At 34.7% G+C, this 72,089-nt stretch overlaps 2 protein-coding genes, 1 non-coding gene and 2 pseudogenes across 5 annotated transcripts; 3 read left to right on the top strand and 2 right to left on the bottom strand.

Annotated features, from left to right (window-relative positions):
* Nucleotides 1-37,900: 37,900 nt before the first annotated feature.
* Nucleotides 37,901-40,225, bottom strand: LOC114181075 (acyltransferase GLAUCE-like). 3 transcript variants are annotated; one of them, XM_085670883.1, is made up of 3 exons: nucleotides 39,731-40,225; nucleotides 39,176-39,608; nucleotides 37,901-39,142 (listed from the first exon to the last, which is right to left on the bottom strand). In XM_085670883.1, the coding sequence occupies exons 1-3, from the start codon at nucleotides 40,172-40,174 to the stop codon at nucleotides 38,187-38,189; spliced, it is 1,833 nt and encodes a 610-aa protein (XP_085527009.1). In that variant the 5' UTR covers nucleotides 40,175-40,225; the 3' UTR covers nucleotides 37,901-38,186. The 3 variants fall into 3 exon arrangements, with proteins under 3 accessions (XP_085527009.1, XP_085527010.1, XP_027923211.2); XM_085670884.1 differs by having other exon boundaries at nucleotides 39,242-39,608; XM_028067410.2 differs by having other exon boundaries at nucleotides 37,901-39,608.
* A 6,664-nt stretch (nucleotides 40,226-46,889) lies between these two features.
* LOC146888837 (uncharacterized) lies at nucleotides 46,890-53,943 on the top strand (annotated as a pseudogene).
* LOC114167986 (small nucleolar RNA R71) lies at nucleotides 47,415-47,520 on the bottom strand. Its single transcript, XR_003600585.2, has one exon. It is a non-coding gene; the product is annotated as a small nucleolar RNA R71 (small nucleolar RNA).
* Nucleotides 53,944-60,579: 6,636 nt separating the features above from the next.
* On the top strand, nucleotides 60,580-62,433 carry LOC146888836 (uncharacterized; annotated as a pseudogene).
* A 1,150-nt stretch (nucleotides 62,434-63,583) lies between these two features.
* Nucleotides 63,584-64,620, top strand: LOC146888835 (uncharacterized). The gene is made up of 4 exons (XM_085666455.1): nucleotides 63,584-63,814; nucleotides 63,895-63,999; nucleotides 64,084-64,396; nucleotides 64,484-64,620. Exons 1-4 carry the CDS (start codon nucleotides 63,701-63,703, stop codon nucleotides 64,618-64,620), a joined length of 669 nt encoding a protein of 222 aa, XP_085522581.1. The 5' UTR covers nucleotides 63,584-63,700.
* Nucleotides 64,621-72,089: the final 7,469 nt, after the last annotated feature.

The following is a 72,089-nucleotide window of genomic DNA, read 5'->3' as shown; positions in this document are numbered from 1 at the left end:
TTTCACTTTGGAACAGTAGTTGGGCGACCACTACTCGCCCAACGACCAAGCTTCGTTGTTAAAAAAATAATAAAAAAATAATAAAAAATTTTGAATTTGAAATTGGAGGGAATTGGGACACTCGCCCAGCGAGCACCCTCAATTGCCCAACGACTGCGACAGGCTTTAATGTTGTCAGATGGTTGTTGGGTAAAATTTGACTTTTCTGAAAACGAGGTTGCTCGCCCAGCGAGTCATGTTACTCTCCTAGTGAGTGCATCTCGCTGGCCCTAAAATCTCATATTTCCCCTCTTTTTCTTTCTTTTTCTCTTTCGAAAAACCCTAGCCGTTTTCTCTTCTCTCCTTTGGTGTGAGTCGCACTGCTCTTGTGTGTGCTTACTCCTTGCCATTCCATCTTCTTCTTGCATTCATTTTCATCCAGGTAGGTATTTCTCATCTTCTTTTTCCTTTTTCCTTTCAATGATTTAGGGTTTTACTTAGGGTTTTCTTTAGGATTTCTCATTGTTGAATTTGAATCTATGGATGTTTGTGTTACTAAGTTCTTGTTTGATTTGCATATAGATTAGTATGTGTGAGTATTGTGTTTACAATCTTGATGGAGTTGCGTTCACCTAGCGAGCTTGCTTGTGTTCGTGCTGCGATAGTGTATTTTCTGCTGCATATATAGTCACTCGCCGAGCGAGCTCACTCGCCTAGCGAGACTGCTACTGTAGCCTCTACCGTCGCTACTCGCCTAAAGAGTGAACCTCTAAAACAATGTTGTGTTTTGTTAAATTTTGTTTGTTGATATAGCATTGTTCTTTCTAACCTTGTTCTGTTGAATGCTCTTTGTGCTGGTTCTGTGATATTAATTTTGCAGATGGCTCCTCCTAAGGCATCTCGGGATTCTAAGAAGCGGAAATTTACTCAAGGGTCTTCGTCCTGTGCTCCTCCCATTGATTCCATGGACGAAGACGTCGAGTTTGAGTATGATCAGCATAAGTTTACATATGAAGCTGCTGCAAGGAGATTTCTGGAGATCATTCCTATCGTTATCTTACCAAAGAGGATGTCAACTTGAAGGTGGGGGAGTTTGATGATTTCAGGTTGGAGCTAGAGAGACGACAGTGGCATAGAGTACTAGGAAACCTTCCCAATGAGGTTAATGAGGTTCTTGTTAAGGAATTTTATGCCAATGCTTACAATTTTGATGGTTCTTTGCCTCGCCAAGCCAAGGTCTGGGGCAAAATGACAAAGTTTGACCCCATGACATTGAACACCTTCTTGAGGACTCCTGTTTTTCCTGCTGATAGGAACACACCTTATGGAGATTTTATGAATGAAGATAAGGACTTTGAGGCCATTGCAGCACGATTATGCATTCCTGGCGAGTCCTATGTGATTGGTGTTTCTAGCACTCCTGTTCGCATTCTGCGCAAGCATCTGAACTCCTTGGCACATATGTGGAGTGTTTTCTTATATAACAACATATCTCCTAATACTCACACCTCATATATCAATCTTGAGCGATCGTATTTGATATTTGCGATCATGACCGGGATTGAAATTGATATTGGGGTGGTGATATCACAAGAGATTACCCTCATTGTGAGTAATGCTACCAAGCTCAGGTTTCCAGCACTCATAACGGCTTTATGTAAGGCGAAAGGTGTTGTTTCAGACACACCAGTACTACTTCGCCTCCAACCCCCCATCAATAGTCGGTTCATTTCTAAACACTGTATGAACCCAGCAGTTGATCATGTTCCTACACCTAGACCTGTTGCTCGGCCTCGTCCACCGAGTGTACCACATGCCTCATCTTCTATTTCTGAAGCTACCTTCCAAGCAGCCATGAGTAAAATGTTTGCAAGGCAGGAGGACATTTGAGATAGCCAACAAGCAGTTTGGCGTGGCACACAATGTCTCATGGACAACTTGCATAAATTGTCTTTGGCTGTTCCAGACACTCCAGATGATTATTTGATGACTAGTGCTCAGTTTGATGAGTATATTTCTTGGCCTCGGGGCAGGCCAAAATATCAGTGGGGGGTGGTGCTGCTGTTGACTCTGAGGATGAGGATGATGATGGTGCAGATGATGCTAAGAATGTTGTTGAGGAGGAGGTTCCTCCTGATGATGATGCCTGAGATGTGTTGTGTTTAAGACTCTGTTTATTTGTTTAGTGATGTGTAGTTTTGTTATGGGTTTAGTACTTTGTTTTGTCTAGACGTTATTGTTTAGTTGTGGAGTTGATGTTCATGTTTATGTTTGTAATGACATTGTAATCTCTGTTCATATAGCCTTGCATGATCTTTGGTTATTTGCTTCCAACTTTGAATGATTGATGATATGTTGATGTGGTTGCAATGTGATTCAGTCCTTATCCAGAGTGAAATTTGGCTCAATGAATGAGATATTTGAGTGTTGACATAATATGTTTGGTGAGAATGCTAGGAAGCTATCATTGCTATGAAGTTAATTTTTGCATGATTCTTTGAATGCAATCACACACACTTGGTTAGGGATGAAAAAGGCAATTGTTGTTGTTATGTAATGAAGCTACTTGGCCAAATAGCTAACCTTTGTGTATAATGTGAAACCATTTGTGAATCCTTTTTGAGTCTTGATGTATTGTTTCTCTACCCTAAGCCTTGTGAAATTTTATCTTACCATACACCATGGAAGAAGAGAACAAATTTATGTTGTGAACATGCGTATGAGTTGAGATTAAGTTTGGGGGAAAGATGTGATTGAGAAATGAGAAATTGTGATGATTGAAAAAGCTCAACATTCTCAATTAAAAAAAAATCTCATAAAGAAAAGAGAAAAAGCAAAGGCAAATTAATGAAAAGGGTGCATGAAATGAAATTGAGGTTGAGCTATGGAAAGAATATGGTGGATTGTATTGTTTGTATAGGGGGAGTGAGGATGTTCATGAATGTTTATGCATATAATTGTTCTCCTCTTCCAAGGTGATTTGATTCCATGAAAAACCATAATTCTTTGTAGCCAAGCCAAGTTTCAAGCCTAGAAAGATCTTTTGATCTAATTTAATGTGTGTGAAATGTGTGAATGAGATGATGTGCAAAACTTTGATGGATTAGTTTTATGGTATGCTAGTTGTGAGATTGTGTGGCTAACACATGTGTGAGGAAACACCGACTTTTATGTGACTTAGTGATTCTTATTGTTGGAGTCATATCTAATTCTAGATTGAGGAATTGATTTTCATTAAAGCACCATATCATATCTTCTTCATTTTGAGAAATACAAGTGAATTGTCTTTGATATGTGTAAAGGGGATTATGTTATGAGATCATATGTCTTGTCTTTGGTTCATTTTTAAGTAGGGTGTTTTGTTTATGTGTTTGTACAGTTAGATTTTCTTCTCACGAGGACATGAAAAAGTACAAGTTTGGGAGAGTTTGATAAGTATGAAAAATTCTTATTATTCTTATTTGATTGGACCTCTTAATTGTATTTATTCATGTGTTTTGTGGAAAGTTTTAGGTTGTTTTTAGGTTTCTTTTAGGTTAGATATATTTTGTGTTTTATTGGAGATTATTGTATAGGAGAGTGAAGTATTGGAGAAGAAGTGAGGTTGTTCTGTCAGGACCCAGTCGCCCAACGAGCATGCCCAGTCGCCCAGCGAGTAAGTCATCTCGCCCAGTGAGTGGACGATTTTCTGAAGTGGTTATAATTTCGAAAGTTACACGAAACTGCTGTGTGCTAGAGTGTGGGAATGCGATAGGACCAGGAAAAATACGAAAAATGCCATTCTAGGGCAAGGAGAACTCACATCAATTCATCCATTCCATCAAATTCATCCATCCTTTGTTCTCTAGATGCCTATGAGTGACTAAACTCCTCTTTCATTGGGGTTGGATGTAATGAACTTATACTCTTTGTAATTTTCCTATGCAATGTAATCTCTTTCGTTGTTCATATGTTCTATCTCAAATTATTAATGTGCATGATGGAAATCCTTGCTATTTGGTTGTATCTAATTATTGGAAAATGAATTGGAACTTAACCTTAGATATAACAACCATGAGATTGGGTTCTAGGAATAAACCAAATCTCTAGGTCATTCTGTGCATCGAATCTTAATACAAGTCATGTGTTAAAATAATTAAGGAATTAATGTTTTAACATATTGGACATAGAACTTGCTTCTAAGGAATTAGGGGCTAGTATGCTTATGATGAGGATGTTTGAGGAAGAAAGAGAAATTGTGTAGGAAACATTGCGTTAGTATGGTTCATGAAATCCAACCTTGGTGAAGTCTTTCCTAAATTCTTCTATGTTGACATCATTAAAGGAAATGTCACACAGAATAATATAGTAAGCAAGGTCCTGGAGTATAAACGCTACTCCTTATAGTTATCCCAAAAGAAACAGGAAAGGATTAAGGCACACCACGATGCTAGTTACAAAAGGGAACAATAGATCTAAAGTATTCAAAATAAAGTTCTAAGATAAGGTGGTACATGAGCCACAACCCTAAAAGAAGACATAAACAAGCATACTCCAACCCAGATAGTCTATGCAGCGAAAACATCATTTCCCTGTTGACCACGAGGAGTTCTTGTATCTGCTTGCATCAATAAATTGATGATCATTACAAAGAGAGAAAACCACACACATAACAATCAAACAAGCAAAGGGTAAGCTAGAGCAGAAAATGATTTATCATACGGTTACATACAATTTCATGGTCCAAGATTCATATGTCAACCAATCATGTTATGACTTGCAAACAATACACCAAGACTCAAGATATGACTCATCCGGATACATATAATTAGTCAGATTCAGCGGATGCTTGCACTTATGGTGGCCTTTATTGCTCTACTAAGCTGCTCTACCGAGCTAATTGTTATAGTGTTTCATCACCCACACACAAGGTTAGCCCTTAAAGTATTCCAGGTCTCCTGCTACTCTCACCACTCGAGTCAGTACACTCTATGTGAGACTAATTGACCCTTTAGAGTGTGAGGATGCAATCCTTACCTTAAATCCTTACTGAATTATATAAATGAGGCACCACTATGAACTCTGACTAACAGGGCTCATGGAATTACGTTCTGACCAAATGAGACACAACCATGAAATCTCACCTAAAGGTTCATGGAATTATGCCATGACCAGTGAGGCACCACCACGAAGCCATCATGGAATTACGTCCTAACCAAACCAACATCATGTTTCCATCAATCATATAATATTAACGCTCATACCAATTCCATGTCACTTTGATAACCAACCATCCCATACGGGTCACATGCCAAGATCATATTAAACTTATCATTCACAATCCATAAACCATTTCACTCATGTATATTCACCCATCTCATGCTTTAACATAACAATCCAATCAAGGCATGGCTCATTACATAACAACACATCTAATCCAGTCCTATTTAGCCATAAATAACCACATGATTACATATATTGAGCAAGGAACAGTAGAGGAAACAACCATGGAACAAACACTAGCCAACACAACACTTCTCCCCTGAGTCTTGCCCAAGCCAGAGGGTTCTCGTTCAAGCAAAAAGGGGCTTATCGCTTAAGTGAGCCCTTCTCGCCTAGGCGAGAGCTCGACCGTGGTACTGCAAGGTTCCAGCAAGTTCTCGCTCAGGTGAAAGCATCTCGCCTAAGCGAGACCTTTGCTCGCTCAAAAATGCATTTAGTCGCCTAGGCAACAGCTCATGTTGGAACCAAGGATGGGTTCCTGCTACTCTCGCTTAGGCGAGATCAGTAGGTTCTCACCTGTTAGCACCTGAAACTCCTCGTTCAACCAAACATAACCACGCACCAAACATTTTCATACGACCAGCAACATCATTCAAGCACCAACAACACAAGAACAGTCCAGAAATAAACAAGATACTTAAGAAGACATAAACCCTAGCTTCCCTTACTTGGAAAAACTAGTAGAAAAGCCTTGACACTTAAGCTACGAGTACCACAGTTTTGAGAATGGATTTAGGGAGCTGGGAAAATAGCGGAAACAGATTCCAAATGGGTTATCATGGTGAATCCTAACTAGAATCACGAAAATCAAATCAAATGAGAAGAGTATAAACTGAAAACAACTTACGTGGGTGGAAGAATGGGTCGAACTCATTTGAAATTGAATGGGTCTCAAAACCCTAGCAAAGCACATCTGTTGTCTGAAAAGTGCAGAGAATGAGAGTGTTAGCTGGTTTAGGGTCTTTGGCTCCTTATGGGCCAGCCCTAGGCTCAATTGATTTGGGACAGCCCTTAAATATTGGGGCAGAAATAATAAGTGGGCCTTACATCAATTATTTTCATCTAAATTATGCTGAACTTTTTTATTACATTAAAATATTATTAAAAATAAAAAAATAAAATATAAGCAATCATAGAGACAAACCAAATCCATAAACAAATAATACAGGAAAAACTTTCAACAAAAGCTAAGTTCCCTATACATCCTAAGTTGATATTTATTATGAAAAAAAATACAAACTAATACTATATGATAAAAAATACTATTTAAAACTTTCTTTATTTACTAAGTTCATATTAGCCAATTTATTAGTATAATGACTTCATTCCTTAAAAATATTTGAAGCTTTAAACTTCATATCTTAATAGAGAGTTAAACATTTCCTCCATCTTCCTCTAAGAATCTTATCCAAAGAACTAAATTTTGAGAAGAAAAAACTTTGCACACCAAAGCAAAATCCCATTCCAACCAAAGACATGATAACCTCTCCTTCTAAACATACTCAATAACCTATATAACTCTAGTAAGTTCCATACAAAGGTAATTTTGAAGGCCTAAAAAAATAGAAAATTTGTTAATATATTCCCTTTTGTCTAAAAATACCACCACAAGTAGCAAAGTCTAGACAACCTTTCCGTGCATCATCAATATTCACTTTGATCCGATGAACTTTCAAAAATTTCCAAATGACTTAGATTATAGGAGAAAACACATAAGGCTAAGTTTATATAAAAAAAAATGTTAACACCTTAAAATCATATATGTTACTATGCATGGATTTAGAAGAAGAACCAACCGTCCTCACAAATTCTAAGATGGACCTAATAACACATTAAAAAACTTTTGAAACCTTGCAGAATTCCTCATTATCCATATTATTGTAATTGCACTGGCAATCACCGCAACACTAGTGAAAAAGGGATTTCCACATTGATGACATTTAACAAACACCCTTATAAAAAAATGTGGAGAAAATTTGTAATTTTTTGCAAACATTTTAACAACGACTGCCTAAATAAACGTCGTTAAAAGTAGAAATGACAATGGTTATATAAAGAACTATCGTTAAAAGTGGGATGAGAAATAACGACAGTTATAGAGAACTATAATTAAAACTTTTAGAAATGACGATGGTTATATAGAGAACCGTTGTCGAATGTGTAGTACTTTCATATAAAAAAGACACGTTTCTTTCTCCTACGCAACTTTCATTTGAGTGTTTCCTCTTCCCCTACACTTTCATTTTCTATTTCTTGCATCTCACAACCACCACTACCACCAATGGTGAACCTTCCTGAGTCTCTGCTAGTCATGAACTGCTTCGTACTAACCTCCACCAGTAATGAAGCACTACCAATCTCACTGCACACTACAAGTTTCTATCGCATTTTGTTGTAACACTTGTGTCGTTAGGCTCTTTGGCGAAGCTCTCCACACCATGTTATAAGGCTTTTCCGCAAAGATGTTCACACCACATCGTGAAACCTTTATTGTGAGTCTCATCATCTCTTATGGTTGTTACTTTGCATTTATTCAAGGATTTGTTTACATGTCTATGGTTTCACAAGTAACAAATGGTTAACCCATGGAAAAATTATGTGTTTTTTACACTCAGATGAAGGATGTTTTTCTACTTTACTCTAGTAGGTTTTGTCTTTGTTAATCTCATCATGATATGCAGCACGCTATTTTTTTATGACTTTTATTGACGGTTCAAGAAGATTCGTCGTCATCGTTTGAGACTTTTAACGACGCTTAGTTTAACCGTCATCATTTTTGTTGGACTTTTAATGAAGTCAACGTCTACAACGGTTTGAAAATCTTGTTAGAGAATCCCAAATACCCTTATCAATAGATTCCAGAAAAATTTGCATCTTAACTTTCCAGAAGGAGTAGTTTTCACCAGTAAAAAAAGGAGGTCTATTGATAGACACACCTTCAGCAAAAGTTTGATTTTGACTAACCATTTTTGAAAATTTTTAAAAGACTATCAAAGTAAGCTTTAATGCCAATTGTTGAAATCAAGCAGTAGAATAATTTGTTAATGGACAAAAACCAAGATGGGGGTGAATTGGTTTATTAATAAAATTAATACTTTAAAATTTTTCCAAATTTTACCGTTTAAATTAAACTCTCAGTTCCTTTAAATGCAAAAGCAGATAAATTAAAGAGATAAGAAGAATATATTTATACTGGTTCGGATCAAAAGATCCTACGTCTAGTTGTTAATATCTTTAAATAAAGAGATTAACTTAATCACTATAAAATTCAGAGTATAATCAGATTAAAAGATTAAGGAAAAGAAAACACCTCTCTTGAAGACACAAGAGATGAAAGAATACTTCCTCTGAATCACACAGAGAACCTGACTAGCTTTCCTAGCAACAATAGCAGCACCCAATCTCCCAAGAACCCCTCTTAGAAAAAGTTATCGCTCCATTCACACTAGGCTTTTCAAAGCTCTTTTAAGAGCACTCGGAGAAACTCTTTACAATCACAACACTAGAACTTTGGTTCTTAAAAAGGTAAGTTTACAAGTAAAAATAAGTTCTATTTAAAGTCATTCAAAATCTGAGTCCAATAGCTGAAAAGGCAAATCCAAAACTATTAGCGATAATTGATTATTCTAGTGCGTTATTTTAAAACAAAAGATTGAACAAATAATCAATTATCCATGGAGATAATCGATTATTCTAGCGGATTTTTGAAAAATTGAACATAACTTAAGATAATCAATTATCCTAAGTGATAATCGATTATCAAAACAAATTTTACAAAAATAAGAGAACTTAGAGAGATTATGAGCATGTTGTTGATTCTAAGTCAATCTAAACTACTTTACAACATGATTAACTTATTTACAAGAAGACTTAAAACATTAAAAGCTTGCCTTCAAATTATCTTGCAATTTGCTTTGTCATCATTCAAAATCTCTAAGTCTTTTGCTTTAGCAAACATTGTTTATTTATATGTTTGAGATTGTTAGTGAATATGATGTCATGAACAAAGATTATTCGACTATATGATGAATGAGCTATGTATGATTGTTTGGTATGAGGAACTTTGTGTGAAATCATGTTTTATGAAGAAGTGATGAGGTTATGAGTATAAAAGTGAAGATGTAGGTTTATAGGCACCTTTGAAGGATGAGAAGTCTTTAGTTAGAGTTGTTAAATTGTAGCGGATGTAGGAGTAGTTAGTATGTTCGGTATAGGGATATTTTATAGTTTTGGTGTGGTTGTATAAATGGTATACTTTTATAGTTTCAAATTTTTATTTTGTTAATTTATCTTTGAATATTATTATGAAACACTACAAAAAATATTAATTTTAGTAGGAGTTTTTTAGGTGGGGTTAGAATAACCTCGGTAATAAATATACATAATAGAGGTTTTTTAAACCTCCAATAAATTGTAGAGGTTTGGGTAGAAACCGCCAGGAAATATATGAGATTTTTTAATGAACTACGTTAAATGTCATTTGCCTTTTTCTCCTTTTCACAATGCCTCTATTCGATTTTTCACATCTTCCTTTTTCGTTCACAAAACACAGTAAGTCTTATGCTCGCATGACCTAGCCTCTTCGCAAATCTTCTCCTCTTTCATTCACACTGCCATGGAAGTTGCCCCTCTACGCGAAAAGACATTGTATAAGCTGAGTTGGTCGACTGTGGCTTCCTTCACAACCACAAACTTTCTCAAATCGACGTCGGTGTCGCTTTCTCTGATGGCAACTCCACCTTCCACATGAGTTCCCTAAGATTGTACCTTCTTTTTCACTATTTTATTGTCATTATTTAAAGGTTTATTTTTCAATAATTTAATCAAAATATATTCTCTTCCTAGTCTCGTCTAACCATAAAATGATGGGTTCGTGTAATATTTTTTCTTATAGATTGGTTCCTGGTTTTCTTTTTCTTCTGGAGATTCATACATTTTACATTGTAACAGTTAGAATTATGTCATACTTTGGAAACTCAAATACTGGGCTCAGATATATGGTTTATGTTCTCAATTTAGCTTATCCTTTTGTGTCAGGTAGTCTGCTATAATCATAAAACATCGATTGTTGGAAATATGATAAGTTCATACATGATGTTATAGAAGCATTATTTGCTTTTCACTTGGTTTGTGCGTACCTAGTTTCCTTTTTGGTTTCAAATAGTTCAAATGCACGATATAATTTTCTCATGATAATTTCTAGTGATTACCTTTCTTGTATATTCTTCTGGAGAGCTTGATGAAGGCAGTTTGTGTCAATGATTCGTATATCATGCATTTGTTGTGGACAAAACTTATACATGCATTCTTGAATAATTCATTTTAATGAGATAGGTCTCCCAATGTTGTATTTTATCTTTTCTGTTTCTAATGTTATTTGCAGGGGGAACTTGGATCCAATGGTATATTAGATGTGTCCATTGCTGCTTGTAAAGTTGGTGTTACTAAAAATGGGGTATGTCTATCAATTAATATTTCTATAAGTTTCTTTTGTTGTTTAGTTTCTTAGACATTCTCATTAGTGTTCTACCATTTGTGCCTCCATTAGGCTCGTGTTCCTTTCATCTAACAATGTAATGAATAGTGAAATTAAAGAACAAATGAATATGGAAATATTACATTATATGTCGAATCAATAGTAAAATAACCTGGTGCTCATACATTTTCATGGTAACTAGTTTATATATTTTCATTGTAACCAACACAGATTTAATCATTTAGGGCATAACTTTAACAATTTGTTGTTTTTTATTTTGTTCTTTACTTTCAGGCCTTTTAAGCATATATAGTTTCCTATGTGATTTGGACCCTTTATTTCTTCTATAAGTCCTATTAGGAAATCCTAGTTCTCCTAATTGGAGCAAGCAAATTTGAGGAAGCATTGAGAATGAGTATTGCGACCTATCATCACTAAAAGGTGGTTTTGCTTGATTTCTTCTTTTATTTTTATTCTTCCTTTTGCTTTTACTTTCCGTCTTCAGGGGTCTTTTTCTTTTAACTACACTAATTAGTATGTTCCCAAGCTAGAAACATATCAAGTGTAGCTGTATGGGATTTGGTTAGATTGTTGTTTATCAGGCTTACAACAATTTAGATCCTATTCTATTACTAGTAGTTGCACTACTATAGTTTTTACTTTTGGTTTTTCTCACAATTTGGTGGTATTTGGTCTTCATTGATTTAGCAATCCAATCTTCCATTTCCCATCCAATATACATGGTTTTCCATCAATAATGGATCAAAGAATATTAATAGTCACTTGCAAACGTCATGTTAAAGTTGATACATTTATTTATTGTTGATGACAAAAGGATGGTGGCTATGCTCCTAATATCTCCAAGCAAGCTCCTAAATTTCTATTTAGTTCTTAATTATTAAATGAATAGCATAAAATAGGGGAAAAGTCTCCACTTTTTTTAGAGAAAGAAAGAAATCAAAAAATCTCTCCAAAAATTGTTCATATAGTATTTTATCTAATATAATTTGACTTTTTGTTCTACTGCTGTAATTTTAATTTCTCTAACTATACATTGTCATTTGTTGGATACATGGATGTGATATCTCTATTCCTTAGAAATTTGTGATAAACTTGTGATGAAAATAATTTCATTTTTATTTTCATCTTAAACTCGCATTTTATTTTAGACAACATGTTTGAACTACGGCATGTTTTTAACAATAGTGAGAATGCTAAGGCATCACTATGTTGTTTGCGAAAATGATGCATGTGATAATTACTATGTTTTCTTCTACATGGTAAATGTTTCTATGCTTTATGATTGCCATTTGTATTTTAGGATCACTAAACCACCTAGTTTCATATGTGTACAAATATTTTTAAATTTAGGTGAAATATAAACATATAACTTAGAATCAAAAGTGTGCATATTTAAATAGAAAAGGAAGTGGTTTGAAGTTACAAAAAAATTATATGCAGAATTAATTCCATATAATTTCGACTATAGATTTAAAATAAGTTGAGTGACAAGTCATTGTTGAAGAGAGAGTACATTAATAGATTAAGTTACTTTCATGCAAGTATACTCTAAAAATTAATATAAATGGGTGGGTTTTATTAATATTATCTTACATGTTTTTTTGTTAGTATTAATGTTATTTTAAGCTAACTATTGAGATATTTAAGCAACTTAAGATTCCATCTCAAATTTATATTTTTTTTAAATCTCAAATTAATACATAAATCTCAAATCAGCTTTATGCTTATTTTCTCTGTTTTTAGTTTCTGTTGGTTGTATTATGTTCAAGCATTAATGAAATGATATGCAATGTTTGTTCTCTTTATACATTTGTTCTATTTGATGAATCCAAAGGGGGAGAAAAATTAACAAATAGCAAATTGATCAAATTGAACTAAAATAAAAGCATTAAAAGTGAAAACAATAATCAAATCTGAAATTGAACCAATATTATTGATAGGGGGAGCATGTGCATCCTTGTATGCTTGCTAGCTTGTGTGTATTGCTACTGTAAATGTTTTTCAGGTTCGCAAGTTTCAAGCTAAGGTGTCACTTCATCAATTTAATGGTATCCAACCAACGGAAGCAATTTGCAATGTTAAGATAGAAAGATAGAGGTTGGCTTCATCAAATCAAGGGGAGAATGTTGACATGTGAAGCCAAGGTGGTATGTCTCTTGAAGATTTGATGAAGTTCTTTTGAACTACCTTGAAGTCTTTATCATGGGAATGAAGCCTACATTGATGAAGAAAAGGAGATTTGATGGTATTCATGTTGATCAAGGTTGGAACGTGTGCTCTCCACGTGGATACATCATTAAGAAAGTGTATTTGAAGTTTGTACTTCATATTGTAGACCTTGTAGCATTAATTTGATGTATTTGGTCTTTAATGTGTCTTTTAATTTTTTGAATGGTTTTTCAATAGGTTAAAATGTTTCTTTTAATCTGTTAAATGGTTTTTCAACAGGTTAAAAGGTTTGTTGTAGTAGTCTTAAACTGCAACTAATTTAATCAGTTGATTTATTTTTTAATCGACTGATTTCACTTAAGTCAAGTGAAATCAACCAATTGATTTGGAAATCATCTTGTTGAATTTCGTAACAGTTTGACTATAAGAGTTGTGATTTTTGAAAGAGAGAGATACTGATCATTTTTTAGCACGAAATTATTCTGGAAACTTGTGGAAACTCTCTCTTTCGTGATCATTCAGACTGCAGCAGTTGAAGATTGATCTTGGATGAATTCTTGGAGCTTTTGGCTTGTGTTTGAAGCTTGGAGAAAGTGTTTTGTGGTTGGTTGGGTTGTGCTACCACTAAAGTTTGATCTTTCTCAAGCTTTGTGTGTGTGCCTGGTGGTTTTCCAGGTCTGCAAGAGGGTTCTTGCTGTGCTGGTGTGATTCTTGTGTGATTCAAGCTCAGGTTGTCTTGACGAACTGGATGTAGCTCAGGTTTAAGTGAACCAATATAAAAATCTTGTGATCCAATCTTTTCTCTAACCCTTCTGTCTTACATAATCATTTAAAGTTTAAAGAACTTGACTTTCAATCATCTTTTTCGTATTTTTGCATGTTTTCATGACATTTGCAGCATTGAGCATGTTTGCATAATCAATTAGAACCTGTCTTGATCATTCTTGTGCACTAGTTGTTCCTGGTTTAACACGCGAGTCTGCATTTCTGCGTTTTTTCTCAGTATTTTAGTCGACTGTTTTTCTGTTTCAATCGGTTGATGATACCAGAACATAATCTGTTTAGTAAAATCAATCGATTAACTCTATTTTTGACCGATTGAAAGTCTATTGTCTAGTAGCTTTTGCATCCTAACTTGGTGATCAAATTGATTCAATTAAAGGTGGTGTTTAGCTTTCAAAGATAGCCTAAATTTTTAACTAGCCAATTCAACCCCCCTCCCCCATCCCCTCGCCCCCCTTCTTGGATTTCAACCATTTCAAAACTAAGAGTTCGTGTGAAAAACACAAAAAGACCCAAAAGCTGCCCCAACTTTAGTGTTTCGGATAAGGGTATGGGAAAATGGATCTATGGATGTCAGAGTAAAAATTTCATGTGAGACCCACAAAGTTGCCCAATTTTGGGATATGGTTTTTGTTCAGAAGAGGTAATGGATATGGAAAGGATTGGCTAAAAGAAGTGTCCCAATTGGTTCAATTTTCTTTCACTTGCTTTGGCCAGTTAACAGAGAGTTCCCCTCTTCTTGAGACACTAAATTTTTTTCATTTTTTTTTTGTTTCACTCATTTATTTTTACGACCGCATTGTTAGTCATTTTGTTTTGTCACAAAATTAAGCTTTATGAAAATCGGAACAAACATTATTCAATTTGTGTGGACTTTTTACTTGGCTTATAACGTGGATATGGGCTAAAAGGTTTTGAAAGAAAGGATATAAAGGCCCAAATACATTTTTTGCAAGTTTTTTTTTAAACAAGAGCTACCATCTAGGTATTGCATTAACTATTTGTCAAGACTTTTTGAACACTTTGCTTTTTTCAAATTTTATTTTAATTTCTTTTCATTTGTCATCACTTTGTGATTATTTTTGCCTTTTGACCTTGTTTTTCTTTTGATGAATTCTCTTTATTTAACCACCGAGTGTTTTCTAGTATGATGATAACCCTTGTTTGGGAACAATTTTAAAAGAAAACTATTTTTGGCACAATGGGGTAGCAAGGGATATTTATTTACTTTTTCAGATGAAAAAAGACGGCCAAACATCATTTTAAATCCTAATTGATTTTATTTTCAAAAGATTAACTTTGTGACAACACTTGATGACCTCAACACAAGTTGTTTTTCTTTTATTTTCTTCCTTTAATTTTGTCCTTTTTGCCCAGATTGCCCTCTCAAGTTTTCAATCTAGCAGACTTTTTTTTAAATTGCTTTTTATTTGTCTCGTCGGATTCAGGGATCATCCAACTAGTGCAAGCAAAGATAAATATTGGCAAATCTGCCCCACTGTGAAAAAATCATGTTTATTATACGAGTAAAACCAATGTCTTAGGACAAATCCTTTTATTTTGGGAGTGAAGGGTTGAGGCTTTCAAGCCACGCATGCACAAAATGTCTTAAAGAAAAAGTCAGTTGGTTATTCTAGATTCAAACTTTTGACCACAGAACCATATGACATCCTCTCTTATTATTTTTGTTCTTTAATTATCTATTTTTTTTGCTTGTTATTATTTTTGAATAACAATGAATTTCAAGATTTGCAAGAAAACAAATGACTCAAAAACAAATTTCTCAACATTTTTTTTATTATCATGAACTAATGAATGCAAGAAACAAATCCATATGATGCATGAGACCAACTATGCATATGTAGATGATATTAACATATGAATGTATTTTGCAAAATGACGTGAGGATGCATGTTAGGTGTTTAAAAACTATGTACATGCTGAAAAGAATAAAAAACACCATGTGAATCCATGTTTGTTCCCTAAGAGGTATTTGTTTACTTTACATGTTAATGTGATTAATGAACACCATGCATGATATGCAACTAATTGAAAACCTATATGAGATGTATTGGTGCCTCAGGAGGCATGTATTCATATGATATGAGTATGAAAATATGATGCACTTATTTAAAAATACCATGCATGATATGCAATCAAATGATAATGAAATGCAATGAAATGTATATTTGCCCTATTCTCATGAGATGTGATATATGATATAGAAAAAAAAATTATATGCATGACACACCATTGAGATAATGAGATGCATGATTATGCCACGATAGGCACTTATTCACATGTAGAATGATGTATGATATGTACAAGAGGAGGTGAAGGGTAAAGGACATAATTCTCTCCCTTTTGTGCCACTTAAAGTTCTAAGGTGAAATATATGCACTCACCAAGATGGTCCCCTAATGCTTGAGGATCAAGTTCACTAGAGGTATGGTCAACTTCACGGTATTTCCCACAACAGTTGGTAAATAACACGATGTGAGAGTACCAAATGAAGCAAATAGACTCTAGCTAGGGTTTTTACAATGACCACTTGGGAAGTACATCCACTATGGCACTGCTACAAAATTCCCTCTAATTCTAAGCTACTCATACCTAGGTATAGGGCCCCACTCGTGTCATGTACAAAATATAAAGTGAGTGTGTGAAGGGAGAAAAATGCACACCTAAATCCCCACCTACAAAACAATCAGAAAAAATGTAGACAGATACAAAACATGTTTTTTACTCTAGATTTCAACATCTACAAGTTTATTTCATACACTAACTCAAAACTAAATATACACACACAAATAACAAAGGCAAAAAGAAAAATTAAACTAAACACATCAAATTTGCATATTTAATTATACGGCTTGACTTTCTATTATTCCTAGTGAAGTCGTCATCTATTGCAACCTAAATCGCGACAGGACAACGAACTAAAAAGAAATTATTTTGAAAATAGAGATTTGAAGTCGCCACCATAATTTATTCTGGAAAACTATGGAAAACCATAAAAATATAATAAAGTCTGTGAAAACCAAATTTACGATCTGAGAGTCGGTTACGCGTATGGAAGGTATTAGCACCCTACATCGTCCGTCCAAAGGCGTTACCTTTAATTAAATTTGCAAAAGCGATGTGTTTATTTTAAATACTTACGTTTCCCACAAATAAGAAAATATTGAAAAAAATTAATTTATGAGTGAAAAAGGACCCGACAAGGATTAACCTTGGTCCTACGTATTCTCATTAAAAATGAGAAATAAACGCTACGTAGTTCTTTATAAAACTATTTGGAAATGACATTTTGAAAGTGAACCCAACAAGGTCTGACCTCGCTCCTACGTATTTCCATTCACAATGGAAAATCAGGGATTACGTAGTTTTTGATAAAAATTTAATTTTAATTTTTAAAGTTGTCTTTTGAAATTTTTGAAAATGAGTTTCATGCGACGCATGCAGTTGATTAGACACCAAAACCTTTTTATGATTTTCGTATTTAAAAAAAGAAATATCGTGCGACACGAGCGGTCGATTAGATACCAAAACTATTTTTGTAAGTTTTGTATTTTTAAATAAGAAGTGTCGTGTGCGATGCGAGCAGTCGATTAAACATTAAAACTATCTTTTATAATTTTTGTTTTTTAAAAAGAAGTGTCATGCGACACGAGCAGTCGATTAGACACTAAAAGAAAAAATAAAGAACATAATTTCAAATTTTTATTTATACTTATATTTATCATTTTTGAAAACTATTTTAATTTTTATTTCAATTTAAAATGGTTTTAATATTTTAGAAATTTATGTGATTGAAAAGTGAGAAACGTTGTGCATAAGTGAGTATGTGGGTACAATGAGAAAAAACTATACATATGGGAATATGGTGCATAAAGAGAAACGTTGTGGTATATAAAGTAAACGCATCCTAGCCTTAAAAAAATAAATTAAAAGAGTGGAGTGTGTGCTTAGTGAAAATGCAGATACATAAGGTAAAGTAAAATTTAAGGCAAAGGGGTGTGAGGTTATTACATTGGGGGTGCATGAAGTAAATAAATAAAATTGAAAGAAAGGGTGTGCAAATTAAATTATGGAGGTGAGTGGAGAAAACATTAAATCTATCCTAATAACAAAACGCATAGCACGACCTAACCCTTAAACTTCATCTTCTTCCTTCCACAAAAGGCCACCACGCAACCATTGTTGCCCCTACTCGAGACCTACAACCAAACCTCTGATGGCGACAACGATACCCATTCTCTGATCCACTATCACCAACGGCAGCGACAACCATGGATTCGCCTTTATCCAAACTTGAAGCTAAACGCCTAGCATTTTCCTCATCGAGCCACCACCGTGTGCGGCGGCACGACCCTAATGTTGATAGTAGTGTCACCAGCATCAACAACAACATCTTCTCGCATTCGTTGCGTCATCCAAAAATTCAATCACTTAGGGTTCAACCATGGCACACAATTTCCCCCTACCGCGACTAGTAGCAACCACTGCACACCGTGCTATACACTATCGGTTGTCGTTCTATTTTTTCTCTATTTTAACATTTATTGATTTGCCATTTTTATTGTTTGTATACAATAGAGAAGTCTCTCGGTATGTTCAATTCAATATGGTAATGTGAAAATGAGTGATTCGAATATGAGTGTTGAAAGTTATGTGTGAATTGGTGGATGAATGAACAAAAATTAGTGTTGAATGAAGATGAATTGTTGTAGTGGTTGTCCAAATTACCTTTCGTGAATAGGGATATAATAAAAAAAGAGGAAAATCGTGCGGGTGGTGATGATTCGTATGTTTCTTGGGGGCTTCTCCCTGCACCTCCAATGATTTCTCCTGTACCCCCAAAACTTACTTTAATTCCATCTTTGCCCATGGTTAAAAAATGAATTACTATTTTTTTACCGCAGTGCACCCCCAAATACTCGTGCCTCACTGCACTGCATCCCCAAAAGCAGATTCCCTACACGCTCTACACCCCTTGCACTTGGAGAATCTTTGACCTAATTTTTTTTCACCTTAGTTTTTTTAGTTTTTTTAAGGTGCAGGGCCTCCATCCTCCACACACTATCCCCCTTCTCCCTCTTCTCCCACACAACAGCACCCACCTTCTCCCTGTTCTCCCTCTTCTCCCACACAATAGCACCCACGCCATCCTTTTCTCTTCTCCACACACCATTCTTCTCCCCAGCGTCGGCAACCACGTTTGATCTCTTCTCGGGCTTCTCCATTTTTCACGGTACGTGTGTATTTTGATTTTAATTGATTTTAGTTGTAGGTTTGAATGTGTACATCTTTGTTGTTTTGTCTTAAACCTGCTTCGGAAATAGTTTGGAAAGTGTGTTGTGTTGATGTCTGTGTATTTGAGAGAGTGTGTATTTGAGAGAGGGTTTTCGAGTTTTTTTTCTTCTTTGTTTTAGGAAACGGATTGTGGAATCCGTTTTCCCTCTTTTTATTTTTTTATTTTTTACAAAACGGATTGTGGAATCCGTTTGGGTTTTTTGTTTTTTTTAAGGAAACAGATTGTGTAATCCGTTTCCTTTTTAATTTTTTTTTTCTAAAACAGATTGTGAAATCCGTTTGGTTTTTTTGTTTTTTTTTTTTGGAAACGGATTGTGTAATTCGTTTCCTTTTTTTTTAAAAAAAAAACGGATTGTGAAATCCGTTTGGTTTTATTTTTTTTTTTTGGAAACGGATTATGTAATCCGTTTCCTTTTTTTTTCAAAAACGGATTGTGGAATCCGTTTTGTTTTTGTTTTCTTTATTTTTTTTAGGAAACGGATTTTGGAATCCGTTTCCTTTTTTTATTTTTAGGTCAAACGGATTGTGGAAGCCGTTTCCTACACTGCTGAAACGGAACCTGGAATCCGTTTTCGCTGTGTTTTTTTGTTTTTGAGTGAAATGTGAAATCCGTTTTATCATCTGATTTACTTCTTTAATTTTTATTTAAATTGGTCTTCAATTTGTGAAATTCAACTTGCACTTACAGTTTTGTTATTGTTTTTACGAGTACAAAAAAAACGAAAGATGAGGGGGAGTATTTCTTATTTATTAATTTGTATTTTATTTTATTATAGCTATGGTTAGGACACGAGGAAATTTATCTAGATGTGGTTCAAATGATGTACCCGAGAGTTCCACACAAGGTAGTGCACGCAAGAGACCGACAGCCTCGGCTCGTAGAAGGGGTCAACATGAAGCTAATGTTGTTGAGGATGATATGTTGAGAATGAGGTCTCCGACGTTCCTCAGGAGGATGAGCAGGGGATTGATAACGATGGTGGAGGATTTCCTGGTGGTCCATATGATACATCTTTATTGACTTGGTACGAGGATCATGTTGCACGCATGATATGGGATGGTCAGGTGAGTAAGAAGTTATTATCTATGTTTAATTTTTTTGTTGTTAAGTACTTTTATTTATTTTTTGTTTCTTTTGTTAAGTACTTTTATTTATTTTTTGTTTCTTTTGTTAGGATCAAGTTGTGAAAGTAGTGTCCCATATTAAAAAAGTGAAGAAATTAGGACGTCCTCACCCTTCTGTTGCACCTTTTGTATTAGCTTCTGGATTATCGCCTTTGTACGACATTTTATATGAATATATTGATCTTGGGTTAGTATTGGGTTTCGTGGAGAGATGGCATCCCGAGACTAATACTTTTCATCTACCCATTGGGGAAATGACCATCACTTTGGATGACGTATGGTCACTTCTCCATCTTTCCATCAGTGGAAACTTTTGCTCCACTGAAAATCTAGAATATGAAGATTCTGTTGAGATTTTGACGACACTTCTTGGTGTTGACCGGGCCATGGCTTGTGTGGAGCTGAATCAAAGTCGGGGTGCACAGGTCCGACTTAGCTGGTTGAGAGAGTTGTATGACAGCTGTTGTGAAAACGAGCTATGGGAGTTTGCTGCACGTGCATATCTTTTGCACCTTGTAGGGTGCACGATATTTGCTAACAAAAGCGCCACCTATGTTCGTACACATTATCTCGAGCTATTTAGAGATCTCTCCACATGTCGTACATATGGTTGGGGAGTTGCTGCTCTTGTCCACTTATATGAGCAGCTAGGAGATGCCAGCTTTGCAAATACAAAGCAATTAGTTGGATATCTACCTCTTCTGTAGGTACCCATTTATATAACATTTTATTATTTATTTTACTTGTTTTTAGTTTTATATGACAATGGTTAAATGAAATATTATTTGATACAGACTTGGATATACGAGCACTTCCCTACATTGGGAAGGAAGCAAGTACGGGATACATATGTGGAGACCGAACCCCGTGCTCTACGTTATGTCACTGGACGCGCCATTTCTGCTATAGCTGATGTTAGAGTCCAGTTGGATGGCTTGACATATGACGGGATGATTTGGAACCCATATGTAGCACATAGAGCTGCTCGACAACTTGTAACACATGGCATGTTTTCTGGCTTCCTTAGGGTTGGTACCGTCGTACAACGTCATTTGTCGGAGCGTGTGTTGCGACAATTTGGCTTCATCCAGCCTATTCCACGACCGCCTAGTTCGGTTCCCATGATGGACTTTGAGGCTATTGATGATCGGTGGAAAAAGCACGAGCAGTTTGTTGTACATCAAGTGGTTCAAGCACCAGCTCCTTTTTCATGTTCAGATGGATATTTGCAGTGGTTTAGGAGAGTCTCCCATCCATACATTTTACGTGGAGCTGAGGCCGACCGACCTAGCCTTGTGCTTGTGCCCCGACTTCGTCGGAATTTGCCAGATGACATAACAGTTCAGAGGACGTCACCGTCATCATCTTCCAGTGGTTTATTGGTGTGTTACAAATTTAGTTGTTCGTATTATTAGTAACTTTTAATATTTGATATTAACTTGTTATTATCACATGGTCTCGTGAAACGCATTGTAGGTGGTCTTCAGCGGATGATAGACTGTAGAGACGTTACTGAGGGCACAGTTGGCTGGGATCGCACTCATGAGTTATTGCAGATGGCTCGAGACGGCGTTGAAGAGGAAGAGAGTAGAGGAGGACGTAGAGTTCGAGGTCGACGACCATCTACGTCTGGATAGTCGATTTATTTGTATTTGATGTTAGAATTGAGATTTCTATTGGATTTTATATTAAGATATTTCATCTATGTATGATATTTTATATTAAGATATTTCACCAATATTTAGTAATTTAACGTTAGCAATGAGGCCAAAATATATCCGTCCCTTGGCCAAAGGAGTTAGAATTTTATATATTGGTAAAATAATTACAAACTACAACAGTGAAATACTTAATACAATCAACAAATATCAGTCTTCCATGAGATCTACATAACTACGATCCACTACGTGTAAATCTAGAAATGCTTGCATCCTATCTCTATAAAATGATGCCCACCCTTTTGCCTTTGGGTAACAATTGCTAGATGATATGATATTCACTGGCGGTAATGGACAACCTTCTTGTAGACGAACCTGTAAATACACAATTAGTCAATCGAGAAATAAAATTGTTTATAAAAATAATATATATATATATATATATATATATATATATATATATATATATATATATATATATATAAACATATATACCTGTACAAAATGAGAATTGTAAACATGTCCGATACAAATTAGTCGATGTTGACTTTGCGAAATAGGTGGGGATGTACGAAGTGGGAATATCGTCAAATTCTGAACTGATGACAAGCACACGAGGATTACATTATACCGATTAGCAATCGCATATCCCATGTCTGGTATAGTCATCCACTTGTCTCGATTAGCCTGTATATAATTAATTAGATTATAATAAAACAAAATCATAAAAAACTTTTAATACATAAATTTCAACATTGGTGTATAGAAGTTATACCCCTGATGGTGATTGAACTAGCAAAGACTTTCTCAGTTCTTCCAGACGATCATAGCCTCCAACTAATGTTGCATATTCGTCTTGTCATTGACTAAGTTCTTTGTATAGATCATGTCTGATTAGAGGCCACGACTCCTCACCCATACCCAACAACGCAGCAATGCATCTATATCCACAATGACCGCCCGCCACAACATCGACAACATCGAGTATATAAGGATGAAAAACAAGATTGAACTGTTCTAGCATGGGTATTACTTTCTCTTCAATTACACGTTTGCTCTTCAGCTTGTTTTCTGTTTTTGCAGCACATGTGTCTTGTCTTGAGGACTCAATGAAGGCGTCCACATGCTCAAAATAGGAGGGATCACGTTTGGTTGACTTCTTTGATCTATGACTCTTAGCTGCACCTTTCGTCTTAACTTTACTCGGTGTGGTAACATCGATGTCATGGAAGGGCAAACTATGTCGAGTAATTTATGTTTTATGGTCACTTTTCCTGCAATATCAACTTCTTTGAAAAGATTAAGCAGTAGATCAACCTCCCTCTGAATAGATAATTGCCCTTCAGATTGTGAAGACGAGACATTGGAGAAGCTCAACCTAGTCCATATCACATGAATTTCTTGGAGAGGAATAATCCCAGGATCATATCGTGCTAATTCACACGCACATGGTAGACCATAAGTTTGTCTGAGAATGCAGCCACAACGACTACTATCGAATCCAATCTTCTTTACTTTTTCCAACTCTGGAGCAAGGAGTTCTAAGGCACATCTAGAAATATTTCCCACTAATCTTCTATAACTCAATGCCTTGTAAGAGTCACTGATCAGATTTAAACTTCTTTCAAAAGACGCCTTAATTTCATTGTGTTGCAAGATAATAACGTTGTGAATTCCATCCCAACACGAACAAAGGTCTCTCATACTACTTCCAAGAACTTTCTTCAAACTCCAGTGAGCAGACTCAACCCTAGTACAATTTATACAAGGAAATCATATAAACCATTAATAAAAAAAATTTAATTAATAGCAAAATACACATGTTTGATGTTGTATTCCCAAAATGCATAACTTTGTTCGTCCATGCCTTCACAAAGAATTTCTTATAAGGAATGATCCACGAGTCGTTAACATATTCAAAGAATACAGGCCATGGCTGGCAAACAAGCTCAAGACGATGAACACACTCGTTGAACTTTAATTCATCTTTACAGTCCATGACATTCTCCCAGGCTTGCAATACAACATCCCATGCATCAACAAAATTTACTAACATTTTGCACTTTGCCTGCACATTTTTTTGAATGTGGAAACGACATAGAAGATGATAACACTCAGGGAACACCATGCCAACAACATTCATTAGAGCAAGATCCCTATCAGTTACAATGACTTGTGGACCACCCTCGGACGTCATAAACAGACCTCTTAGCCTTTCAAGAGCCCAAATGAAATTATTTTGCTTTTCACTAGATAAAAATGCAAAAGCGGCCGAGAAAGTTAATCCTGTTGAGGTCACACCAACAATCTCAAGTAATGGCAACCGATATTTGTTGGTTTTATAGGTACTATCCATTAAGAAGACAATATTGAATGAATTTAACAACTTCACAACATCAGGATGGGTCCAGAACAAATCGCTTACCACATTAGATTCATCAAGACATCTACTAAAATGGATGTAGTGATCATGTTCCAACATCAACATTAACTGTTGTAACTCAGTTCTTGAACCTCTTATTGAACGTTTGTACCTATATCTTGCATTATACACTTGCTTCAGAGTTGTAACATTACAATCATCTTTTTCTTTCAGAGTGAGAAGTATATTTGCAGGTTTGACTTGACTTTTAGTCATATCAACAAGCAACGACTGTTCAGTAGACTTCAACCTACCCGCATAGGGGTGACCAACTAGAGTAGAAGAGACATCGTGATTATGGTAACCACATTTTATGTTCAACACCTATCCCTCCCCTTGAGAGATGGGTCTCCCTCTCAATCTAAAGGGACAATCACATTTTCTTGTCCCAGATAAACTCGGTTCTGCATCACACTTGTATTTTCTATATTTTCCACCTCTTTCACAACCTAATAATACATGGGTCTTTCTTCCTAGTTGTCCATTATATTTATCCGATCTTAGAATAATAACGACAAATCCAAGATTATAAGCAACCCCTCTAACCCATTTAATTAAATCTTCACGTGTTGAGAAAATATCATCGGTTGTAAAATGAGATGTATAATCTTGTTCGCAGATATCATGAACAAAATCAGAAAACTCTGACATGAGACTACAATTTTGTTGAGAATCCGCTTGAGAATCCAAGAAACTCAAATAACTAAAATGATGATCTTCCATAATGAACTATAATAAAAAAAGAAATTTTAATACGTAAATAACCCATCTAAATGCATAAAGAATGCAACACGTATCAAAAATTGAAAACTAATTGCATGATGATATTCATTGCATGATTTACGTTACAAAATTCACCAATCACACAGTATACATTCACTCACATTAAAAATTCACCAATAACACAATATACACACCAACACACAAAATCCAAGTATGAAACGGAATACCTATTCCGTTTCACAAACATATGAAACGGATCAAAAACCCGTTTGACATAAAGGAAAGGCAACTTGGTGAAACGGGTTACAAATTCCGTTTCACATCTTTAAGACACGGATTGTGTAATCCGTTTGGAAAAACAAAATTTTGGTTTCTATTTGATGTTCAAGTGTTTGGTCTGTCGGATAAAACATCCATGCAAATAAGGAGCGGGAATTTGAACGAAATAAGTGATTCAATTCTATTTCTAAGACGAGGACACCACGTACATGCATGCCACCAATCTTATTCACGAGTTCTCTTCTTTGCACAAAACTGGAAATGGAATCAAGAAGAAAGAAATGGGGTGTGGGTGTAATTTTTAACAGAATATTATGCAAGGTTTATTTACCACTAACATTTAAAAGTAAGATTTAAAAATAATGGGGTGATCGTGTTACTTTTTTATGAATGGGTGTAAGCGAAAAAAATCATAATTTATGGGAAACGACATACACTTTCCGTTTCATAAAATAATGTGAAACGGATTCCTTATCAACTCTTATTTATCATCTAACAAACGTACAACAAAAACACCAAAAACAAATGTATTCTTAAATTAGGTGACTTACAGCATCCCCACAACCACCTAGGAACATGAGTAATGAACATATATATATATATATATATATATATATATATATATATATATATATATATATATATATACACATATGTAATTCTGTAATGGATGCGAAAATCATAATTTATGGGAAACAGAATACAAAAGCCGTTTTAAAACGCTGTGAAACGGATTATGTAATCCGTTTCATAAAAAAATTTGCAATTTTAATCCGTTTCATAACGTTTTGAAACGGCTTTTGTATTCCGTTTCCAAAAATTTGCAAATCTTTTTATGAAACGGAATACAGAATTCGTTTCAAAATGTTATGAAACAGATTCTGTATTCCGTTTCATAAAAAAATTTGCAAATTTTTTTATGAAACGGATTACAGAAACCGTTTCATTTTGAAACGGATTCTGTGTTCCGTTTCCCATACATTTTGACTTTTATAGTAAAACAACTTTTGTATTGCATTTGGTAAAAGTTTGAAACGCAGAGAATCCGTTCAAACAAATTCCGTTTAAAAAGAACTTAAGGTGGTATGAAGGCTAACCTGGATCGACGGAAGTACAACTTGGAGAGGAGATACTCACAACCACCTTCCTTCAAAGAACCAACCTTCAATCACAATAATGCATACTTAAGACACTGACAGAATAAACAAAACAGGATTCCTTAAAAAAAATAAATGAAAGTCATACAAACCAGAAGAGGGACCACCACAAAGAGAATGAACGAATGAAGGACAACTCTCAGGACCACGAACCAAATGAAACTGAGCAAAAATTTTAATGAAAGCAGACATTGGATGGAGAAGAAACGGGAGTACAAGAATACTAATACTGAAGTTTTGGGGTTGCAGGGACGTTGACGTAGTAAATGAAATTTACTGCGTCCCTACCCACTTTCACCCATTCTCACGGTATATTAAATAAGGGCATAATCGTCAATTTTGGGGGTACAGGAGAATTCTTGGAAGTGCAGGGAGAAGGCGCCATGTTTCTTTTGTGTGACCACGATCATCGTAATCTGAAAATCCTAAGGCATGAGTAGAAGTTGAAGCAGAGAAGTTGAGATAGGAAAAAAATCGTTCCCTCCAATCTTGTAAACCGTTTTTATTTTTAATTTTTAGTTTTTGAATTTTATTAATTTAGAAAAAATGAAAAATACTTAATCATTTTTTTTTTAATTTTTGAATTTCAAAACACACAATCCTTAGTCTACAGAGCTCTCAGAAACATAATTTAAAGAAACATTTATTAATCCATACTATATGATTTTTTTAAGACAATTTATTTTTATTCTTTTTTATTTAACACTTATATTTTTGGTTATTTTGGAAATGATTTTACATTCACCCGAACGAAGTTGGGTGTTGATACATTTTATGAATAAGTTTTATATATTATGATTAGTACAACCATTATTATAACGATATTCTATTCTATAATGTTTTTTTAGTTATTAATAAGATTTTAAATATTTTCAAATAATAAAAATTAAAAAATTAAATGAAACTATATATGACTTGACAATCAAATTAATTAAACATTCAAACTATTCAAATATTATTGAGCAACATTCTAGCATTTAAAAATATTAAATTGTGAACATATATAGTAGGAGTAGTAAATAATTATTAAAACATTTTTTAAAAAATTAAAAAAAAAATTAAAAAAAATTGTAAAAACAAATGTTGGTGGGTTAAGTAGGCCAAACCACCTTTAACCCGGCTCGAACCCGTTTAACCCGTGGGGTGAGCCGGGTTAAGTTCAACTCACTTTTGAAAGAATTAAATTTTTCTCAACCCAACCCGACTCGAACCCGTGGTGAGCCGAGTTGGCTCACAGGTTGAAACCCATTTTGACATTTCTATATACATCCCTTTGTTTTTTTATGAATAAGTTTTATATATTATGATTAGCACAACCATTATTATAATAATATTTTATTTTATAATATTTTCTTAATTATCAATAAGATTACAAATACTTTCAAGTAATAAAAATTAAAAAAATTAAATGAAATGATACATGTAAGGCCCACTTATTTTTTTTATTCTACCCTAATTCTAGAGGGGCTGCCCCAAATCAGTTGGGCGTAGGACTGGCCCATAAGGAGCAAATACCCTAAACTAGCTAACACTCTCAATTTTGCCTCTTTACAGAAACGCAGCCACCTTGTTCTCTCCTTCTCAATCCCTCCAATGGTACTCTGCTAGGGTTTTGAGACCCATTCGATTCCAAGTGAGTTTAGCTCATTCTCCCATCCACGTAAGTTATTCTAAACTTGTTTTTGGCCATTCTTTTGGCATCCATTGTGCTTGTGGGATACTTCATTTTAGCACCTACTTTGTGTTCCAAATTTTAGTTGTTTTTTTTTCTCATTGTAATTGTGGCCTACTTAGGTGTCTTGGGGAACCACAAGGTGTTCAATCCCATCTCCTAAGTAGAACCTTTCTCACCTATAGTGAAACATTTTTAGTGGTAAGAGTGATGAAAGTTCTAAGTGCTTTCTCACCTTACCTTAGGCCGCATAGTTTAGATTCATGTTTTCACGTTGCATAGTGGCTTGATTTGTGAGACCAAATTCTCTAAAATTTTGCCAATTAGGGGTCCGTTTTTAGTGTTAAATTTCTTTGAGTCTTGTTTGCTTGTTTTGTGCTTAGTGACTCAAGTGATTCTATTTACTTAGCACTTAGACAATTGTGTGATCTTTGAGTACTTTTGCAAGTGTAACCTTGGCAAGGATTAGCCTTGGTACTTAAGAAGTCTGTGAGACTCACCTCGCTTACTTGGAGGTACACTTGTGCTAGTCCTCTTCTTTCACCATTTTATCCAAGTGCATAAGTTCATTTAATCACTATGAGTACATATTCTACATATAGTCCTAGGTTGCATAAGCATGGTAGTGATGAGTTGCATCATACATTTCATAGTGACATTCCATTCTTTGGGGAGGATATAGGACCAATATCATTTAGAGATTGGATGTGGGATACAGAGAAATTGGTGCAACCATTGTTTAGTAAATATAGTCAATTTGACATTCTTAGGCATGCTACTTCTAGGTTTATTAGACGTGCATCCGAGTGGTGGCAAGAGAGGCAGTATAGAGTGAAAAAGGGGAGAAAATCATGCATTAACATATTTTTTGAATTAAAAGCATGCATGTGGAAACATTTCATTCCCCCTTCATTTAGGATCACTAAAGAGCAACAGTCTAGGATAGAAGACTTCATTGACATAGGTGATGCATTTATCCAAAATCTTGCTAAGTTTTCCAGACTCAAAAAAGATTTTAAGAAAAATTTGGATTTGCTCTTGAGTGAACAAAGAGAAAGAGAAAAACAAAAGAGAGCACGAGAGAAGCTTGAAAGGTTTCGCGAGTTTGATATGCAAAGAGAAAAAGAAGAGCTTGATAAGCTTCGTGCTAAAAGAGAACAAGAGGAAAAAGAAAGAAAAGAGTATGAGGATAAAAAGAGAGTAAGATAAGAGGAAGAATTAAAAAGAAAAGAGGAAGAATTAAAAAGAAAAGAGGAAGAGTTAAAAAGAAAAGAGGATGATATTAAGAGGAAAGAAGCAAAGGAACTATTGTCTAGGGCAGTAATGATACAAAATCCTTGCATAAACCTCAAGATCAAGATTCCAAAGGGAGTGATTCCATCTTTACACTCTACCTTATCTTCCATTAATTCTTTTGTCTTGGTTCTTTCCAAAATTGTTTTTCCACCTTCATTCATTATTTCAAACTCCTCAAAGGATTTTTCAAAACCAAACTTTGACTTAGAGTTACCTTTTAGGTTTCAATTAAGTCAAAGTGAAAATCACAATTTTTGTGAAATGGGCCGACTCTCACATTTTTTCAAACTTAGTTCCCGTGGTGATGGTCCATTCAAAATAATCAAAAAGATCAATAATAATGCTTATTAATTAGATCGTCTTGCTGAATATGGTGTGTATCCAACTTTTAACATTACTAACTTAATTCCTTTTACAGGTACTATGGATGATGAGGATGACCACTAGGATTTGAGGGCAAATCCTCTTCAAGGGGGAGGGGATGATGTGACCCCACAAAGCCCAATTGCACCTTCAAGCTCAAGCCCAAGCCCATTAAAAGGCCCAATAACAAGAAGTGTGATTAAGAAGATTCAAATAGGCCTCCCAATAGATGGACAAAAATCTAATGGGCTTGTCATATTATTTTCATGGGCCAAAGAAATCAACAAGACTTGAAGAAGTGCATCAAAGCCTAGTAGACTAGATTTTAAATTGGGCCAATATTTGGGCTTTGCTTTCAATAATGGTGTAAGACATAAAAATAGGTGTTACATGTACAAATGGGCTCGGCCCACTAAGAGTCTCCCTTAGGCCATGACTTCCTCATGGATCATGCATCCCATGGAGCCAAGTCCACACTCCACCCATGTGCCTCCTTCATCCAAGGGCTAAGAGAGTGTCTTCTTTTCCAAGTCTTCATCCAAAGGCTAGGAAGATGTCTCCTTCTCCAAGCCATCATCCAAGGGTGATGATTAAAGCTTCTCCTCCAAGCTTGATCTAAAGGCCAAGAATTAGCCTAGCTTTTAGGCTCACATATAAAAGCCAAAAGTAGACATTTGTACATTTTACTCTTGAAATTTCTAATAGAATGTTTGTGTTGAGATCACTCTACTCTTCTATTATTTTGAGAGCACCTAAGCTAGAGGTTTAAAACATTTCCTCTAGCCACCTTCCACTAGTCTAGTTTCTAGTCTAGTTTTCCTTTCACCACTCCGAATTCCATTGCTACAAGAGCCTTAAACACTTGTCTCCATCAGGTTCACCATGGTAATCTATTTGGAATCTGTTTCCATCATTCTTTTCAGCTTCTCAGATTTGTTCTCGAAACTGTGGTGCACGTAGCTTAAGTGTCGAGGTTTTCCGCTAACTCTTTCCAGGTAAGGGAAGTTAGGGTTCTTGCGTTTTTCTAACATGTTGATGTTTGGCTGTTGTTCTTGATATAAAATGTCATATTTATGTTTATACTTGTATAAGATTGAACTGGTGTTGGCATTGTATTGTTTCCATGGTGTTTTCCTGTCTTGTTTGTGCAAACAATGGAGGAACCCGACATTCTCGCCCAAGCGGATGTGCCTCGCCTAGGCGAGATTGATAGCAACTCGCTCAGGGTTTCTGCTCGAGCTCTCGCTCAGGCGGAGAGCTTTCATTTTGAGTGAGTAGTCATCTCGCTTAGGCGAGAACAACTCGCATAAGCGAGTGATATAAGATATTCTTTCACTAGCTTACCCTTTTGCTTGTTTGTATGTTTGTGTGTAGTCTTTCTCCTTAGTGATGATCATCAACTTTATTGATGTGAGCAGATGTAAGAACCCCTGGCAGTGGTAATGATAACGGAAGTGTCACAACTTGATGGTTATGGACGAATATCGGGCTCATTGTGGAGCCCACGACAGATGGAGTTTGATTAGATTAAAATCCTCTTATTTTGGACAAGACTTTATGCTACTTTTAAACTAGCGTATTTCGTTTAGGCTGTGTGTGACCTCTTTCCTTTTGGCATGGATATGCATGGTGTGCAATATACCTCCATAGCCAAAACTCTATACTCTCTGAATACTTTATATATGCGACATTTTATTTAATGGGATTTACCTATTTAATTGGGACATTACAATACATCCACTTTGTTTTTTTAATAATGGAAATAGATGTGTTATAATCTAATTTAAAATAATTGAAGTACAATTAGGTTAAAAAATTATTGACTAGCCTAACAATGAACGAATTAAATATAATATTTATAAAACTAATTTGTACGCTTAACCAGCTTTATAGTAATTTTTTTTAAATAATTAATCAGTCATAAGTAATTGAATCATTCTACATTAAAATATTTAAAATTAATTCTCTATTATATAATATATCAAAGTATATGTTTTGGAATAATAATATTTTACTACACATTTTTAAACAATATTCCAATTGAAATATTGATGCCCTTTAAGACGATCTTGGTATCTATCTATCCAGTCTTTGACTATGCAGGATGATGTATAGCCTTATCAAACCTCAAACTTTACTACAATAACTAACAAAAGACAAAAACAAATCTGGAAAAAATCTCTCTTTGAATATTATTATGAAATGTTCTATTTTATTAGTTTTATACTACTAAAATAAGATGTTACACCTATAATATTTTTATGTACAAAAATTATATTTAAAATAAAACATTCAACAAATAGTTTTTAATTTTTAATGTTTTACTGCAAATTGTTATTCAGAATAAAAATTTATATAATTAACCTATACATAAATAAATTCGCAGGTAATTATAATATTTCTTACAAATAAATTTACATAAGAAAGTTTACATGTATTTTCTGCAGAAAAGTTTTCAATGTAAAATCTCTAAATATTTTATGCTAAATAAAATCTCTAAATATTTTATGTTGAATAAAATCTTTAAATATTTTATGCTAAATACATTTCATATGAAAAATCAAATGACTTTAATGTAAAAAAGTATTTTTGATAAAAGAATATGTTAATAATTAGGAATTTTGCCATTGTTGTCATGTTAACATATTCCACCACACGAAGTTTTCCTTTTTTTCTTAATCTCCTCTAGTGTTAGTTTCGCAATGTCGAAGTTGATGTGAGGAATCTTCTCTTTTCTTCTCAGACCTCTTGATTATTACATTTTCTACTTTTTTTTTTATATTTTCAATAAAATTATATAGTAAGATTTTGATTTTGATTTTATTTTTATATTTTTATTATTTAGGAAACTTTTTTTTCTATGACACAAGATTTCAAATAGAAAAATTTAAAATTTTATTAATTTAATTAAAAAAATTATTTCATTGTTAGTATTTTTTTCTTTTTTTTTATATTTTTTTCATATAATTCTATCACAACATTTTTATTTAACTCTATTACTTTTATTTTTTTTTAAAATCGTTATATTTTCCTGTAGCATAATACTTCAAAAGCTTTAAAATTTTACTAAATTAAATTAATAAGATATTTTTTTCATTTCCTAATTCAAAATATTTCTCTATTTTTTAATTTTCTCCTTTTTTTCAACATAATTATGTTGTTATAATATTTATTTTATGTAATTCTATTTTTTTTAATGTTTTAGAAGACGCTATTTCACTCCAACACAAAATTTGAATTAAAAAATTTAAATATTATCAAATTAAATAAATAAGATAACATTTCCATTAGATTTTTATTTAATACTATTATTTTATCTTTTAAAACAATAATTTACTAATATTTTATTTATTTAATTAAACAAGTTTTGAATTTTATCAAACTAAATATAAAAATATATTTTTCTTCATTTTTCAATTTAAAATATTCAGAAAAATATTTTGGTATTTTTAATTTTTTTATCATTTTTTCAATGTAATTCAATTATTATATATTTTAATGTATTTTTTTAGGAAACTTTATTTCATTAATTTTTTCTTATCTTGTTTTTATAGCACAAGGTTTCAAAGGATCGATCGATCACCACTAGACCAAAAGCTATAGCCTTTAGTCAGGGCGCAACTCTTTTTACTTAAGAGTGTAACAGTCTATGTGTCACGATTTAAGTATGACCCAGCCAACTTAGCCTCTTCTGCTTTAGCCAATAATTGGTGTTGTATCTTTCCAGTGAACCTCCTTCTTTTAAGATCCTAACAAGTGGTATCAGAGGCAGCTTATGGTGACCAATTGATGGAGCTCCAACGTGTGGTGGAAGGTAGAAACTCCATAGGCAGCAGAAATGGAATGGAGATAAGTGTTTAAGGCTCTTGTAGCAATAAAGGAGAACTAGACTAAAAGCTAGGCTAGTGCAAGGTGGTTAGAAGAAATATTGTAAACCTCTAGCTTAGGTGCTCTCAAAATAATAGAAGAGTGAACACAAGCATTCTATTAGAAATTTCAAGAGTAAACTCTACAAAATGCAATAGGACTCTCTTTTATAGAAGAGAAGGTCACTAATGCACATGCACATGAAATGTGTTTTGAAATGAAATGCAAGTCTTGGAGAAGAAGTCTCTCTCGTGACCCTTGGATGCACATGATGGCTTGGATGTGTGACAAGTGGCATGACACTCCTTTTCAAGCTAGAATCTGCACCTCCCTTGTGGTGAATGTAGTGTCTCGGCCAAGGCTCCTTATTAGGCTTGGATTAGCCCAATTTAAAATCCAATGACAAGTTTGTTTAGCATACTATTTATGAATGCAAGGCCTAAACAATGGACTCAATTTAAAAGGCTATTCTAATTCTCAATCATGCAATCTCTTCATATCTTCACATCTTCTTTGGCCCATAAAAAGTGTAATTGAAGTCCATGAGAAGTGTGGCCATTTTGAGAAAAGCCCATTTGGATCTTCTTTAAAATACTCCTTGTTATTGGGCCTCTTAGTGGACTTTGGGCTTAAGATGCATTTGACCATGAGAATTGGGCCTAGGCATTGGCCCAAGCTATAAGCCTTGGGGTTGATGCATCACCGACTCAAACGAAATAACGGTATGGAAAGGGGTACTCATGGTTGGGGATACTTCCGCTGGAGGGGAGTGAAGGGGAAATACAACACCAATGATACTTGAGTCCAACCACATAAGGAATTAACACCACCCTTAACCCAAAATCTTAAGGTAATGGGTTTATGGGTCTTCACCCTTATATAGTGCTCTACTATCTCATTTATACCCAATGTGAGACTTACATGTTGGTTTATGAAAACATCAAAATAATAAATCCTCTATATAATTAAACAATTCTCAAACCCTCAAAAGCGTACCTTATTATTGGGAACTGTAGATGGAAAAGATGGTACCTAGTCTTCCAACTATAGAGCACTTGAAGGTTCCCTCTAGATTTTCTCTCCAAATAGGGAGGGAGAGAAATGAGCAAGAATAATACGTAATGTGCTCGTAGATGGGGACCATAACCATTTATGTAACTTCTGTTAGTTACTTACTTAATTTCAATATTCCTAATTTGGCCTCTCCATCAAATTAGAATATTGTTGGCATCTACACATTTAATATATCATGACATGTATATGCTCTTAGCCATAAATTTAATTAATTAGATCACTTAAAGTTTCGATCATAGACAAATTTTAATTTTATATCCAAATTTAAAGACTAAAAATATATTTAATCCAAAAATTATGACATTAATGCATTTTCTTATATATTTCTCATCCAAAGAGATATCATCGTGTTTCCAAGTAGAATCTACTTCAAATTGCGAATAATATTGATACCATGTAAAAATAAATTACTTAGGTGATATTTAGCATCGAGATTTCACTATAAAAAATCTTTTCCCACCAAATAAATAATTTATGGGGTTCATAACATTCTCTTGTTACGTTTAAGAACAGATAGTACATTACTGAAATCTTCTTAAAGTAGAAAAGGACTATCATCAACCGGTGTCAATAAAGAGAAGACGTTGTATACATAGGACGAGAACATCACAAATTCTAGAGATTTTGATAAGCTACTCCATATCATGGTTAGGATTTAATGTTCTCACATATAATAAAGCAGTCTTTTTAAGTTCTTTTTGTATTTAATTTCTAACAAATACTGATATCTGAAGCAATGAAGAAGAAAACCCTTTTATTTTGTATATTTAAAGTACGTGGAATTAACATGGGACTCAAGTTGCAGGTGAAATTCAATATATTCTTATGGAACAAAGAAATGATCGAACAAACACCATATCACCTGAAAATCACCACTTACAATTAAAGTATCCATATAGTGGAATATTTCGGTCACCACTTATTACACCACACACACACACACACACACACACACACACACACACATATATATATATATATATATATATATATATATATATATATATATATATATAATTAAACATGTTGATGACCATATGAAGAAAACATGGATCAAACTGAACGCAAGAACGTGTGAAAGAGGTTCTCAAATTTTTCCAATTTCTTGGGAGGAAGAGCCACTATAATGTTGATCCCATCATCACCACCTGCGACAAAGGGAGGAAACAACAGAATAATTTCCTTCCGTTGATGCACCACAGGGCAACAATATTTGGGCTTCCCCCACGGATACTCCACCTTTTCAAACCCTAATCTTTGCCACGAAGAAATCAAAACCCTAATCTCTCTCCCTATTAAGGAGTTCCCTCAGTTACCAAACTTATATACCACTTGTTGGTGTGGTTTGGTCATCTAATGACTTAAGCTGCCTGGGTCGTGTAACCCTTTGGGTCGCCTAACACCTTGGTTGTCTAATGGCTAAAGTTGTTTTGGTTCGTCTAACCCTTTGTCTTCTAATGCCTTAGTCTTCTAACACCTTAGTCGTCTAACACAATGACTTAGGTTATCTAGAGACTTGTGTCATCTAATGCTTTATTTGGTGATTGCTACTGTTGAACTCGTCTAACAACTTGACTCATCTAATACTTAGACTCGTTTAATGCTAAGACTTGGCCTTTGCATTTACCAAACTTTTTTCTTTCATTGACACACACAACATATGAATGTTAATCATTTAAGCACATGTAAGTAATAATACATATCATACATTTTGATCTTCATACCACTTTGATCAATTCCTTAATCTTATTATCTTTATTAGGCATTCTCTTATATTTGCCTAATCACAACTTTATTACTAACTAGAGACTTACTCGTCTGGCTAGTGCAGCGAAGATCTTTGGCTTCAGTTTTTTTCGATGCTATACTTCAGTTCTACAATTGAAGTATATTCAGGCAAAGTAAAAAAAAAAGGAGGGGTTTAGGCTTTGGTTCTTAATCGAAACCTATACTTCAAGAATAGGCTTCAGTTGGTGTCATTATATGTTAATTGATATAGGCCTTGGTTTAACCTAGAATTGAAGCTTATACTTTTACACTCAGGTAAACCCTTTTAAAAATGCAGTCGAATTTTTGAAAATATTGACAAACTTTAGGCAACGCTTATACCTTGATAGCATGAGTATAGAATTGAAGCCTATACTCATGTGATCAATGTATAGGTTTCAGTTATCCTTAAACCATTGCATATAGTTTGCCAATAATTTCAAAAAATGTAAAAGCTTTGTTTTTCTTGAAATCAAAGCTTATTAGGCGAAGTTAAATGTTCTTTTTCCATTAGTATTTGGTAAAGTGTTTTTTATCATCAAAACCTTATTGATTGTTAAAGTTCATCTACTTTAATACAATGATGGAAACTTAACCTTTGGGACTGGAGATCCCATTAACAATGTTCATATAGGTAAAAACAAGTCAATGGTTATATCTACTAGCACTATAATTGATTTTAAATCAAATTTGTCCATTTCAATGGTATGTGAAAGTGTTACACATTGCATTATTGAAAGGGTAAATTTTATAATTAAAATTCTATGTGGTATAAGAATTTTAGCTAACAAAGTTTGTAATAATTTTCATATCCCTTAGGATGGTAGATGATTTGTGACATGCACTTGATAAAATCGCCTATATGAGTATTGTGTGGGGTAGCTTGTATCATGGCAAGATCTCTAGAGCAGTCATAAATATCAAGCACTTGCATGACCCAGTAAGTGCAACACAACAATAACAACAAGAATTGTGGAAGTGTAATGAGATTGATAAATTGCTAACATATACCTAATTGTTTTCTATTCATATAACGTGTTTTACCAAATACGCTATGTGAGAAGTTTCTCGATGTAGGATTGATTCATATAGTTTTTCATCGTGTTTCCATGTAGAATCTACTTCAAATTGCAAATAATATTGATACTAGGTAAACATAAATTACTTAGGTCTTATTTAGCATCAAGATTTCACTATAAAAAATCTTTTCCCACCAAATAAATAATTTATCAGGTTCATAACATTCTCTTTTTACGTTTAAGAACAAATAGTACATTACTGAAATCTTCTTAAAGTAGAAAAGGACTATCATCAATCGGTGTGAATAGAGAGAATTTGTTGTATACATAGGACGAGAACATCACAAATCCTAGAGATTTTAAAAAGCTGCTCCATATCACGGTTAAGATTTAATGTTATCACATATAATAAAGCAGTGTTTTTGCATTCTTTTTGTATTTAATTTCTAACAAATATTGATATCTGAAGCAATGAAGAAGAAAACCCTTTTATTTTGTATATTTAAAGTACATGGAATTAACATGGGACCCAAGTTGCAAGTGAAATTCGATCTATTCTTATGAAACAAAGAAATGATCGAACAAACACCATATCACCTGAAAATCACCACTTACAATTAAAGTATCCATATATTGGAATATTTCGGTCACCACTTATTACACCACACATATACATATATATATATATATATATATATATATATATATATATATATAAATAATTAAACATGTTGATGACCATATGAAGAAAACATGGATCAAACTGAATGCAAGAACGTGTGAAAGAGGTTCTCGAATTTTTCCAATTTCTTGGGAGGAAGAGCCACTATAAGGTTGATCCCATCATCACCACCTGCGACAAAGGGAGGAAACAACAGAATAATTTCCTTTCGTTGATGCACCACAGGGCAACAATATTTGGGCTTCCCCCACGGATACTCCACCTTTTCAAACCCTAATCTTTGCCACGAAGACACCAAAACATCCCCACGTGGAAACCCATCACACAGCTCTCCACGGTCTATAACAGACCTCGCATACTCATCATTCATTCTCTCTGCACCCTCCTTCACCATCTCCACTAACCTTGAAAACTCACCCTTCTCTAACTCCTCGTACTTCGCCGTGGCAAACGCCGTTAACACAGCATTTCCTACAAAGCCTTCCGGCAACGGAGGGTTCAATTTGGAGCGTATGTCCACGGGGAATAGTACGGTCGATGATCCCATTGGGTCATACGGTGCTGATAAGGCCTTGCACCGCCATATATGGGCGGTGATAGCGTTAAACCCGGTGTTGTTGTCATTGGTGCTTCCCTTTGCTTTCTCCTTAAGGCTCACAATGTCTTCGGGGGTTAGTTTGAAAACCCTAAAGTCCAATTTTTCTTTGGAATCATCAAAGACGTTGGACCCAGTACCCTTGGAAACATCAAAGACGTTGAACTTAGTACCTTTGGAAGCATCAAAGACATTGGACTCGGTACCTTTGGAAGCATCAAAGACGTTGGACTTAGTACCTTTGGAAGCATCAAAGACGTTGGACTCAGTACCTTTGGAAGTATCAAAGACGTTGGACTCAGTACCTTTGGAAGCATCAAAGACGTTGGACTCAGGACCTTTGGAAACATCAAAGACGTTGGACTTAGTACCTTTGGAAGCATCAAAGACGTTGGACTCAGTACCTTTGGAATCATCAAAGACGTTGGACCCAGTACCTTTGGAAATATAAAAAACGTTGGACTTAGTACCTTTGGAAGCATCAAAGACGTTGGACTTAGTACCTTTGCAAGCATCAAAGATATTGGACTCAGTACCTTTGGAAGCATCAAAGACGTTAGACTCAGGACCTTTGGAAACATCAAAGACGTTGGACTTAGGACCTTTGGAAACATCAAAGACGTTGGACTTAGGACCTCTGGAAGCATCAAAGACATTGGACTCAGTACCTGTGGATGCTATGAGTGAGTAATCGAGCTCGGCCAACTCGGGGTGCGCGAAGGTTACACGTGGCGGGGATCGTGCGGCCAGGAGGTGCCTGTCGTGGCAGGGCATCACAGGCATGGGCTTATTAGCAGCCAGTGCAGCAAGGTTGTCCAAGAAGGTTTTGAAGCTAAGTCCGTCAAAGGCTGCGTGGCTTGTTGTGAAGCCCATTGCGAAGCCACCACAGTCAAAGGATGTTAGCTGTAAAGTTAATGTAACGTAATGAATTCATTAATTACTTTTTTAACGTTGTACTCATGGTTGAAATGTAATGCTTAATGATGATGTGAAACGTAAATTTGCAAAAATGGAAACAATTTTACCTGCACAGCGCACAGTGGAAGATCCTTATCCTTACTCTTGTGAACCAATTTTGCAAAAGCTGGATTGGGATAAGCCAAGTCTCCAAGCTCACTTAACTTGTGCTTACTTGAAGCCACCACAAACGCAGCACCTTTTGCGTTGCAATCTATCTCTAATCTTTTGGTTTCAGCATTCTGTCTCAACCTTCCGGCTAAGAAGGAATAGTGAACAAGAACATCCTCCAGGGCCTTCTTCAACTTCTCAGCCACCTTTTGGAGTGAAAAAGCTTTGTTTGCTGCGAAGAAGTGAAGCGTCTCCACGTCAAAGTTTACTACCTTGTCGATGTTTGATAGGAACAAGCACTTATTCTCCGTTTGTTTGGATGGAAAAATGGTTGAAGTTTCGTGGATTGTCACCTTCAGATCTGAGAGAGGTGATGCAGATTTTTGGCCAGAGGTTCCCATGTTTGAAAAACTGAACCAAAGTGTGTAATTAATGTTGTTATGCAGTGAGTATGTGTGTTGTGGTTTTGGCCTTCACCTTATATATACACAAACACGTAGTGGGCATCATCTTTGCGGAAGCATGCAACGTGCACACCATGCACATCTACCATAACGCGCTTTTATGAGCATTGAACTCACCGCAGGTTCAGATTTTACACAATGTCAAGGGATAATTATGGCAGAAAATCAATAGATTCTGTGCATTTGGTAGTTGGTACCTAGAAAGGAGAAAGGTAGAAGCCGAAAAAATGGACAATTAGTTTCAAAGCAAATCAAATAGAATAACAATGAAAGTTATATATTAAATTGGGATAAAGTAAAATAAAATTAAATATATTTTTTAAATATTTATTTTAGAATATTATTACTACTGTTTATTTTTTTATTAATATTATATTATCATGATTATGAAAGTCTCATAATATTATGAGAAGACATTTTAGTGGAAAATCATTATTATATATGTTCTATTTGAAAAAATTGTCCATTTCTTTTATCCGGTGAACCATAATTATGAGTCTCATTCTTTTTTTTTTAGTATTTGCTTACACTTTTTCCCATTTTTAGTTACAAAGAAACTATATGAAGAAGTATGTGTTCATCAATAACTAAAATGACGGGATGATAAAAGTTCAGTTTATGTGTAAAAGATAAAGAGTCACTTTGATGAAAATTAAAATTATAGCATTTGAAATTAAATTTGCATATATATTAAATTTTCACTAAAGACATTCGTTTTAGGACTATAAATTTGATATAAACTCTCATATTTAATTTTTTTTCCTAAAACTGAACAAAAATATATAAAATATTAATTATTTTTAACTAATTTAATTTTCTAAAAATATATGAAAATATTTTATTTGATCTCTGAACAGAATTGACCTTATTCTTACATACTTTTATTAATCAAAAACCAAAGTTACGTAATTATATGTAAAAGTATTTGTAAGAATTGATATTTTTAATTTATTTTTTCTTTTTTGGAATATTAATTAACGAAGTTTTATATTTTATATAATTCACGTTATATATCCACAATATAATATAGTACGAGAGACTTGTAACTCAAACCACTATGGTGTAAACTATAATATTGTATAGAAGTAAATATTTAATTAAAATTTTATTATACATGAATTATTTTTAAATTATTAAGTATTGCATATAAGATGACTATGTAGTCATACATATATTTTAAATAATTTATTTTCTAAGTTTGTTATATTAAAATGGTTTATAAATACTAAATAATATGTTTAGATAAAATATTTTAGAATTTATTTATTAAAATAATAATAAGACGAGTTTTCAAAGTTCATTTATTAGATTTTTTTTAAAATAATAAAATGACACGTCCGATGACATATTTTTATGATTATTTTTTTAAGATCATTGTATTTAAACAATTTTAAAAGTATTAAATAATAAATATATAATGATGTGTGTAGTTATACATACACTACAATCACTGCAATTAGCTACCATAAAAAAGCTTCCACCAGAAATGAGATGCTATTTGCAAAGGACTCTCTTAGTTTGCTAATGAACACAACAATATTTTGAAGATTTTTGCTGTCGTTCATTAGTCCAACCTTCCCTATTAAAATACTAGGGGTGACTTCAAAAAAAAAAAATACTCGTCTTAAGCTAAGAGTGGCTTAGAAAAAAATATAGTTAAATTTGCACTCATGGCACTCGTTTTAGGACTATTACTTTTTATTAAATGTATAAATTTTATATTTAATTTTTTTCCTAAAACTAAAAAAGAGATTATAAAATATTAAATTATTTTTAACTAATTAGTTTTTCTAAAAATATTATGAAAGCATTTTATTTGATTTGATAAGAATTGAGCTTATTGTCACATATTTTTATTAATAAAAAACCAAAGTTACGTAATTATATGTAAAAGTATTTGTAAGAATTGATATTTTTAATTTTTTATATTTTTTGGTATATTAATGAAGTTTTATATTTTATATAACTCATGTTAATATATCTACAATATAAGATAGTACGATAGACTTGTAACTCAAACCACTATAGTGTAAACTCTAATATTGTAGAGATTAATCTGAGTGAGCAGGAGTTGGAACTTGTGGAGGCGACAAAGTTGGATACTTCTATAAATGTTTTCTTGGAGTTTCAAGCACAATCAATGGTTATGGTTCGGAAGGTAGCTAATTTGCTACAGAGAGAGCTGACTGATGAGGCTAAGAAGAAGGTTGTAAAAGAGCTTGTTGTCTTCAAGAAAAATGTGGATGACGACCAGGCTGCATGGGCTAATGAGAAGAACATTTTGAAGAGGAGATCAAGAAGTTGGAAGGATGGAAATTTGTTGTTAGGAGTCTAACAAAAAGTTGAAGGAAGAATAGGGAGAGGAATAAGGAGGTGGTCAAAGCTAAAGAGGCGGTTCTTGTGGAGGTTGAGGCTGAGGTTGCTACCCTTTGTCAATATGTTATTTATGAACATATTAATGGTTTCCAGAAGGCATTGAGACAAGTTGAATTTATATACAAGAAAGTTCCTACAAGTGATGCTTGTTTCAGTGTGAATCTGGACATATATGATGGCCACATGATTGATGTTGAGGAGATCACAGTTGTTAAAGCTTCGAAGCGAGCGATCAAGAATGCTGAAAAGGAGAAGTCAATTGATAAAGGGACAAATAGGATGAGTTCTTCACCCACTATCAGCCACACAATTGAGGATGAAGTGATGAAAAATATAGATGATGTTGTTGAGGATTAGCTTGTTAGTTTATGTTTATGCTATAACATTTAAATTAGGTTTTTTGTATGTTGGTCGAATATATTAAGGCCTTTTCTATGACATTTTTTTTTTATCAATGAAAAGCTTAACTTTTTACTTCAAGTCTTGCGTTTTCATCCTGTTATTTTTCTTGTTTGATTGCTTGAGTGAACAATTAAGAGTTGGTGGGATTAGTTTGACTAGTGTCATTTAGATTAGTGGTCGAGAACTATATAGGTTCGAACAATACCACATAGATTAGTGGTTCAGAACTAAATCATTGGTTCAACTAGTACCACTTAGATTAGTGGCTAGGAACTAAATCATGGGTTTGACAAGTACCACATATGTTAATGGCTAGGAACTAAATCATGGGTTCAACCAATACCACTTAAATTAGTGGCCAAGACTTGTTGTGAAGCAAGAGAAAAGAGAGGAATGAACTTTTGTAGTAACCATTTTTCATTAATGATGTTGGTGCCTCATTAAAACCTTTCCGGCCAAAACCCTTAGGGAAACTGACTGGATAAGGAAAGAGTACACCAAGGTTACAAATTATTGAATTGAATGAAGCGTTTAACTCAAATAAAAATTTAAAATGAGATACATACCAAGTGTCGAAGATAGGTTCGTCAGACAACCTTTTTAGTCTATAAGCGTCTTTGTCGATATCATCAAGTACGCTGAAAGGTCCCTCCCAATTTGCTTAGAACTTGCCTTCATGTTTCCTTACATTGCTTGCCATTCGCCAGACTAGGTCCCCTTTATGAAATGACCTTGGATGTAACTTGGAGTTATATTTTCTGGATGCCTTTTGGTTGGTTGTCGCTTCCTGAATATGGGCTTTTTATGTTCTTTCAACTAACAGGTTGAGATTGGTATTAAGGCAGGCTTCATTGAGGTCTTCATTGTAGTGTTCACGCCGTAAGGTTGGTTTTACGATCTCTACTAGTATCATGACATTAGTGTCATATACTAGGTTAAAGGACGTCTCCTTCATGAAAGATTGGGGAGTGCACTTGTATGCCAACAACACTTCTAACAATTCTTCTAGCCACTTGCCATTGGTTGAATCTAGTCTTTTCTTCATCCCTCATATCACTCACAAATTCTGGTCAACCATATGCTACCACATGGCAGAAACCCTAAGCACACATCTAAGCCAATCAAATTGTGTCATGTCACTCATATTCTTCCCCTCAAACCCTAGGAAAATTTCACCACCATTCCCGTACCACTACGCCACCACCATCAATCATCTCGCTAGCGGCAGCATCATCTTCATGCATCTACAACAACATCATCAACCATCCAAGCTTCACTCATCACCACCAACTCTGCGTCTGAAGAAGAACGATGCATCCAGGTGATGCAACAGCAGAACCTAGTTATGCACATTCGTCAATCACCACGTATCAGCAGCAATTCACGTTGCCGACGTTCAACCTCAGCGCTGCAAGCATCTATATTCACGCACCAAAACATGACGTAGAACCATGAGCTCCATAATCCATGTGGGCCACTAGAAAGTTCAACGGCGAGCAGCCACCAATAGCAGATATGGGACTGCGATGAACCACCATGCACCTACAATCATGCTGGCACCACGAGTGCAGATCTGCACATGAATCTAACAACAGCATACGCAAGCCATACACTTGAAATGTAGAAACCTAATGGAGGAGAAAGAGAAACTTCATTTGAGAGAAATAAGGGACTGCCACATGTCAACTCCTCATTGGGTAGTCAACAGGTCAAACAACCAAGAGGTGTTAAAAGTGTAAATATTAATATATTTGAATTTCTGTGTAAATTTGGACCACACGATTGCAAAAGGCTCGTTTGATAACGTTAAAGAAAATATTAGTTGTTGATAATTTATCATATATCTTTAAGTAATTAATTTATTTAATTATATCAGAAATTATCAACCAACTACATTTGTCAAATAGTTTTAAAATTGGGTTTATCTCTCCAAATATTTTTAGATATTCATAACTATTATGAAGATAAATGATATTTATGATTATTTTAAAGATACTTGAGAGATTTTAGCAACAGAAAAGCTCAGTCCAAGTCCTCTATAAGGACACCAAGGAGAAGTAGAAAAAATGAGCTCAGAACTTTAGAGTTTAGGAACCCTTTACAGGGCTTAATTTCGTTCTTTCTTTCTATTCTTCTCCTAATTTTATTTTATATTTATTTCATGGAGTGCTAAGCTTTAAGGGTTGGTTCTACTATAATTTCATTATATGGATTCGAGGTTAGAATGCAATAATTGGTTTGTTCATTTGATTATTGTTGTGATTTATATTTTCTCTGTCTTTTATATCTAAATCAACTGAAAGCAATGATTTTTACACTGTAACAAGTTAGCACGATGTTAAATCTACATAAAATATCAATCATATGAGTTCAAGGCTTTTTAATTTTAATTCAGAATTTACTTTGATTAAATTTAGAAACTTTCATGTGATTGAATGAGTCTTACCAATGATTGAGAATGTACTTTGATTTGAGGTTAAAACTTTAACTAGAATTAATCATGACCGTACTTTGACTAATTAGCTTTTTGCTTGATATTAGAGGTAAAAAAATAAACATGATTAGGAATAGTAATATTTAATTGACAATGTACTTTGGTTAAAGGTACTATGATTAATCTACAAAGTTCTTACTTTTAATTGAGAATGTACTTTCGTTAAAGTGGGAACACCAACAAATTAGTTAGGAATTTACATTGATTAATTTGCAAATCTACAACAATAATTAATTGAACATTAATCTTTAGATAACCAATGATGGATCTATTTTGAAAAAGCATTGGAATCAATATATTTTCTTTATCATTATTTTTTATATCTTTTTATCTTTATCTTCTTCTATTATTTTTTCCAATATTATTTGACTAACCCCTTTTGTATAGTTTTCATAAGAACTAATTTGTCAAGAATCAATTATACGTTTGTTGGGAAACGACGTAGGGTTGACTTTACCCACACTAATCTTTTCGCTACTTACTTAACAACACTAAAGTTGTTACAAATAAGTAGTATTAATTTAATCACTTCACGATAGCGTTATCAACTTATCATTTATGATTTCAACAAGCTAATGTAATGCATCAAGAGGATCTTCCAAAGATAGAGAAATCTTCTTGGGTTGAGTACTTTCCTATATGTGCAATTGAGTTTAAATGGAATATAACTTAATATTGAATATAAATAATTTATGAACAATTTCACAATTGGGAAATTGTGGATTGTTTGTGATTATAAACAAGACAGGTTAGGTTATGTCACAATTGAGAAATTGCGCCTATCTAATTAGTTTGCAATAGAGATGATTATTGATTTCTCATGATTTTATTGAATTTTTGTAAACTAACCTAAGGAATTGGGAGTTCAAATTCAATGAATAGATTTTACCTACTAAGGGATTAGGGGTAAAATAGCTCTCAGTAAACTCAAGTGGATGATTACATTGCTTGCATCGATTTAAAAGGAGTGGAATTCTATAGGAAAAAGTACGATATCAATCCTCTAACAATTCTTCTATTGATTAAAGTTTTTGTTATAAATTTTACGCTTGTAATTCTATTGATTCACATTTGCTCAAAATTACGTAAATTAGGAATCTAGTATTCAACAAGTCAATCCTAGAGGACAATATTTTATTACTACATTAACGATTGGTTCACTTGCCAAACGTTTATCAAGTTTTTGGAGTCGTTGTCGAGGATTGATTTTTCTTTTGATATTAGTGATCTAATTTGCTTAAGATTTGAGTTTTAATTTTTAGGTAGTCAAAATTGTTTGTGTTTTCAGTTTATTATTTTTTCTGTTTTAATTATCTTGTTTGTTGTTAATTTGTTTTCACATGATTTTTGTTGTTAGAATCTTGTGTCTCTATGTTGTTTATGCGAGGTATAGTTGTAGAAAAAATCTTGCTTTTTGACCTAGAAATTGAACATACTATTAGACACAATATCACAAGAAAGAAGAAGCAAGAGAGAAAAGCAAGGCCATTAATTGATAAGAAAGAGCACATATCAACAATGGCCGAGGAACAACCTATGAGGAGGACTCTACTTGACTATTTGATGCCAAATACAAATAATTACCAAGGGAGCATCACGAGACCTCTTGTTCAAGCCAACAATTTTGAAATCAAGCCTACACTATTACAAGTCATCTAGTAGAATCAATTTGGAGGTGCAGCTTCAAAAAATCCTAATTCTCATCTAGAGAATTTTCTGGCCATTTGTGACACTTTGAAGATTAATGGAGTTTCAGATGATGCAATCCGCTTGAAGCTTTTTCCTTTCTCATTACGGGATAAAACTAAAAGTTGGCTTTAGACACAACCTCAAGGCAATATTTCTACATGGGAAGATATGGTTACAAAATTTGTAACCAAATACTTTCCTCCATCCAAGTCAGTGAGAATGGGAAATGAAATCACTAATTTTGTGCAACAAGAAACTGAATCTTTGTACGAGGCTTGGGAAAGGTACGGGGAGCTATTGAGGAAATGCTCACATCATGCTTACCATATTTGTTGCAAGTCCAAATATTCTATAATGGTCTTGCACCATCTTTTAAAGCAATTCTGGATGCGGCAAGTGGAGGATCGTTTAATTTGAAAACACCTGAGGAAGCTTTAGAGACTCTTGAGTTAATGCCAAGTAATACAGTGAATATGCAATTTGACCGATAAAATAGAAAAACTGGAGTGTTAGAGATCAATACCTTGGATGTTATCCTTGCCCAAAACAAGTTGTTAACACAAAAAAATAATGAGTTGACGTGGAAGTTGGGTAATATGCACGCAAAAGCAGTTAATAGAACGTCTCTACTATGTGATTTTTGTGGAGGAATGCATCAAAACGGTGACTGTCAAGTAACTTAATAAGAGGCGTAGGTGAATGCAATGAGCCAATAGTAGAATCAGTTTGGTAGTAATTTTTCAAATTAGAGGAACCCACCAAACAGACCTTGGAGTGGTCCAAATCAATCTAATCAACTAAAGCCTCCTTATCGATATCAAGCACAATCTAGCAACCAAGGAAGTAAGTTGTCTAATTTGGAGTGTTGTGGAAAAGTTAATGGTCCAAACCTCAACATTTGTGGAGCAGACTTCTAATTTCATGAATGAGACAAGGGCTAACCTCAAGAATCAAGAAGCTTCAATCCAGAAATTGGAGAATCATATTGATCAACTTTCATGACAAATCTTAGAGAGGTCTCCTGGAACATTCCCTAGTGACACCATTTCAAACCCAAAGGAGCAATGTAAGGCAATTCAATTGAGGAGTGGAAGGTTGGTAGAAAATGAGAAAAAGAGTGATGTGAGTAGTGTGAAAAATGCACGAGGAGATGAGATTGTAAAAGAGAGTGAAAAAAATGATCGGAAAAATTGTGAGGAGAAGAGTGAGGGAGAAAAAAAAATGAAGAGAGTGAAAAAGGTAAAATGAGAGAATATGTTCCTACTATTCCATTCCCTCAAAGGTTGAAGAAAAAAGATCAAGAGAAACTATTTGTAAGATTTCTTGATGTGTTTAAGAAACTCCACATTAATATCCCATTTGCGGAGCCATTGGAACAAATGCCAAGATATGCGAAATTTATGAAGGACTTGTTGTCTAGGAAGAGGAAGCTGCAAGAAGATGAAACCATAATGCTCACAGAGGAGTGCAGTGCAATAATTCAATAAAAATTACCTCCCATGTTGAAGGATCCAGGAAGCTTTGTGATTCCATGTGAGATTGGAAATATAATGGTAAGTATGGCATTGTGTGATCTTGGAGCAAGCATCAATTTGATGCCTTTATGCATTTTTAAAAGGCTGGTTATTGGAGAAGTGAAACCTACTACGATAACTCTCCAATTGGCAGATCGTTCAGTGACTTATCCATATGAAGTAATGGAGGATGTCTTAGTAAAGGTTGATAAATTTATCTTTCCATCTGATTTTGTGGTCCTTGACATGGAAGAAGATATTAAAGTACCAATTATATTGGGAAGACCATTCTTAGCTACGGGAAGAGCATTGATAGATGTACAACAAGACAAGTTGATGGAAGAGTGGTTAAAGATAAAGTCACCTTCTTCATAAATGAAGCAATGAAGCATAAGGTGGACAAGAAGGATTGTTTCCGAGCTGAAACCATTGAGTCTTTGGTGTTAAAGGAAATTGATAATCATGGGAGGAAGAGTCTATTGGAGCTCACTTTGTTGTCAGGTATGCGAGCAGAGGAGTTACGTGAAGAAATGAGTGATGAAGAGGTGGTTCAATGTGCCCATCAATTAGAAGTTCTTAAGCCTTTATTTAGTTCTACCAGAAGAGTAGAAGACCTTAACAAGATTGAAGGTGGAGGAGACGAGACATTCAAGGTAGAATTGAAACCACTTCCTTCTCACCTTAAATACAGTTTCTTAGATGAGACAATGCTCAATCCTGTCATTATAAGCAATGAACTTACTGTTGTTGAGGAAGAGGAGCTTGTAAAGGTGTTGAGGGAGCACAATACTGCTATAGGTTGGAAAGTTGATGATTTGCAAGGTATTAGTCCTATGGTATGCATGCACAAAATTTATTTAGAAGAGAACTTCAAACCTATTTGTCAACCACAAAGAATGCTAAACCCCACAATGAAGGATGTGGTCAGGAAAGAAATGAATGGGTGGTGCATGTGCATTATTACACGTGGTAATTATTTATCCAATTTTTGATAGTGAATGGGTGAGCCCAGTTCATGTGGTGCCTAAGAAAGGTGCGATGACAGTAGTGAAAAATGAAAAGGATGAACTCATTCCCACGCGAAAACTGACTAGGTGGCGCATGTGCATTGATTATAGAAGACTTAATCAAGCCACAAGGAAGGACCATTTTCCACCCCCGTTTATAGATCAAATGCTTGAGAAATTGGATGGACATGAGTACTACTATTTTCTAGATGGTTATTCTGGTTACAACCGAATGGTCGTGGCTCCTGAAGATCAATATAAGACAGTATTTACGTGCCCCTATGGAGTCTTTACATACAAGAGGATGCCCTTTGGTCTCTGCAATGCACCTGCAACATTTCAAAGGTGTATGTATTCCATTCTCTCTGATTTGGTTGAAAATTGCATTGAAATTTTCATGGATGATTTTTCTGTATTTGGCTCTTCATTTGATTCTTGCCTATCTAATTTGACCTTAGTGTTGAAAAGATGTCAAGAAACTAATTTAGTACTAAACTAGGAAAAATGTCAATTTATGGTAAAAGAGGGCATTGTTCTTGGTCATGAAATTTCTGCCAAAGGTATTGAGATAAACAAAGGTGGAAATAATTGAACAATTACCTCCTCCATGTAAAAAGGGTAAGAAGTTTTTTAGGACATGTAGGTTTTTATAGGCGGTTTACTAAAGATTTTTCTAATATTGCAAAGCCTATGACAAACCTTCTAGAAAAAGAAGCTCCTTTTGTGTTTGACGATGCATGTTTGCAAGCATTCATCACTTTAAAGAAATAACTTGTCTATGCTACTATAATTAAAGCACCTATTTGGTCTTTACCATTTGAACTTATGTGTGATGCTAGTGATTATGTTGTGGGTGTTGTATTAGGACAGAGAAAAGACAAAGTGTTTCATGTTATTTATTATGCCAATCGTATATTGAATGAGGCTCAAAAGAATTATGCCACGAATGAGAAAGAATTGCTTGCTATAGTGTTTACTTTTGATAAATTTAGATCTTATCTTGTGGGGTCTAAAGTTATTGTTTACATTGATCACGCTACTTTGAGGTATTTGCTTGCTAAGTAGGATGCCAACCTCGATTAATCCATTGGATTCTCTTGTTACAAGAGTTTGACTTGGAGATTCGAGATAAGCAAGAGAAGAAGAATTTAATAGCTGACCACCTTTCAAGACTGAAGATTGGTGGGGATGATGCTCGAGAAATACAACCTATTTCACAGGAGTTTCCAGATGAGAAGTTACTAGCCATTACTACTTTGCCATGGTTTGCAAACTTTGCCAATTTTAAAGTTGTTGGTATAATTCCTCATGCCTTGACTTTTCAACAGAGAAAGAAATTCTTGCATGATGTTAAAGGTTATTTCTGGGATGATCCTCTGTTGTTTAGAAGATGTGGTGATGGTATTATTAGGCGATGTGTTCCTGACAATGAGTTTGAGAGTATCCTTTCGCATTGTCATGGATCCGATTATTGGGGGCATTTCAGTGTTGAAAGAACAACTTCTAAAGTTTTACAAAGTGGCTTCTATTGGCATACTCCTTTTAAAGATGCTCGTGGTTTTATTGAGAAGTGTGATAGATGTCAAAGGGTAGGAAATATTTCCAAGAGAAATGAGATGCCTCTAAACAACATTTTGGAAGTGGAAATTTTTTATGTGTGGGGTATTGATTTTATGGGGTCATTTCCTTCCTCTTTTTCAAACAAATACATTTTGGTTGTAGTGGATTATGTGTCAAAGTGGGTGGAGGCTAGCGCATTACTATCAAATGATGCTAAAGTGGTAATTTCTTTCATCAAAAGGCACATATTTTTGAGGTTTGGGGTGCCAAGAGCAATCATTAGTGATGGAGGTTCACATTTCCATAACAAGAAATTTGCAGCACTTTTGGGAAAATATGGTATCAACCACAAGATCGCTACTCTTTACCATCCACAAACCAGTGGGCAAGTGAAAATTTCCAATAGGGAGTTGAAAAGAATTTTAGAACAAGTCGTGAGCTCATCCAAGAAAGATTGGTCTAGGAAACTAGATAATGTACTTTGGGCTTACCGTACAACTTTTAAAACTCCTATTGGAATGTCTCCATATCAACTGGTGTTTGGGAAATCATGTGATTTACCGGTGGAATTGGAGCACAAAGCATTTTGGGCTATTAAATTCTTGAATTTCAATTTGAAGATTGCAGGTGAGAAGAGATTATTGCAGTTGGATGAGTTGGATGAATTTAGGCTACAGGCCTATGAGAATGCTAGCATTTATAAGGAAAGAACCAAAAAATGGCATGATAAAAGAACTGTGTATAGAGAGCTTACACCAGGACAACATGTGTTATTATATAATAGTAGGCTCAAATTGTTTTCTAGTAAGTTAAAGTCCAGGTGGTCTGGCCCGTTTGTTGTGAGACAAGTGTTTCCCCAAACCTCAATTCAAAAAGAAGTTTTAGAGTGAATGGTCAAAGATTAAAGGTGTATGTCGGTGGTGTTTTTTAAAAAAATATGGCCAATGCTGCATTAACATCACCACAGACCAGGTATTCTGAATGAGTGCTCTTCTCTTAAAAAAAACGAAAAAAAGAAAGGGGAAATTCAACAACGTGACTGTATAGTGTGCAGAAAAGGGGAAATTATTTTTCACCCACCAAAACCCTAAGCCCCCAATTTTCTCGTCCAATTCTTTTTCCTCTACTCTGCTCACGTTTTCCACTCTGCTCACTCACGTTTCCTCCTTCGCACCATTCATCGGCCACCATCACTGATTAGCACCGGCGACAATGTGTCGTTCAAATGGCCTCCTTTCGACCAGGAAGCCACCTTGTTCCGCTCAAATATTCGCACCTGTCACCATGAGCTCATCTCAGTCGTCGCAACCTTGAGCCTCTCCAGAATCTCGAGCTTCTCCATAACCTCAAGTTTTTCCAACATCTTGAGCCTCTCTAGAACCTCGACCCTCTCCTACACCTAGTCGTGCGACTTCCACGTATTCTTAGACAATGGAGACGTCTACCGGCACCAGGAAACAAAGGCATTCTTCTTCCTCTACGGACTATGACCATGATATTGCCTTCCAAAATGAAGAACAAAAACACAGGTATGTTTCTCTGATTAAGCGGGTTATTCTCCTTACTCGGTATATTGATGAAAATACTTTGAATACATTGGGGAAGTTAGACGGAATGACTGCGATGCTGAATAAAATTGGTTAGACCACTTTTGGGAACTTGAAAAACCTTGCTTATGAGAGAATCACTCTTAAATTTCTTAGTTCTGTGAGCACAAATATTTTGCAGGGAAAGAATTGGATAGAGGGGTTAATTAAGTTCTGATTGCATAAAATTAATTATACTCTTGAGTTCGCTGAGTTGAATGTTATTTTTGGGTTTCCTTGCGGTGGTGAAAGGAGGTACCCTCGTGTTTTTAATGAACATGCCTTTTGGTGTCGTTTATCTACTGCTAGTCAATTTGTTTCCTCTGATTTTGAGGAATCCCACATCCATCACCCCTATTTTTGATATGCTCATCGATTATTAACTCACACATTGTTTGCTCGGGCTGATAGCATTGTTACTATGAGGAATTCTGAGTTATTATTTATGTGGGGTATGGTCAATGATATTCACTTAGACTCAAGTGCATGGTTAGCTCGTCAACTTACTAAGGTTGGGCAAACATCCTCAAGAAACATAGCAACTAGTGGGTTTATCACGGCTATTGCTCTCTATTTCAACATTCCCTTGGAGGATGATAAGCCAATTTCGGGGACCTCTCGTATTGATCTTGATATGCTTGTCAACAATGATATGTTGGTTAAATGGGATGGTCAATATTGTTTGGTGATGAATTCCATAGATGGCATGGCATCTCAACCTCTACCTAATCATGCATTTACTATAGTGTATGGGAGAGACATGTGGACGTTCTCAGCTTCTCATGCACGCCATTCCTCTCCTCCACTTTTTCCATCTTCTCGAGTGCCATCCAGCATTGCAGATTCTCTCATGCTGAGGCATTTGCCCATATCCATCAGTCCCTTACTAAGCTCCACTTGCAACAACAACGCCATTACAATGAGTTCGAGCAATTCGGGGATACTCAACTCCTCTATAAGTAACATTTGGAACAATTGCTCCAAGACACTATGGCTTTGCTCCGACACCACCATTAGAATTGTTGTGAGTCTCTGCCTTCCTTTCTTAGTTGTTTTGTTTATGTTGAGGACAACTTAAACATCTAAGCTTGGGAGGGTCACTTGCATGTTAGTTGCTGCATTTCATTTTGTTGTTGCATTTGCATAGCATACACATTAATCTAACTCAAGTCTAAGTTTATTCAATCATATTTTGGGAAGCACATTAGATAATTGTTGGGAACTCACACACTACACAAGATGAGGTCTTGACACTTGACATGTAAGGAAGATAATTTTTCAATGATAAATTTAAAGAGGTTCTTTTTAGGTTTCTAAGGTGACACTCATTACATTTGGTTACTGGAGAAATGTTTGTCAACTTAACAACATAAAAAATAAATAAAAAACAAAAAAAAGGTGAAAAAGGAGAAAAAGAAAGAAAAGAAAAATGAGAGTCTAATTATTAATAATAATAAGTGAAATGGACATCCCTTTGAGAATGTTAGTTACTAGGAAAAGAGACACTCATTTGAGACTAGTATGGTAGGTGCAAAGCATTTGAGTCGAGGATCCATGCTTAGTTAGCAGGTAAGTGTTTTCTAGGCTAGAGATCTAAGAAGATATCCTTTTTGAAGAGAACTTTAAAAACAAAATCAAAGATTTTCCTCCTTAATGTTTTGTGCCTCTACTCATGGAATAAATTGCACTTAGGGACCCAACAAATGTGGAATGTGTGTATCTAGAGTATTTTTGAGTGACTTTAGATTTGAGATTAGATAATAACTCATCATTTTGTTTGCATTTACTATTTTGTGTCATTACATTATCTTTGCTTGAGGACAAGCAAAAGTCTAAGCTTGGAAGAATTTGATGAGCAGATAATATATAGGTATATTCATGCATTAGTTTAGGGCATTTTTATTCATTTATGCATTATTGGACTAATTTCATCATGCATTATCTAGTTTTGGATCATACATTTGGATTGGTGTATTGTTTGTGTAAATAAGTTTGAAGGGAGTAAGTTAGACACAAAACAGCATGTTTCACAAGTGATTGGTGGAGTCTTCCATGACTTGTGGATTTGGCTTCAAAAATGTGAATTTCAAAACAGCTTGTTCCATAAGTGCCTAGTGGATTTTTCCACGACCTGTGGTTTTTGCTTCAAATTGGAGGTTACAACAAAGCTTGTTCCACAAGTGTCTGATGGGTCTTTCCACGACTTATGGAGTTTGCTTTAGAAGATCATGCGCAAAATATTGTGTTCCACAGGTGGCTTGTGGAGTTTTCCACAACCTGTGGATTTTCCAACGAGAAATCTAAAGATTACGTAGACTGACAAAGATTTAAAAGGAAAAGAAAATATAAAGAAGAGAGATGGGGGGAAACAGTTGGAGGAGAGAGAAAATCACCACAGCAAAGGAGAGAACTTGAAAAAGATAAAATGGGAGAGTTCATGGAAAAAAGTCATTTCTTTTTCTTCCTATATTTTTCATCAATCGTTGGTCTATCGTATTTAGTTTTTCCTTCTCATTATGCAGAACTAATTTCCTTTTTGTTAGAGGATTGATGTAAGATTTTAGATTATAGGTTCTACTATTTACATTTGATATTTTGTTAATGTTCTTCATCTCAGTGCTCTATTTGTGCTTCTATCGTTTAATTTATGAGCAAGTTCACAATTGGGAAATTGGGGATTGTTTGCGATTATAAACAAGACAGACCTAGGTTAGGTTATGTTACAATTGGGAAATTGCGCATATCTATTTAGTTTGCAATAGAGAGATTATTAATTTTTCATGATTTTTTTTGAATTTTTGTAAACTGGCCTAACACTACAAGAAATTTGTTAATTATCTACTGATTATTACATACGGATTATAATCCGTAGGTAATTTGAGATCTATCTACCAATTTACCTACCGATATTTTCAGCAGATAATATTTTACTTACCTACGCTTTTTTTCGTATGTATCTATGTAATATTTTGGGGTTCTAGATCCGTATGTAAGATCTGTACATAACTTTGGCACGTTTAAGCGGGAAAGTGTTTCGAAGGATATTTCCGTATGTAATAATATTTATATCAGCAGGTAAATATTTTATTTTTTACCTACTGATATTACCTACTGATCAACATAAATGAAATCTTAAATGATAAATCAATATTAATTAACATTTTTTCTATCTGCACACAGACTTCGTAGCCCTAAGTTCCTTTCTTCGACCCTTTTTCCCCAAATGTTTTGCGAGCCTTGAGCTGAAGATCGTGTACCCTAAGCTGAAGATCGTGTGGTCAGAGCTGAGGATTTTTCGTGCCCCTTCAAATATTTCACACACAGGTCGAACTCGCACAAGCTTAAATCGAAATTCTTCATTGCTAAACACTGAAGTTTGCTCGCGCATCCCGAACCTGTGTGCCTTGAATCAAGGATTTCTCGCTCGCCATCAAAGATTTGTTGTTTGCCTCATACATTTCTCGCGTAACAGAAGTCATCGATTAAATTGGAGCTGAATCGAAGAAGAGGATCTCGGTTCTTTATCGCGGTTGAACTTGGGTGAGAGAGGTCATTGATTATTGTGTTTTAAAGTTTATTTTTGTGTTAAACTTTTATCTTTGATTGGTTGAAGGGAATCGCATGCCCTAGCCCCAAGTCGTCCTTGAATTTGGAGTCCAAGTCAAAGCTTAGTTGTTCATCATAAGTGAACCCGGTGAGGATAGTGATAAGTTGTTGTGTTTTAAAGTTGATGTGAACAATCGAGTTTTTGTGAGCAAAGTAATCTCGTTGAAAAATTGTATTTACTAAAAATTTAACTTTTTCATTATCTTGCAGAGAAGAAATAATTTTAACCAAGGAGAAGGAGGGTGAGTGGAAGATCACTAAAGGCTCAAAGAGAAGATAGCATTAAAAGAGCAGTATGTGGTAAAGATAGTCTTGTAATCGATGTAGCCAATCACATAGTGGCATAGGGCTTTTGTTGCTCTAGTTTGTTTACTGTACTGTTCTAATCATGGTAAACAGAATTATTTGAAGAATCTTTTGTCTTGGTTTAGGTTACTACAGAGAGGCTTGCAACATTATTCAGCAGTTGTGGACAAGTAAGTTATGAGCCTTGTTCATAGCTTGATTAGTCTTTGTTATTAGTTTATAATTAGATCAAAATATTACATTGCAGAATTTAAACTTTCTTTGAAGTTCTTGTTGTGATTGTCATTTGTCCCCATTATCTTTTCTATGATAATCACATAGCTTTATTATCATTTATAGTAAACTTTGTGCCTAGGTTGCTAGAATTACCATTCCCTACCATTATGCAATATTCTGAGCATGACTAACACGTCTTTGTTCTGCTAATTTCTTTCTGGAAATTTTAGTTGTCTACTTTTCACCTAATTGGTTGCATTATACCTCTTTGTGGGACATGAAACCTGTTGGTTGAATAAACTTTTCACTCCATTTTATACATGATTTTTGCTGTCATTTTTTTCCCGGTCAGCTATTCAAAACACTTATTTCCCTTTCTCTTGTTTCACTTTACGGTTACACTCATTCTTGAGTACAATTATCTTGGTTAGTTTTGAGGCTTTGGTTGTTGTTATGCTATATTTTTTCTATTTAAACACATTAAATTAGTTTGGACCTGATATAAAAGACCACAAAACTGATATGAAGTTTTTATCTTTTAAAAAATGTCATTGGCTTGTTTTGGAAATATTTCATCAACCAAATTGTTATATAGAAATATATTTTTTTTGGAGAAATAATCTTTTATTAATGTTACATATATACAATCACTGAAAATATGAAATCCTTAACAAAAATGAAGTTGTTAATCTATTTATCTGAAGGAATCTTAATTTAATCACTTTCATTGACCTTCTAAGTCTGACCATGATTCCTTTTGAGTTTGTGTTCATATATTTATCTTTAGTCAAATAAAGAATTATAGCACACAAATTTCAGTGTTATTGAAATAGGTAGAGGTGGGGTGGAGAAAGCATTAGTCGTTGATGAAGTCTAATGATTTTGTTGATCCATGGCAGAGTACTTATCCATGTCTCCCTCCTTTGAAGAGTGACCCATTATATTTTGTTGCCCTATTCTTTGCACTATCCATCTCTTGAAATTGATGTATTTTCTGGGAATCCTCTGCTTCTCCAGTAGGCCAAAACAGTTTTTAGCTGTCCTAATATGTTTTCTATAAGCTATTTAACCTCTGCTGAGTTTTTTTCTTCTTGACCCAGACACATTTCAAGCTAACCATGATAGATTATGTTTGACCCCACCCTTGGTTGCTAACTAGACACATTTCACCATCCAATTGGTTAGAAAGATTCAGAGTGTTACTCACCTCTTGACCTAATTAGTAGTGTTTAGTAAGTTTATCAGAATAATTATAATTTTCGCCCATCTAGGATATGTATAGATGGATATTGGAGTTAAAACTATTAATTCATTATTTATTTTTCTCAAATATGTGCAGGTTTATCAAGCTAAAGTGAAGAATTTTTTTGAATCAGCTTGTGGTGAGGTTAGACCATAACATAATTGGTTCATGCTATATATGTTGGAACTTATTTATGTTAGAATAGTTGATTAACTTTGGCATTTTATTTACAAGTTACGCACCTGGGCTTTTAGGGGACCAGGTGCATTTCACTCCAATTGCTTATGTAGAATTTGCAATGGTAAGTCTAGACTATACCACATGCAGTGCCTGCTCAGCGCTGCATTTTTATAGTTTATGATATAAATAATTGCATCACAAACAACTAAACTAATTAAATCCATGTTGACTATTTTAGAATATTTTAGAATCCTGCTCAGCACAAATTCTCTGCATGGTATTTATTTTCATCACTGTTGAAATAAGCACAAGCAGCTTGATTGATTTGATAACTTTGTAATGTTGTAATTTATTTCTTTTTCCATCACCCTTTATCACTGAAAGTATTATTTTGTAATTAATTAAAGCACATGTGGTTTAAAGGTTTATATATACTTGAACTATATTTTTGATAACTTTGTAACATTGTGATTTGTTTTTATTTTTCATCACCTTTTATCACTGAAAGTATTATTTTATAATTAATTAAAGCACATGTCGTTTAAAGGTTTATATACGTGAACTATATTTTGATAACTTTGTAATGTTGTGATTTGTTTCTTTTTTCCATCACCCTTTATCACTTAAAGTATTATTTTGTAATTAATTAAAGCACATGTGGCTTAAAGGTTTATATACTTGAACTATATTATAAAGGGAGGTTAGTTTTATCATCTAATTTAGTGTTAGTTTTGTCAGTGGAGTTAGTACTAAGCATCCTCTGCCACAAGTTTTCTGCAGCCTTTACTTATTAAGAATGCAATTAGGATGCCGATTGGTCCTTCTTTTTCTTTTGACTTTCATGAATTAATAACTAAGTGGTAGTTCCAACAGTCTAGCACTACATTTTGTCTTAGTAGATGATTAGGCACTTGAAGTCGTGGCTTAATAAATCTTAACCGTTAGGATAACCGTTAAGAGAGGGATGCCCATTTCCTAATACCAAGTGCTTCATTTCTTAGTTTAAAAGAACTTGAGACAGTTCTTAGTGAAAATGAGTCTATTCACCACCTAAATCAAAGTAAAAACCTTGTAGTTTTTTAAGATTCAAGGTTGTAACTATATAATTTTGTCGTATAATTATGAATTTTGTATAAAAATATCTCAGCAATTTTTGGTTGGCCATTGACAGTCTTACTTTATGTAACCTTGTCAGACCGAAGTCTACAATAATAGTATTTTTGTGATACTCTTTTTTGTTGTGGAATATATTAAAAGTAATTTCCATCAACTTCTTTGACCTAATTTTTTTTTTATTTACTGATTAAACAGGGTTACTTAACCCAACGAGTATTGCTAGATTGTGTGCTTTGTCTCCAAATTTCGGTTATTTAAAATTGGAGCTAGTGCTTCTGTTGTTCTTGCTGGAACTGTACTTGGTTGGATATGTTACTATAATTAGAATATTTGGAGGTATATATTTCTTTATGTGATCAAATTTATTGTATATGTGTGTATGTACTTGACTAGTAGCCCCATATGTTAGTATTGTATATGTGATTGGATATTTGTTATGTATCTCTGTACTATATACGTATGTTAGTATTGCTGCATGATATCAAACTATGGGAACTTTAACTCTTAGGTGTTAGTACTACACTTTAATTCCTATTAAATCTTTATAATTGGATCTGTTAATTTAAAATGTTATAACTAATGTTATTAATCTTTTATATTTTTCTTATGCTTCAAGTTAGTAAAACTACCACAAATAAATACAAGAAAATGAACTAAAAATAGTGAACAATGTGTTTATCAAAAAATTGTTCATGTAGTGAACCAATTTTTACAGCAAAACTGGACAACAATAGTCTGAATCAGTTTTGATAGCAATGATTGTTATCCCCTCTCTCAGACTTCAGAAAAAATGAAAAAAAAAAACTGAATTTCTAGCAACTATTTTGAGATGTAATAGTCTTTTTTTATTTTGTACAGACTAAGCCTTATTAAGCCTATTAGTATGTAGCCTTATAGTAGGGCATATGTTCCTATAGGACATTTGCAATTGTAACTGTCAAATAATGATAAGAAGTTACTTGTTCAATTGGTGAGTGTTTGCCTCTTGTATGTTATAGAGCAAGGTCTTAAAAATTGGCTGATTTTTCGTTGGTGTATAAACAGAACATGGATCAATTTCCATCAAATCGTGGATGGATGTATGATAGGTGTCATATAGGAAGAGGTGCTTTGAAAGAGTCTTTTGTATTGGGAGTTGAAGAGTTCATTTCCAAAGCTTGCCAATAAGACTGTTATCACAATGATGGGGGAGTTCGATGTCCATGTAGTAAGTGCAACTGTACAAGGATTTTGGAGGAAAGAATTGTGAAGGTTCACCTCTACAAACATGGTTTCAAGCCTAATTATTGGGTTTGGGAGGATCATGGTGAACAAATGGTAGAAGGTGATTTGGATAATGTTAATACTTGCATGGGTTTGGGAAGGGATGGTGGACACTATTATTCACAAAATGACCAATTTACGTCAATGAAAGACATGGTGCCTGATGCTCTTGGGCAACAAGATTCATTCCAACCAGCAACTTCAATTAACATGGAAGAAGCTCCAAATGAAGAAACTCAAAGATTTTATAATCTTTTGTTGGATGCAAATATGCCATTGTATGAAGGGGCATCAGACTCCAAATTATCAATATGTGTTAGGCTATTAGCTTGCAAGTCTAATTGGAATGTTCCTGACCAATGTTTAGAGTTTATTTCCAAAATGCTTTTGGATGTCACACCCATCAAGACGAGTTTGCCTAAAAGTTACTATGATGCTAAAAGGTTAGTGTCGAAGTTGGGATTAAATGCTAAGAGGATTGATTGTTGTGTGGATAGATGCATGCTCTTCTATGATAATGAATACGGCAAGAATGATGGTGCATTGCTTGAATGAAAATTTTGTCATAAGCCAAGATATCAACACCAAAACACAAGAGCAAGTAACAAAAAACAAGTTCCTGTAAAGGTAATGTTCTATTTGCCAATTATTCCAAGGTTACAAAGAATGTATGCATCAACACAAACTGCCGGAGAAATGACATGGCAGTATGAGAATAGAAGCAGAAATGGTGTTTTGCGCCATCCATGTGATGGCGAGGCATGGAAGCACTTTGATAGAGTATATCCCGACTTTTCCATTGAGGCACGCAATGCGCGACTAGGTTTATGCTCTGATGGTTTTAACCCATATGTGCAAGCATCAAATACACCATATTCATGTTGGCCAATCATAGTGGCCCCATACAATCTTCCTCCAGAAATGTGCATGTCCAAACCTTACATGTTTTTAACTTGTCTCATACCAGGGCCATTCAATCCAAAGGATGGTATTGATGTTTTCTTAAAGCCTTTGATAGATGACTTAAAGAAGTTGTGGACTGGTGTCTTAACATACGATATTTCAAGGAAACAAAACTTTATGATGAGAGTCATGTTAATGTGGACAACTAATGATTTTCCTGCTTATGGTATGTTTTCTGGTTGGGGAACTCATGGCAAATTGGCATGCCCACATTGTATGGAACATACAAAGGCTTTTAGATTATATCATGGTGGGAAGAATTCTTGGTTTGGGTCCGACCGTAAGTTCTTACCGAATGATCATGCATTTAGGAGAAACAAAAAGGCCTTCAAGAAAGGGGAAGTTGATATGGACCCACCACCTAAGCTGACACCTACAGAAGTTTGGAATAGAGTGAAGAATTATCCTAAAGTAACCGAAACCGGTGTTCAAAGAATACATGGCTATGGGGAGTGGCATAATTAGACCAAAAGAAGCATATTTTGGGATCTGCCGGATTGGAAAGATAATTTGTTAAGACATAATCTTGATGTTATGCATATTGAAAAAAATTTCTTTGACAACATCTTTAACACCGTGATGAATTTCTTTTGGTATGTAGGTTTTATCCATCAAAAGTTGCATCAAAGGCCATCACATCCACCATTAAGCAACAATTTGATGAGCCATGGTTAACATGGGGAGCAATCCCTAAGAGAGAAAGAGCTATTTTCATCCAATGATTTAAGGTGTTCATTAAAGTTAGTTTACAAAATTTATGCATTTGGTGTCATGTGTTTCAACTTTTGATGTTGCAATGTTGTAATATGTTTTAGGTTTTGTTGTTGCATTCTGCATGTTGAAGGAGTCCTTTACTTTGACTTGTTTTCATTTTATGATGCTTGAATATGAGATGATGTGTGAATCCCATTTCATTTTGTTGGTTGTTTGTTGTGATGACATTAGAATCAGCCCATTCTTTAGTGTCAGTTCCTTTTATATTGGATATGTAAAAGGATTTGTTGTTGCTGATATGTAAAAAGTACTATTGGATACATTCATATAGTTATTGAAGGTTGATCCATTCTGAGTTTATTATAATATCAAATGTGTAAATAATTATTTGTTGCCAGTGATAAAACAAAGGACTCAAAGTGGTAGTTATGTGTGTATCACATTTTGACATAATCCTATGACCCTAAATTTCTTCCTATCATACTTCTATTAATTTCAAAAAAAAAATTTAAGACTATGTTTGACAATTAATTGGCTATGGGTAACAACTGTTTTTTATTACCTCAAAATTAAAGATCTTAGTTTCCAATTTTATATCTCATCTAAGTTAGGCAAATTACTTAACTATTTATGTGATTGTTTGTGGCTGTTATGTGACACTATTAGGCTCTAGACCTTGATCATTTAAATAGAAACTTTATCTCTTATTGTTCTAAGTAATCATATGAATTATTCTTAAGCTGCTTGTATATATATTCTTCTCTTCTAACCCTTTAAACTAAAATATACTTGCATTAAGATAGGTATCGTTGGAGAATTTTAGTTTGGATTTTTTTCCCCAGTGGTTCATATGTGTATGTAAGTAACATTTGTGTTCTTTAATTCCAATAACATCTTATTAAAACTATTGCGAGCGTGACAAATTTTATCACTCATAAAAGCCTTTATAATCTCATAGTCTCATTATTCCTCCATGTAGACAACATGTCATAATCTATCATACTCATCTTGTTTTATTTTTTCTGCTCATTGTTATGTTTAAGGTAATCATTATGCTTCATAGAGAACTATGTCATGGAGGGCTGAAGATGAGGATAGAATTATGAAAAATTTTCACTCTAGAACATCTCATAGACTCTTAGAGATGTTTAAAGAAGTTAGAAAAGAAGGTAACAAACCTGATTGGCTTGGAACTTCTGTTTGGAACGGTTTGCTGGAAAAGTAGAACATGCCCACATATCGAGAAAAATGTGATACAGCTAAGAAAAATCGTGCATTAGAAAAAGGTGGAACATTACACATAGGGGGATCTATCAGTGTGCATGACCATGCCATTCGTTTGGTACGACATATTTAATATACTTTCATACTTATTTATGATATATCACTCATTGCTTACTTTATAATTTATTCTGTTTGCAGAAAGAAACGCTTGGTCGTGAAGTTCATGTTGATGAAATCTTTCAACAAAAACACGTACGAAAGAGTACCGGTGATTTTGTTGACGAAAGATCTAGACGGACACATGTTAGTTTTTTCCAAGTTTTTTTACAGGTTTACACATCAATTATTTATGTAATATTTTAATACATACATGTCTTGTTTTAACAGGAAGATTTTCAAAGTAGATTTTCCGCAACATTATCGGAGACTGGTTCTGTTGGTGTCTCACAATGCACCCCTTTAGACCCTGTTGAGGAGGAGAGATTGAGGAACAGGTGTTGGTTAGAGGCAGCAGGTGGAAGATACAAAGGACGAGTATATGGAGTTGGACATGTGGACTCTCGAGATGATTGTATTCAGAGTCTCTTAAAGCAAACACAGGCGTGTTCTAGTCAGCAAGTTCCTTTGGAAGAGATTAATGAACTTCGACAGCGACTAGGAACTACCGAGGATCGAATGTCAAAGAAAATTCGTGAAATGAGTACTCAATTTCAAAACCAAATGCAAACCCAATTCTAGACGTTCCAAAATTTACTTGGTACATTCATGCAGTATGTCCCACCTCTAGTAGCAGTTGCTGCACAGAATATTCTTCAGCCACCAAACACTCAACAACAACAAAATCAAGAGCAGGAGGACAATCCAAAAATGCAACAAGATGAAGAAGGCCAAATTAATCCATCTCATCCTTATACTGATTATTAGTCTTAGGGAAAACATTATGTTATATTAGGAACCTTTATATTAGTATGCTTGGATGTTTCTGTAAGGTTTGGATTATGCTTGGATAAAACATTGTGTGTGTAAGGTTTGGAATGTGTGTTATTTCTGAGTTATGTTATTTGTGTGTTAGTACTATAATTCCTCTACATAATGTGTTGGTACAATATTATTTTGAATTGTATCAGAAAATATATCCAAGATAAATAGCAGGACAGACAAACCAAAACGATATTTTTTAAAAAGGGCAGTTACCTTCGGATATATCGATAGGTAATTACTGAGGGATATATCGGTAGGTAATTACATATGGATATATCGGTCCTACGGATATATCGGTAGGTAATTACCTACGACATTACCTACAGATTTATCGGTAGGTAATTACCTACGGATATATCAGTAGGTAATTATCTACCGATATATCGGTAGGTAAGTACCTACGGCATTACCTACGGATTTATCGGTAGGTTATTACCTATGGATCTAGATTTCCGTAGGTAAGCATTAGTTACGCCTATATTACATACGGATTTTTGTCGGTAGGTAATCCGTAGGTAAATTTATTTTATCTACGGATTTGGATGGTAGGTAATATCATTTTTTCTTGTAGTGTAAGGAATTGGGGGTTCGAATTCATTGAATAGATTTTACCTACTAAGGGATTCAGGGTAAAACAACTCTCAGTAAACTCAAGTGGATGATTACATTGCTTGCATCGATTGAAAATGAGTAGAATTTTATAGGAAAAAGTACAGAATCAATCCTCTAACAGTTCTTCTATTGATTAAAGTTTTTATTATAAATTTTATGCTTGCAATTTTATTGATTTGAATTTGCTCAAAATTACGTAAATTAGAAATCTAGTATTCAACAAATCAATTCTAAAGGACTATATTTTATTACTATGTAAACAATTGGTTCATTTGCCAAACGTTTATCAAAATTTTGTATTCAATTTTTACATTAAAAATAATGGTAAAAGTTATGTTTTTTCAGTTGTAAAAATTATTATTGTTCTTAAACATCATTGATGATTATTGTTATGATTAATTTCAAATAATACTATGAAAAATAACAAGCACAATATATGTGCTTAAAGTAACACAAAATGTGAAGCCCCTCGTTTTCTTCCAACAACAAGGTTATTCCTTGTTTCCTCATAATCAATCTTCCAAGAGTATTTCACCCCTTCACTTCTACTAGGAAGGCATGACACAAAAACATAAAAAGAATTCCCTACGTTGTTCGAAGACCCTTCAAAAGCATCCAAATTGGTCACATCTGAGAAACACACATTAGCCTCTTTTAATTGATTCAATGTCTAATCCATGTAGACACCACCCTAAATTTCGCTCCTCTCTATAGACACATGGTTCTGATGTTGAACCTTCTCTTCACCAACTTCCTCATAACATACATTCCAATGTACTAGTTGAACCCACCACCATGTCGCCGAACCACTGCAAATGGACTCCACTACAACCTCTCCAAGCACTTCAACACTTCTTGCAACACAAACAACCAATTTTTAGAATTAAAAACCATTGGAATCGATTCCAGGCACAAGAAAACCCATTCCCGCACACAACATGCTATCTGGAATCATTTCCAACAAACCTAAAATTGATTCCTTCGCCTTCAATAACACATAGAATCGGTTCCAAAAAAACATATAATAGATTCCCTAATGCTAAAACATCCATGGTGGCCTTCATCTAGTCCATTCTAGGTTACCCTCAACCTCCATTCATTGCCATGTCATTGCACAACCCAATCCTCCCTTTTTGGGTTCTTCACCATGAGCCATGAAGAGCTCTCACACTATCCCTCCAAGCAAAGGCAACTTGGTAATGTGTTGCACCAAGTGATGTTAAAGCGAGGTTAGTTTTGTAAAATAAGATCTTTCACCATAAATCTCCTTACATGAAGTAGGATGGGATAAGGGACTGATCCCGCTAATTTGTGCTTGCCCTCCCCTCGAAATCTGTCTAAAGAAAGACCATGAATCATGGCAAATTCACGCCTTCATTTTCTTTGAATAGTTAATAAACACAAAATAACACAATATTATACAGGTTTCCTTGCCTCTTTGTGGTAAACATGTGTGTACCATCGTGCTTATTTATAATATATTATCTTTATCAAAGACAAACATTCACATATAATTGACTTATACTTGATAGATTGTGATTCAACCCATTAACTAATAAGACAATACTAGTATACAAATAGGATTTGAGGTTTACCTGACTAGTTCCTATGATTCTGCATGTTGGTCTCCTCTAAATATGACTTTCCTTCTTTCTTCAGCTGAAGGTCTAGGAATATAAACTTTTCTCTTGTCATGAGTCATGAGCACCCACTGTCCAAATGCCATGACAAGTGTTTCTTTCATTAGGTTGAATATATCTCTTCATCATCAGAGTCGTTTGATGTGTCACTACTCATGTTTATCATGAAGCCAATGTGTGCTTCTTCACCCTTTGATTCAGAAGAGTCCATGTCCTTTAGTGTTGCCGTGAGAATTTTGTTCTTCTTATCCTTGTCCTTGCTTGTTAAGTTAGTAAACTTTAATTTGTAGTGACTTGGTTTCTTACATTCATAGCATACTACCTTTTCCTTGTCTTTACTTTTAATTCTTCTACTTTTATCATTGCCAATCTTTTTTAGATTTCTCCAAAATTTCTTTGTTATGAGTTTAATTCATCGTCTCTTTTGGAGTCTAACTCATTTGAGTCGTTCTCTTATGTCTCCACAACCCTAAATGATCACCTTTTCTTGCCTTTCCTCTTGGTTCTAAGAGTAAGTGTTAACACTCCATTTTTGGTTATTTTTCCTTTCTAAAACTTTTATTTTAGTTTAAATAAATATTACTTTGTTTTGAATTAACTAGTTTTTGTTAATTGCCTAGAGAAATTTAGCTTTCATAAAATTGTGATAAATAGGTTAGTTTTAATAGAGTTTTAATGCATTTAGTTTTGTTCTTTTAAAGACTTCCTTTTTAATAAAATTAGTATTCTAGGAAAACCCTTTATCCTTGTTGAATTGTTTTCTAACCCTTGGTTCATTTTTTTTCTTAATTATAAGGATGCCCTTGGTCAATCAAAGATAGGATGGTCAAAATGCAAAGCTTCACTAATTTTGCATGTGCATATGCATCTTCTAGTTGTCATATTTGTGCATTCATGCATCCATGACCCACTATTATGCCAAAATTTGTTTTGATGTTTCCATCTAGGTCATGCATTTCCTCATTTAGTTCCACCATCATTTATAGCTTCTATCATTTATCTTAGCCATATTTACCTTACATTTGGACGAGAGCTTATGTGATTGAGCTGCTGTTAGGAACCTAAATTTGTCTAGAGATTTTATTCTTACATATGGTGGCATGAGCAAAATTTGAATTATGTTCTATATTAGCTTTATTTCATGCTCTGAAACATGTTATGGTTATGCTGGAATAGTTTATTTCATATTTTCACTGCATATGATTTTATTTGAGCTCATTTTGTGTAAGCCATGGTTTGATATGAATTAATGTAGAGATTATGATGTTGTCCTATATTCTACATCATGACAGGTTCTGCACATGCGCATAAATTAGCACTCATTTAGGATTTTGTATACCATATATGCATTCATTTATATTACTGATGCAATTTATCATTTTTCTACTACCATATGAATTCTCTATTATCATCGATTAAATATTGCTTCGAATTGGGTTCATGTATATTTTCATTTAGCATTGCACTCATTACATTGGGAACTAGCTACATCTGTCATTGCACATTTTTGGTTCTTCATTCATGTATTTTACTGTTACATGTTAGAATAATTTTGCTCATGAATTCTGCATCCAGCTGCATCATACTACTCATCTAGGTTCACTTTCATTCCCTTTTAGATTCAATCCATCATCCCATTAAGATCCATGCATCATGCATTGTGCATTGCGTTCATTCTTATCATGGCATATTTTCATTCATGCATTTAATTTAGTTTTTAAATTCTACAATTTTCTATAGTTTTATTTATTTTCCCCTTTTTATTGTTATTTTCTTTTTAGCAAGATGAAATTGTACAAGCTAGCTTATCACACACCATTTTCTTGGATCCGATCCTAGGTCATCTTCCCTACTAGATTAGGGTGATAATTTAGGTTTTGTTGGCTTTAACACGACTGAAAAATATGAGTTAAAAGTTAGATTTATACATTTTGACTTATCCTCGTCACCTTATAGAATATCCTCATGAACAATAAGAATTCATTCAAGTTCTTCCAAAGACATTTTCTAAAGGTCTTTGGAAGCCCTCAGGGTTATATCTTGAGCTCTCCACTTTGGTGGCAGAGTGCACAAAATTTTATCATTCATATCATAGTTATCATATACTTTTCCAAGGGTTCTCATACTATTAAGTAGAGTTTGAAAGCGTGCAATCATAGATTGTAATGACTCATTTTCATCCATAGTAAAATTTTCATATTGATGCCCTAAATGGTAAGTTTACTCCTTTTTACCTCTTTGGATCTGTAAGACCCGTAAAACTTAATTAATTAAATAATTAATTAATTAATAAATGTGGGTAGGGAGAGCCTTTATGGTAATTAATTCTAACTTGTATGATGTAGAAAAGTACTAGCTCAAGTTGTTGCGAGTATTTTAATTGAGTGAGAGGACTTGGGTTTGAGTCCTATGTATGCCAATTATGTGTTATTTAATTGTTATTGTTTTAATATATTGATTGAACATGTTGACTGATGACATAATGATTGAATTGTATTAATTTGCATGAAATATGAATTGGCATGATGGTTTGGCATTGATTTGGCATTTGCATGGTTGTGGGTTCAAGTCTTGGAGAACTCAAATTAAACTTTACTTTTGCCAATTTGGGTTTTTGGCTTGACTTTGAAGGGTTAAGGGAAACCCTAGATGCATGGGCAGCCAAGGGTGGCTGAGAAACGAATCATAAAGGATCAATGAATGATAATAAACCTTACCATTAAACCTTGGATTCAATTTTTTTTTTTTTTGTAATTACCTAGCTTAAAGGAACCTTTAAAAGACCAATGTGAGGTAAGGAGAAAGGTTTTGGCAAGTTGTGAGTGTACTCAGAAATAGAGACGAAAATCAGAGTGTAGAGAGCGTGTGAGTGATCAGTTGAGGGGCTGGGCAGTGGAAGAACTTAGAAGGATTATTGCAAATCAAGGAAAGGATTCAAGCTCCATATCTTAAGCAAAGGAATTTCCAGGTTAGGGGAGCTGGACTCCGCCGTTTTATTCGTGTTGTTAATACTATGTGATATATGATGTATTGGGTGCATGTACTGTGTTTAATGGATGAAATTCTACGTTTTTGGAATTTTTCGAGAAACTGCCAGGCGAGACGTTTATTTTGTGCTGGTTTCGGATTTTGGAAGAAGAACTGTCTGGCGGTACATTACCGACCACTAGGCAACGTGTAATATGTGCACCAGTTTTGGGTTCCTGTTTGAACTGCTTGGCGGTGATGAATTTTCGCCAGGCGACATGAACCATTTTGGTTCGATTTTAACGATTTTGGGTGTTCTGAAATGAGTTTGATCAGGGAAAAACCAAGTGGTAGTTGTTAAAGGATGATCTAACATATATTCTATTGATTTTTAATGAAATGGATGGTATAATCTGATGGAACAGTATAATTAAATTCTTAGGGTTTGGATATTGAAGGTCTGGTACACTTAAGCCTGATAAAGTTAATTATACTAAAACAATTTTTGTTGAATTTAGACTAAGTGATGAATGGTGGCACTAGCATCAGGTTCTTGGAGGGAATTAATTGTGATAGAGATAAGAGAGCATCCAATTGGTATGGGGGATCATCCGTAGGGGCTGCAAAACTGGGAAATTGCCCAGAAATCCATGTGTTGCTTGGCGGCACGGGACTCTCCGCCAGGCGCCTTCGTAGCAGTATTGACTTTGTGTGGTTGCACGAGACAATGAGGTTGTGAGGTATTTTGTTGTCCAGATAGGCAAGTGCATGGAATTGAGAATGTTAATTCATGAAATAGAAATGTATTAACTAGAGGATTGAGTTGAGGCGGGAGGAATTGTTGGCACGTTTTAGGCAACTGTAAGTGGGAAGTTAGAGACAAAGTTGGTAATTGGAATCGGTGAATTGTGACATGGTAAGTATGAGCAAGATTAACACTAGAGGAATCTGTTTTCTTGTATATTAGGATGTCATACTCAAATGGAAGTTGAAGTTGGGATCGAGAATTAGTCACTTGAGGAGTGATGTACCTAAGTGGTAATAACTTAGCGAGAGTTAAGAAGTAGGAAATGAAGGATGGAAGCAAGTCTGGCCAACTTTAAACTAGTACAGCGCAAGAACTGGTATGGCGCTTAGCGATAGTGTTAAGTCCGTCAAGTGATAGCTCTACTTCAAGGAGCTCTGTAAGACGTGAGGCGCCTGGCGGTGAAGGATGTTTCGCCAGGCAGTATCTGCATGATTAGAGGTCTACTGGGTCCGATGCGCCTAGCGGTGTGGACTGTCCTGCCAGGCAGTGGCTGCAGAAATTGATGGTTCAGAGGCGCTTGGCGCCTGGCAGTACGTGTCCCCCGCTAGGCGAATTGGTTGCTATAAGTCCTAGTTCTTGGATTCTGCAGGCGTGATCTACAAGGCTTTTGGTGATGCTTCAAAGGTGGGATTGTTGGGTTCCTTAAGTTGAGCTCGGAACATATCCCTTGAGTTGAGCTCGGGATAGGGGTTAAGCACGTAGCATTCCTCGAGTTGAGCTCGGAATGGCATCTCTCGAGTTGAGCTCGGAATGGTATCCCTCGAGTTGAGCTTGGGATGGCGGATAAACACGAGGAACCTTTGAGTTGAGCTCGGGTTGGCCAGTGTTGCCGGTGTGAGTGTGCTAGTTGTGGCCAATACGAATGGGTCTAGATAGATTGCCCTCCTCAGTGAATAACTAACGAGTTTGGTAGTCTTAGGACGTTATGAACTATGTTCGTATTTGAGAACTCCACCTGACGTTACGGTGTATGATCCGTAGCAATGGTTTCCCGCACGTGCTCTATCGGTTGTGGCCGATAGGTATGGCAGCAAGTCACCTTGTGGTAATCACTAGAAGAAGTAGAACACAAATAAACTGGTTGTGGCCAGGTGGAATGAATTAGATGGGTTGGAATTCATATGGAACGAATGTGTTGTCTACTTATATTTGTGTGTTATATATGTGTATGCTCTTTTATATGTTTAATCTGTTAAGCTCACCCTATCTGCGTGTGTTTGACGATGATCGTGTGCGCGGTGCACGTGAGCAGCTGATGTTGATGCAGGTGGTGCTAGTGAGACTTAGCCACGGAGCGGGGATAGCATGGGAGTCTTTTTAATTATTACGTTTTGGAGATAAATTGTAAACTCTTATGAGATATTTTGTTTATTAATTCAGTTTTA

Source organism: Vigna unguiculata, chromosome 1, assembly GCF_037176805.1.
Source record: "Vigna unguiculata cultivar grain cowpea cultivar isolate G323 ecotype 2 chromosome 1, ASM3717680v1, whole genome shotgun sequence".
NCBI classification, from domain to species: domain Eukaryota; kingdom Viridiplantae; phylum Streptophyta; class Magnoliopsida; order Fabales; family Fabaceae; genus Vigna; species Vigna unguiculata.
The sequence above is the reverse complement of the archived record's forward strand: the minus strand, read 5'-3'. Positions and strand labels throughout refer to the sequence as shown.

Bases quoted from the DNA above. Each gene is read 5' to 3' on its own strand.
- LOC114181075 (XM_028067410.2), bottom strand. From the start codon at position 40,174: ATGGGAACCTCTGGCCAAAAATCTGCATCACCTCTCTCAGATCTGAAG. The intron at 39,609-39,730 runs GTAAAATTGTTT...TTAACTTTACAG, and splicing joins TTCCACTGTGCGCTGTGCAG to CTAACATCCTTTGACTGTGG.
- LOC146888835 (XM_085666455.1), top strand. From the start codon at position 63,701: ATGCCCACATATCGAGAAAAATGTGATACAGCTAAGAAAAATCGTGCA. The intron at 63,815-63,894 runs GTACGACATATT...TTCTGTTTGCAG, and splicing joins ATGACCATGCCATTCGTTTG to AAAGAAACGCTTGGTCGTGA. The intron at 64,397-64,483 runs GTACTCAATTTC...TCCCACCTCTAG, and splicing joins AAAGAAAATTCGTGAAATGA to TAGCAGTTGCTGCACAGAAT.